At 48.5% G+C, this 60,948-nt stretch overlaps 2 protein-coding genes across 2 annotated transcripts; both read right to left on the bottom strand.

Annotated features, from left to right (window-relative positions):
• Positions 1 to 2,854: 2,854 nt before the first annotated feature.
• LOC117974931 (pepsin A-5) lies at positions 2,855 to 16,464 on the bottom strand. The gene is made up of 9 exons (XM_055094390.2): positions 14,978 to 16,464; positions 14,333 to 14,495; positions 11,964 to 12,081; positions 10,976 to 11,094; positions 10,101 to 10,300; positions 8,633 to 8,749; positions 7,357 to 7,501; positions 7,156 to 7,254; positions 2,855 to 6,040 (listed from the first exon to the last, which is right to left on the bottom strand). The coding sequence occupies exons 1-9, from the start codon at positions 15,031 to 15,033 to the stop codon at positions 5,891 to 5,893; spliced, it is 1,167 nt and encodes a 388-aa protein (XP_054950365.2). The 5' UTR covers positions 15,034 to 16,464; the 3' UTR covers positions 2,855 to 5,890.
• A 78-nt stretch (positions 16,465 to 16,542) lies between these two features.
• LOC117974284 (pepsin A-4) lies at positions 16,543 to 39,536 on the bottom strand. The gene is made up of 10 exons (XM_055094389.2): positions 39,451 to 39,536; positions 34,145 to 38,628; positions 33,500 to 33,662; positions 31,131 to 31,248; positions 30,143 to 30,261; positions 29,268 to 29,467; positions 27,800 to 27,916; positions 26,524 to 26,668; positions 26,323 to 26,421; positions 16,543 to 25,206 (listed from the first exon to the last, which is right to left on the bottom strand). Exons 2-10 carry the CDS (start codon positions 34,198 to 34,200, stop codon positions 25,057 to 25,059), a joined length of 1,167 nt encoding a protein of 388 aa, XP_054950364.2. The 5' UTR covers positions 34,201 to 38,628; positions 39,451 to 39,536; the 3' UTR covers positions 16,543 to 25,056.
• Positions 39,537 to 60,948: the final 21,412 nt, after the last annotated feature.

Genomic DNA, 60,948 nt, shown 5'->3' with positions numbered 1-60,948 from the left:
ATGGAGGAAGATCCTTCTCTAGTCGAGCCTCAGATGAGACCACAGACCAGGCTGACATCCCTGACTGACAGAGGCCTCAGCTGAACCGAGCCTGGATTCCTGACCCACAGAAACTGTGAGATAGTCAGTCAGTGTGAGTTGTTATAAGTCATTCAATGTGTGTTAACTTCTCATCAGCAATAGAAAACAGGACTGGAAACCTCGTTGATAACTCGAAAAGGATCCACCTGATTGCCTCTTGCTCTTCCCTCTTTTGGGACCATTTCAGTGCTCTGCTAGTTGTTTTTCTGCTCAGGTAATGTGAGTGATCTGAAAAGGGGGAAGGTGACATTGTTGGTCAGGTCATCTGCAAATCTCCCACCACACAGCAGTGCTTACATTTGTGTGCCTATTTGTGCTTTTCTGAATGCTTTGAATTATTTTAAAAAAGAATTATTATACTATAACCGCCACTTTTTCGCAAGTGATGTAGCTCAGAGGGGTTAAGTGATCAGTGCAGGTTCACATAACTAAGTAATGACACAGATGGGACCTGAACCTGGGTCTCAGGAGGCTCTGGTCCCTGGCCAGACTATGTGACCATGTACATCCACCTGGTTTCTGTTCATGGGTTAGTGTGTGACAGGAACATTCCATGATGGCTGTAGCCTCCCTCCCAGGTGCACTTGGAGAAGCCATTCCACTCAGCCCCCTTTACTAGAGGAACCCTTGGGATGGAAGAGGGAATGCTGATTCTGCAACCACGTGCTCCCATGAGATCTGATTGTCAGCCAGGGCTGATCCGTGGCTGCCAGCAAGGAAGCCACAACATCTCATTGTACCAGACTGGCCCGGCAGAAAGATTAGACAACAACGTTTGCTTTGCCATTAGCCCTGCCTGGCACTCAGTATGGTAGTGCCTGGCTTTCAGGGGCACTGGTAGCAGTGTCTCCGATGCAGGGCAGCCCCTGCCAATGGCACAGGTGTTCATAAGTGTTCCATGAACCAATCAAATCAAGCAATGGAATGAGATCTAAGGAACCCAATCATGGCAAGGCTGAGATGGAGCACTTAAGCATGATAAGTGTTATCAAGCTGGTGTGATAGGCATTGGGGCAGCTGGTCCCCTAGCAGCTTTCAATCAAGGTCTCACCCCAGGGACATGATCTTCCAACACCAAAGAGAACACTGTGTTTTCCACTCCCCAGTCCCAGACCTGGGCTGCTTCTCCAGAGATGCCTGCAGGTTTTCAAAGTTAAATTGATGATAACTTTTTTGGCTCAAGTATAGAAGTAATACATGATCACTGTAGATTATTTATAGATAATTACAATTTTAAAAATGGCTTATAACCCCACTACCCAGAACTAACCACCACTGGCGTAGTAAATGAATATATTGATTTACTTACAAATATAGGACCACAAGATATGGCACATGTTGTTTTGCAAGCAACCCGCTTTGATGGGCCCAGCTCACTTCTGCTGCGCTACTCTATCTGCAACCTGAACCCGCTTTTAAAAGAAAAATCATGGTTCTGTATTTTACAAGTGATTTTTATAAATCTACATGATCATTTAAAAACTTTTCTCAAAATATGATATGCACACAGAAAGGTGCATATCATAAGAAACAGCTTGATGAATTTTCACAAACCAAGCACACACGTGTAACCAGAACCCAGACCCAGCAAAAGAGCATGTCAGGTACCCCCGGACCCCACCCCAGGCTCTTCCCAGTCACTATCCTAGGGCCAAACCAAGCGTATCACTACTCTGATTTCCAAACAGCAAAGATTCGTTTCACCTGTTTTTGTACTTTTGCTAAGCAGTACCACATAACAAGCACTTTAGTTTGCATTGCGCTTCTTTGCTCAAAATCATGTTTAGGAGAGGCACCCACGAATGGCGGCGTGTGGAGTTGTTACTCATTTTCATTGCTGTGTATTATTCCTCTGCATCAATATACCCACTATTTTCTCTTTTTCAGTTCATAGGCATTTGGGTAGCTTCCAGTGTGGAGTTCTTAGGAACAGTGCTCTATGAATGTTCTCTTGTATACACATCTTCTTTCTTTTCCTTTTATTTATTTATTAAAAACAATAGAAATGAAGTCTTGGTATGTTGCTCAGGCTGGTCTTGAACTATGACCCGAAGCAGTCCTTCCGCCTTGGCCTTCCCAAGTGCTGGGGTTACACCATGAGCTACTGTGCCTGGCTGTTTTCTTTTTAATTGACATGTAATAATTGTACATATTTATGGGTACATAAGGATGTTTCTGTACATATAATGTTTAGTGATCAGATCAGAGTAATTAGCATATTTATCATCTTGAACATTTATCATTCCTTTGTTTTTTTTTGGAGACAGAATCTCGCTGTGTCGCCCAGGCTGAAGTGCAATGGTGCCATCTCGGCTCACTGCAACCTCCACCTCCCGGGTTCGAGAGATTCTCCTGGCTCAGCCTCCCAAGTAGCTGGGAATTACAGACATGTGTCAACACACCTGGCTCATTTTGTATTTTTAGTGGAGATGAGGTTCCACCATGTTGGCCTGGCTGGTCTCAAACTCCTCACCTCAGGTGATCCACCTGCTTCGGCCTCCCAAAGTGCTGGGATTACAGGCGTGAGGATTATGTGAGCCACCGTGCCCGGCCGGCATATGCATTTTTAATTTTGATAGATACAGCCACATCATGCTTCTTAGGGTGGTGCCAGTTTACATTCCCACCAGCAGCGTGTGGAGTGATCATTTGGGACAGGTGAGGATGGATGGGGCAGGAGACCTGTGAGATTAAAATAACACTCCTGGACGAGTGTGAATGAAAAGGATGGAAGGAGCTGTGCTTCGACCCCAGGGCCCTTCGAGGAGGATGCATGGAGCAGAGGCCTGAGACTGCAGGAAAGGATTGTGAATTCATCTTCTGTTGTGCAGCAACATAGGGAGGATGAAATCAGATATGTTGGTGCAGGGCTTTCCGGTCAAATGATCTGTCTGATGAGGAACCTCTTTAGATTGTGACTGGGTTCAGGAATCCCAGGGTGGGAATGGAAGAGGTGCTGGGAGAGAGAGGCTGAGCTGCAGCTGGTGGTGTTGAGATGGGGGAGGAAGGAAGGCTGGGATCAGGTGCAGGAGAACAGATAGGATCCAGGAAGACCTGCCTGTATCCCCGGAGCCTAGCACACTGCCTGGCTTCAAAGTAGGTACATGGGAAATATCAGAAAAACAAATCCAGCAAAGAAGCCAGGACAGGGTGAAATTCCTTCCCAGAAACTTGAGAAATCCACCTGCTTATCCCATGACACAATATGACCAGGATGGAATGTTGGTGGGGGTGGGGTGGGAGCTGATCCACCTGTTGTTATTCACATGGCCTTTGTCAAACCATATCCCCACTCTCATACTCTCATCCTATCTGAGATGTTTCCTTTCAAAAAGTCTTCTCTAATCACTCATTCAGCAAATATTTATTGACCTCCTAGTATGTGCCAAGCCTGGCTCTTGCTGCTTGGGCTTCAAACCTAATTAAAACCATCACCATCCCTGTCCTTGTGAATCTTAAACACTGAAATGCATGGTTATAGGTAGTGCCAAGTACCATGAGGGAAAATGTAGGCCCAGGCTGTCTGAGAGAGTGGTGAGGGAGGGCTGATCACTTTTACAGGGAAGTGACATTTTTTTTTTTTTGAGATGGAGTTTTGCTCTTGTTGCCCAGGCTGGAGTCCAGTGGTGCAATCTCGGCTCACTGCAACATCCACCTCCTGGGTTAAAGCGATTCTCCTGCCTCAGCCTCCTGAATAGCTGGGACTACAGGTGCCCACCACCACACCCAGCTAATTTTTTGTATTTTTTTAGTGGATATGGGGTTTCACCATGTTGGCCAGGCTGGTCTCAAATTCCTGACCTCAGTTAATCTGCCCACCTCGGCCTCCCAAAGTGCTGGGATTATAGGCATGAGCCACCAAGCCTGGCTGAGAAGTGACATTTAAGCCACGTCTGCAGATGCTAGGTGTTAGCAAGTCAAGAAAGAGGGAAAAGCAACCCTGGCAAAGGGAACAGCATGTGCAAAGTCTGGAGGTGGGAAAACACTTGGGCTATTGTGGCCGTGGGAGGCCAGGGTGGAGGGAGCTCGGGGTAACGGGATCAGAGTGAAGCAGGGAAGGTTTGGAAGGAAAGGAGCACACAGGACGTGGGACTATGCCAAAGATTTGCTGTTTTATTCCAACGGCAATGGCAAGAAGGCATTAAGAGTTTAAAGCAAGGAAGGGATGAGATGAAATTTATGTTTCCTAAAGTTTATTCAGCTATGGAAAATGGGCTTGGGAGGGTGAGAGTGACCCTGGGGAGACTGGGTGTTGGAGCTCACCCCCGCCCTTCCTAGAGCCCAGCTCCAGCCTCTGGGCTTGTGTCTTCAGCAGAAAGCCTGGGTCGGCTGTCACCAGAAGCAGGAGCAATGGGAATTTTCCCAGCATGCATGCCGGGGAGCCCAGGGCTGTAATAGACTTACTAGCAAGAGAGAGTCTGAGATGAAGCTCAGCTGAGTTAAAATGAAACAGATCACTTTGCAGCAGGGCTTGTCAGAGCCTTTGATTGGGAACTGTAGCTGGTGAACCCTGGGGAAGGGCCTAGAATGTAGCATGTTCTATACTTATTCTGAAACTGTGTTTTCCATTGAACATTTTGCTACCAAGCCCAGTCTGAGAAACTGCTCCTTTTCCTCTTTGCCTTTCTAGGGCATATATGCTAATGAACATGCTTAATTCTCTGTCTCACAATCTCTGCTCAGGGCAGTGGAAGACCTTTCTCTTTGGTTACAGATGGGGAAAGAGATGGGTTCAGTGTTTTCTGCCTAGGACCTTGGGGAGATTAACTGTTAGTCTTGGTCTTGGTAGCCAGTGAATCACAAGGGCATCCTGGAAGACTGTGGGGTGTCAGCTTCTTCCACTTCTCCTGTCCATGTCTTGCAGACAACACTGCCCTGTCCTATCTACTTAGGGACATCACCATTAGTGTCCGCCTTTCCTGACTCTCCTGATTGCTTTCCTTTCCTCATGAGCTCTTTTTTTTTTTTTTTTTTTTTTTTGAGATGGAGTCTTGCTCTGTCGCCCAGGCTGGAGTGCAATGGTGCGATCTCAGCTCACTACAACCTCCGCCTTCCAGGTTCAAGCGATTCTCTTGGCTCAGCCTCCCGAGTAGCTGGGATTATAGGTGCGCATCACCACACCCAGCTCATTTTTGTAAATTTATTAGACAGGGTTTCACCATGTTGGCCAGGCTTGTCTCAAACTCCTGACCTCAGGTGACCTGTCCGCCTCAGCCTCCCAAAGTGCTGGGATTACAGGCGTGAGCCACTGTGCCCAGCCTTCTCATGATCTCTTATTGGCTTTGGGAGAAGTAGGAGGTTGACTCCCTCAACTAAGAGCTTCAGTGACCTATTTTTTTCTTTCTGAGCTGGAGTCTCTCTGTGTCGCCTAGGCTGGAGTACAATGGCACGATCTCAGCTCTGTGTCCCTTCTATGAGAAGACAATTAGCCCAGTATTTTGGCCCCCAGTTCTTTTTATGATGCTTCCAGCACAAACCCCGAAGCCTCTCTGTCTTCCTGGCTCCATCATGCAGTGTTGGCTGCTGGGGTCACTATGTTGGGTGCCATCCAAGTGGATGTGGTCATTTTCATCCCTGCCCTGGCGTTCTAACCCCAGTAATGTGAAGGAAAAAGACCAGCAAAGAGAAGCAGCTCCACAAAACCTGTTTCAGTGGGTTATGTTTTTATTCTACGTTATTGGTAGGACAGGGAACAGGGCCAAGACCTCCACACTCCCCTAGGAAGAACAGTCAGGAGAATTAGATACATCTAAAGTGGGCACAGGACGGAGGCCAGATCTTCCTGGGAGGTGGCTGAAGAGACTTAGGCTTAAGCCACCGGGGCCAGGCCGACCTGGTTGTTTGCCCTGTCGAAGACGGTAAAGTACTGGCGGATGAAGACATCACCCAGGATCCAAAGCTCTCCAGATTCGGTGGGGACGTTCATGCCCTGGAAGCCACTGATGCAGCTCCCCTCGCTCTGGAGAAAAGGAGAATAAAAGTGGAGCTGGGACACCGATTCAGCAGTGATAGGCGCTGGGTGATAAACATCCAGGGCGCCCTGGTCCAGCTGTAAGGCACGTGCAAGGAGAAGCTTCCTGGCCCAATGTCCAGGGACTCGGCTGTTCTTGGCCTGGAGTCGGCCTGTAGAAGCCGTCCACTGAACGACTGGTTTCTACGCATTACTGGACATTATCTGGTGTTTCTGGCAGGCACACGAACCCTGACATCAGCATTGGTGCTAAGGGGCTTAGGGAGAATTCAGCTGCTAGGAAGGAGTTTGAAAACCTGCCGCCATAGCCTTTTCTCATTATTATTCTGATCCGGTCAGAGGCAAACCGGATGAGCTATTAGCCCTCTTGCCTCACTAAGTCACTGGGCTGCGACCTTGTCTGCACATCACCTGGGGAGCTTTGAAACCCCGCAGCCCCATCGCATTGCTCAGGCCTTGCCCTCTCCTAATGTAATCAGAATCCGTGGGGGAGCCCAGGCATCAGTGCTTCTTGTTGAGTAACATGAGTCCACTGGCAAAATTAGTTTTCCACCTGACGTTATAATAACAGAAGGGAAAGAGTTTTCTTGTGGCTCGTATAGCTAAAGATTTGCTACCTGGTAGAGATGGTAGAAGTGTCAGAAGCCCCAGCCTACGGTAATTAGGATTTCCATTTGCCCAACCCTTGGTAGGTCTGATGTGATCAGTCTCACTTGGTTGACCTAACCGCACTCTGAGGGTGGGGAAACCTGCCATCTCTACTTTTGGATGCGAAAACTGAGGGTCAGATGAGTTGTAATTGGTTCAGAATCAATGGGCTAGTAATTCAGACCCAGGACTTGGACCCAGGGGTCCAAATAGAATCCTCTTTTCACTCCATTAACTTTTGCTTCACTTGTTCCTTTAGGGGGCTGTATCCGAGTTCTTATTCCTGCATTTGTTTTTAATATATTCTTTTTCTCTGGAGGCTGTCTAGGGCAGATGTTCGTCTGCCTCTGCCTCTTGGCTTCAGGTCGTGGAAGTGCACTTTCCCTCTGCAGAGGGCGACTCTGTGTCCACATTCTGTGTGAACCTCTCTAGTGGTTGGTCCAGAGCCTCCTCACCTGCAGGATGTAGGCACTGGGTGGCACGGGGTACTGGACTCCATTGATGGTGAAGACGATGTCGGGCAGGCTGCTGATGGCTGAGCAGCTGACCGCCATCTGGAAAGAGTGAGAGTGAGAAAAGTTAGAAGGGTTTCTGTCCCTTCTGCCTGGCACACCCACTACTTGAGTGTAGAACAGGGCAGTCGGGGCTGGACTCACGTCGCCGTCTGAGTTCTCGCTGGCTCCGATGTCGCTCTGGATGTTGGCAATGGGGCTGGTTGGGCCGGTCAGCAGAGAGGTGCCGGTGTCAACAATGGCCTGGCAGCCCTCAGCGCAGGCGATGGCCTCTCCGTTCATGGTGATGCTGAGGGTAAGAAGCAAGTTAAAGTCCCTGAGCCCTCAGGGGTACTTCTCTCCAAGGAGGAACCAGGAGGTGAGCCCAGACATTCCTTCCCCACCCATCCATTGGCCAGTGCGTGAAATTTCTGTTCCTCTCGTTCACGCACTCATTCGTCCCGCATTCATTTACCCTACAAATATTTCCCAAGTGCCTACTCTCTGCCAGGCATGGGAAATGCCAAGTGAAACAAGACAGCCTCACAGTTCCAGGCTGCAGGGAGCTCCCGGCCTAGCTGGCAAGATAAGTTATGTTGGCAGAAGGGCAAGATGATAAGCCAGGCATGAGGCAGGGAACAAAAACAGGGTCCAGGGTGAGAGGTGGTGGAGGGGAGCAGCCAGGGGAACAGACACCCAGGAATGCCAGGCAGGTGAAGAGAGAAGGAGGACATCATCAGGGGATGGTATGCGGGGAGGGACAGAGACCAGAGGGCTGGGGCAGGTGTTGGAGGAACTGGTGAAATTCTAGCATGGCTGGGCAGACATGAGGTGATCCATGTGTCCTGGTTTGCCTGGGCTGGTCCCAGTTTTAGTACTGAAAGTCTCTGTCCTGGGAAATTGTTCATTCTTGGGAAAACCCACACCACTGAGCACCCTAGCAGGCTAGCTGGGGAAGAACAGCGTGGAAATGAAGCTGCAAGGGAGACAGGGGAGGCCCTGAAGGGGAGGGTGGAATGAAGTGACTTCACACAATTTCTTAGCCATTTTGCCCCACTTCTAGACGGAAAGTGACATGTTTCCTTGAGTGGGAGGAGCATGTGCTGGTTCACCGGCCCCTTAAATTGTGAGATGCGTGGACAGGTGGGTCCCCCAGCTCTCCCCAGGGATGCTGGTGGATGGTCCTGCCTCCGTGACTAGGAGGACAGTGGCTATCTCACCCTTGCAGAGTCTCAGCTTCCCAGACAGCTCTTCCCTCCTCCTGCAGGGAGGTGTCTTTCTAGGGGTCTCTGGCTTGGCCAACTTCCACCTTCCCCCTGGAGTGTGTTCCCCTGTGCCAGCTGTTCCTGGGGGGATTCTGGAAAACTGATTGGCTATGAATCCATAAGGAAATGGGATCTGGGACCCAGGCCTGGATGCTGCCCGTCCATGGCAGTCTCACCTGTCCACGGTGATCTGCCAGTAACCCTCGACGGTAACAGGCACCCAGTTCAGACTTCCAGTGTAGTAAGAAGAGTCAATGCCACCAAATATCACCACGCTGCCACTCTTGTCATCGCTGTGGAAAGTGAGGGGAGAAGACATGAATTTTTTTGTTCGTCCATTTGTGTGACCATCTGCTGTTGCCTCCTCAGGGCTACCCTTGATTGGGCACTTTCTAGGGCTGTCCTGGGGTGTGACTAATGTGGTTTCTTTTCCTCTTAGGCCAGTGCCCATGCAGTGGGCCCTGTCACTGTTATTTCCACTTACCATGAGGACACTGAGCCTGAGGGAGGTGAGGCCACCTGCCCAAGGTCATACAGCGGGGGAGTGGTGGAACTACGTTTGGAAGAACACAGGCCTTGTAGGTTGAGTGTGTGGTTTCCATGGTGGTACCCACTCTGGTTGCCATGGGGACCCCAGGGAAGTGAATGCATGACGGTGTCGGCTCTTAAGGAATTGATGGTGGAGGTCACTGGTTCTTAGCTGGGAGCAGTTTTGCCCCCAGGGGAATGTCTGAAGACATTTTGGATTGTCATGATTGGGTGGGGGTAGGGGATGCTGCCGGCATCTCATGGGTAGAGGCTGGGGATGCTGCCAAACATCCTACAATGCACGTGACAGTCCCTGGCTGCAAGGACTTATGGTGGTCTGAAATGTTAATCGTGCCCAGATTGAGAAACTGGGATCTGGCTGGGGAGATACAATGGCCCCACATGAAATATTTAAGTGCTCATAAAGGCAGATGATGTTTCAGAGCCACCTTGAACATTAACTGGCCAAGAGGAATACATGACAAAGAGCCTTCCTGTTGTAAATTGCAGGAGTCCTTGTTATTGCAATATTCATGTTCTAAATCTGTGCGTTTCAGGTTAGATGAGGAAGCAAATGTAGACAGCAAGAAGAAATTAGTCATCCAGGGCCGGGCACGGTGGCTCACGCCTGTAATCCCAGCACTTTGGGAGGCCGAGGCAGTCAGGTGATCGAGACCATCCTGGCTATCACCATGAAACCCAGTCTTGAATTCCTGACTTCAGGTGATCCTGCTGCCTCAGACTCCCAAAGTGCTGGGATTACAGGCATGAGCCACCACACCTGGCCAAGTGTATTCACTTTAAATGGCATCTTTGCGGGCCAAGGATGAGGGAAGTGGCACTGAGGGGGAAATGGCTGATGACATTTGAGTTGTGCACATCAAGGGAAAAAAGACGCTGGTAAAATAAGATGGAGTGCACATGGCCCATCAGAGACAGACTTGGCACTATTACTCTCCAAAGACACACTTCTCCAGCCTCAGACATTGACTTTCCAAATCCCTTGCTTCCCAAGACCTTCTCCATCCCAGCCAGCCTTGGACAGCTCCTGCTGGGCTGGAACACTGTGACCTCTGGAGGGGGAGGTGGGAGGAGGCCCCTCTCCACTCAACTTACGCGCTGAGGTAGACAGAGAAGAGGTCCTGAGAAACCAGGCCCTGGTTCCAGATGTTGTCAAAGACGGGTGTGGCCCCGGAGGAGGAAATGCTGGGGTAGGCCAGCCCCAGGATGCCATCGAAGGGAGCATAATACAGGAAGGAGCCAGGTTCGGTCTCGCTCAGGCCGAAGATCTGATTGGTGTCAGAGATGCCTCCAACCTGGGTGGGGAAACCGAGATGATGTTCACCATCAGGTCATGTTCACTGAGCTCTGGGTGCCAGCCTCAGGCCCAGAGCCACCCTGGTTCATCTCATGCAGGACTTGGCTTCCAGGGTATCAGCCCGGAAGGAGGGCAGAGGGACTGTCTGCTGGAATGCTGGTTCCTCTGCTGGAGGTAACCATGGCAGCTGATCTCCAGATGGCCACAGTCTATGACTCAGGGTGAGATTTTGCTGGAGGACAGATGGTCACTGTGTGTTTGTGTTTCTGATGAACAAACGCAAAGCAGACCCCAGACCCCAGGCCTTTGACCCCTGCCATGCCCCGAAAATAGCAGGGAGGGCTTGTGGAGATTTCGTGACTTGGGGTGCTGCATGTCGGGAGAAGAAGGAAGAGGAGGAGGTGCTAGTAGAGAAGTGAGCCTTTACTGACTCTCCCCACACTCCATAACATTCTGCTTGGGTGGAGCTGAGGCTGGCTTATGGCTCCCCGCACCCCACCCTTTTACTCACTGCCACCTGAGCTAGCAATGTCTGTGACATCTCTGCTGCCCTTCCCCCACTCTGCACCCCCAATCAGGTTACTTCTGTGATCACCAAGACTCATCTTGCTGGAATAAGCTTATTTTGGGGGTGCCTGATGGGGGGATGCAGCGGCAGCCTGCAGGTGCCCACCTGGACAGTGTCGTATCCGAGGATGCCTGTCATGCTGCCGGTGCCATAGGCGATGGAGACTGTCTCGCTGGTGGACTGGTAGGTGGAAGAATCCTCAGGGTTGAAGCGGTTGTGGTTGGCTGCAAGGACAAGCGGTGATTGTTATTCTCTGAGAGCTGGGTGAAGGTCATGGGCTGGATGTCTTCCTGGGATGGGGTGCCCTGGCCCTGGGACGGGCTCTCGAGGTGAGCAGCAACCTTTCGCCCTAGACCCTTGGAGCCCAAGAGACCCCAGGTTCTGTCCTGTCTCGTTGAACTACTGGGACCATTCACTGATGGCAGTTTCCCCAGCCAACCCCAAGGGCCTCCTGGGGACCTCCCCAGACCAACATTGAGCGGAGCAGGCCCATGGCTGCCCAGTGACGAGCGCTTTCACCCTCTAGCCCCCAGCCAGTGCTCCCGTTATGATGTGGATGATGCCACAGGCACCTCATCTTCATTAAAACTCCGGTGAAAACACTAGAAGAGGAAGGAACCTGCAACACATATTGTTCATGACTTCCAAAGACAAACTCTCTTTCATTAGCAAACCAATGATTCTTTTTTTTTTTTTAAATGAGCTCAGCACTCACCTCTAGCCTGTCCTAGCCAGGCTTTGAAGCCATTTTCTCACACTGGACTCTTTCCTGGTGGGCTGTTCTACAGCCCTTTGGCCCTGTCTTGCTTTGGGCCCCCCATACTTCCTCTCCCAGGCAGTGGTTATTGAGGAGAGCTTCTCTCTGCCCTCAGACTGTGTAGTCTTTGACCGCAGGGATCATATCACTCATCCCTTTACCCCCTGGAGCACCTGAGCCCAGTGCTTGGCACGTAGTAGGTGCTCAATAAATGCCTGTTGAGTGGCTCCAGCAGGCTTGAGGTGGGAACTGTTTGAAGCCCGTGGGTGTCCAGGGTTCCCCAGGGTCGGCTGGTGCTGGGGAGTGAGAGTGGGGTAGGGCGGTCTGGGCACTTACTGCAGGCAAGACTGGAGCAGTAGACTGAGGGCACCCACAGGTTGGAGGAGCCGGTGTCAAAGATGACGGTGAAATCCTGGGCAGGAGTTCCGATGCCGATAGTGCCGAAGTACTCCATCTGTCCAGGCGAGGGCAGGGCAGTTCACGGAACGGGGTCTCTCTGTCAGGGCCTCCCTAGGGGCTGTCTCTGGGTCATCTCCTCAGTCTGCCTCTCCATCTTTTCCTTCATTCCTCACAGTTCTTGTCTCTCTTCCCAGGCACTGTCTTCATCCTTCAAATCCCAGCCCTGGTGTCCCTTCCTCCTTGAAGTCTTCCCTGATTGCTCCCCCCAATTTACTCTCTGCTCTCTGTTAAGCACCACAAGCACCTAACAATCTGCTGTTCCCTCTTTAGCCATTGTCTTGTCTGTCACAGTCTTCCCATCCTTACAGCGCATGTTCTCAGAGGATGGCGGTCGAATCTTCTAGCACCAGGCAAGTTACAGCTTAAGTGCTTGTGCCTTAAATTGTTTATCAGAAGCTAAGGAAACCACCTAAAGATGGAAACCTGTCCAGTTTTCTTATTTCTACATCTAGATGTGTATAGCAGGTTGCAAGAAAGGGCATTGACAGTATTTTTATTCTTTTTTTTTTGAGACAAGTCTCATTCTGTTGTCCAGGTGGGAGTGCAGTGGCGCGACCTCGGCTCACTGCAGCATCCTCCTCCTGGGTTCCAGTGATTCTCTTGCCTCAGCCTCCCAAGTAGCTGAGATTACAGCTGTGTGCCATCACGCCCGGCTAATTTTTGTAGTTTTAGTAGAGACGGGGTTTCATGTTGCCAGGATGGTCTTGAACTCCTGACCTCAAGTGATCCACCCGCCTCCGCCAATCAAAAAGTATTTTTCTTCTTAGTGGCAGCATTTTCCCCCTGCCGGCTCTGTTCCCGCCACACTGGTCTGCTTGCTGTTCTTTGGCGATGACCAGTCACTCCTGCCCTAGGGCCTTTGCACTGGCTATTCCTTGTGCTAGGAAATGTTTATTCTAGATCTTTCCTTGGCTGATCCTTTTATCAAAAATCAATCATTCAGCTCTCTAGTCAAATGTCCCCTCTGCCAACAGGCCTTCCGTGACCACTTTATCTAAATTTGCCCCCTCTCAATCTTCTTGTTCCCCATAGTCCAATTAATTAATTTGTCATGGTCCTCATCATTATCTGAAATTCTCTTACATGGTTGTTTATTTGTCATCCCCTTTAGAGTATAAGCTCCAGGAACTTTGATTATTCACCATCATTTTGGCAACTTGCATAGCCTCTGGCACATAGAGAGGTGCCAATATTTGTTAAATATTTGTGAACTAAATAAATGGGCTAACTAAGCCTCTTACCAAGGGCCTGCCAGACGCCATGCTAAGCACTCCAGAAAACATGATCGTGTTAATTCCTGGCAACATCCTCTGACGGTAGATATTAGTGGTTCTGTTTTCCAGACCAAGACACAGGCTCAGAGTATTTAAATGACTTGGCCAAGGTCCTGTGGCTTAGACGCACTAGGACCCATATTTGCACCAGGTCTGCTGGATGGCAGAGGCCAGTCTCTGAACCACGGGCATCACTGCTTTGTGCCCTGTGCCCTGTGCCAGTCACAGAGGGGACATACAATATCTGCAGGAGGGCAGGGTGTTTGCTATCGGGTCTCAAATAACAAAGTCAGGGTGATCTTTCTGAAACTGAGATCTGATCTTGTCACACCCCTGTTTAAGATAAATCAGAGGCAGTTAGGATGCAGCCTCTGTGCGTCCACCCCTCGGCTCCTCAGACCGCAGTCTACAGCACCCTTCTTCCCTCCCTCTCGGCTCCCCTTCAAATGGACTGTGCTCCCGCCTGCTACAGGGTTTGGCACAAGGGATCAGGCTATGTGGAGTTCTGTCTTGTTCTCTTGGAAACTCCTGCTCTTCCTGCGTGGCTCCAGGGAGGCTCCCTGCCCAAGTGGCAGACTCTCGCAGTGTGACACCGTCACTCTGTAGTCCTCCTGTTGCCTGTTCCTTTCATTGCTTTGTGAGACCCCTTGATTACTGTGTTTGTCTCCTAGGCTATGAGTTTGCTCACTGCTGTCTCCTCCTGAGCCCAGCACAGGCCCTGACATAGAACGAGGCGCTCAGAAGAAATTAACATTGCATGAAGGAGTGAACGAATGAATAAATGAACAAAAGAGCAACAGCTCTGACTGTGAGCTTTCCTGCCTGCCCTGGGCCACTGACATCTAGGGGGCAGACTCTGGGTCACTGCCTGGAGCCGCAGAGCCCAGGCCCATCCTCCAAGACCCCTGGGACACCCTCTTTCCTGCTGGCCAAGTCCTCAGAGCTGGCCCCACCACTTGCCCGCACACTCACATCCAGGTAGTTCTCCAGGGGCTGTTCATCTACCAGGGTGGGAGCCTCCCACTGGGGGAAGTACTTGCTGGCTGGGTTGAGGTTGTGCTTCTTCAGGAAGTCCTTCAACAGGCCACGCTCGGACAGGGTGCGCCTCAAGGACTTCTTTCTGATGAGGGGGACCCTGTGGTTTGGAGAAGGAAGAGGAATTAGGCAAGGATTCTGCTCACCGGGTGCTGTGGCAGCCCCAGAAGGGAAGGGAAGCTGGTCTAAGGAAGAAGGAAGGAAAGGAGACGCCCCCACTTCTGCCCAACAATGCAAAGAAGTTAAGTTGACTAGTGGTGGAGCTGGGAGCAAAACCCAGGCTGGACTCTTAACCAGCTGATCTAAGAGAGGAAGATGGAAGGAAGGGAGAAGCTCCCACTTCTGCCCCATAATGCAAAGAAGTTAAGCTGACTAGGGCTGGAGCTGGGAACCACAGTCAGGCTGGGCCCGAGTTTTAACCATGTCTGCAGGGCTGCCTCCCAAAAAGGCAGAGAGAGAGGCGGAAAAGGGGGATGGAGACAGCTGAAGAGAGAGAGAAAAAAAAGGGAAGAAGGAAGACACAGGAGGAAAGAAAGGTGATGTGAGAGGCAGCATCTTCACACCCACGCCACCCGGACTCACTTGTACATGATGCACTCAGAGAGCGCCACCAGACCCAGCAGCAGCAGCCACTTCATGGTTCTTCCCGGGTCCCAACCTACGAGGGAGAAGGCAAGACGGGAGGAAGGTGCAGAGCAGCAGCATGAGCTGCCCCTTATATACAAGTTGGGTCCCGCCTTATCAGCCTCTGAAAGTCACCGGTTCCCCTGATCCCAAACAGAAAAGCTCCTGATAAGATTGTGGCTGCCCTGAGCCACATTCTGAGACCTTTCCAGCTGAGGCACTTTCCATTGTAACCTTGCACCATGGGGAGGGGGGAGGGTGCCATGGGGGTGGACCCACAGAGAGAGAGAGGAGCAATGACCTGGAGGCTTTTTTCTTTCTTTTTTCTTTTCTTTTTTTTTCTTTCTTTTTCTTTCTAAGCAATGACCTGGAGGCTTATTTGTTTTCTTTTCCTTTGTTTCCTTTCTTTTCTTTCCTTTCTTTCTCTTTCTCTCTTTCCTTCCTTCCTTCCCTCCTTCCTTCCTTTCCTTTCTTTCCTTTCTTTCCTGACGGAGTTTTGCTCTCTCGCGCCACCAGAGGCTTATTTCTGAAGCATTGACAAGGGCCTACGTTAAAACTTTACAAGCTGAGCATTTCGACAAAGTTGTTTAAAAGTATGTTTAACGCAGCATTGGACAGATGTGAAGGAGCCCCAGGTGGCCTGATTTGTCCCAGAGGGCACGCAGCTGGGGTTCTTAGAGAGGAGCCCCCCGACTCAGTCATAGGTGGTACTGGTTGTGGTCACTGCTTATCCACAGCACATTGAGGGGTCAGTCGTTTGGGACTCAGGACACAATTCCCCACATAAGTGTCATTGTGTGGGGTTGTTGGGCGTCTGACTAGCCTATGGGACTTGCGACTTGCTTTTGGTGCAACTGGGCTGAGTCTGGGAAAGAGATGTGCGCAGTACACGGGGGAGGAGGGAGAGAGCACCGGGAGAATGCTGCCTTCCCTTCCTGGAGGAGGCAAACTTCAGACAGGCCAGGTATGTCTTTGGAATCTGTGTCCCTCCCTTTCTGCACCCCTTCTCTTTCTTTTGCTCCTTTCCCACCCTCTCCACCTTTGAGATCCCACCTGGGTCTGATTTCTCCAGGTGCTCCAGGCTTACAACTGGGTTGAAATCAGCTACAATGGAGCGAAGCAATCTGGGCAAACAATTCATACTCATGGGTGAGTGACTTAGAAAGAGGATGCTTGGCCGGGCGCCGTGGCTCACGCTTGTAATCCCAGTACTTTGGGAGGGTGAGGCAGGTGAATCACCTGAGGTCAGGAGTTCAAGACCAGCCTGGCCAACATAGTGAAACCCCGTCTCTACTAAAAGTAGAAAAGTTAGCTGGGCATGGTGGTGGGCGCCTGTAATCCCAGCTACTGGGGAGGCTGAGGCAGGAGAATCACTTGAACCTGGGAGGCAGAGGTTGTGAGAGGTGAAGCCCTCTGGGCTTCTGAGTCGGGTGGGGACTTGGAGAACTTTTGTGTTTAGCTAAAGGATTGTAAATTCGCCAATCAGCACTCTGTGTCTAGCCAAAGGTTTGTAAACACACCAGTCAGCACTCTGTGTCTAGCTAATGGGGTGGGGACTTGGAGAACTTTTGAGTCTGGCTAAAGGATTGTAAATGCACCAAGCAGCACTGTGTCTAGCTGAAGGCTTGTAAATGCACCAATCAGCATTCTGTGTCTAGCGAATCAGGTGGGGAATTGGAGAACTTTTGTGTGTAGCTAAAGGATTGTAAATGCACCAATCAGTTCTCTGTAAAATGGACCAATCAACAGGATGTGTGTGGCGCCAAATAAGGGACTAAAAGCAAGCCACTGGAGCCAACAGTGGCAACCTGCTCGGGACATCTTCCAGGCTGTGGAAGCTTTGTTCTTTCGCTCTTCACAATAAATCTTGCTGCTACTCACTCCTTGGGTCTGCACTACTGTTATGAGCTGTAACACTCACCGCGAAGGTCTGCAGTTTCATTCCGGAAGCCAGTGAGATCACGAACCCACCGGGAGGAATAAACAACTCTGGACGCGCCACCTTTAAGAGCTGTTACACTCACCGCGAAGGTCTGCAGCTTCACTCCTGAAGCCAGCGAGACCACAAACCAACTGGGAGAAACTCCGGACACATCTGAACATCTGAAGGAACAAACTCCAGACACACCATCTTGAAGAACTGTAACACTCACCGTGAGGGTCGGCGGCTTCATTCTTGAAGTCAGCGAGACCAAGAACCCACCGGGAAGGAACCAATTTGGGACACAGTTGCAATGATCCGTGATCGTGCCACTGCACTCCAGCCTGGGCAACAGAGCTAGACTCCATCTTAAACAAACAAACAAACAAAAGAAAAAGGAAAAAGAAAGAGGATGCTTACCAACCCAATGGATTGTGAGATTTTATTCAGTGGACAAAGTAGAGTGAAAACCCTGATGCATAAATTGCTGTGGAGGAGGACAGGAGAGTGGGGAGGTCACCAGGTAGATAGGAAGCCCTGTCGCAGGGTCTTGTTCTGAAATCAGATCCCCTGGGGCATCCTCAGACTGTCCAGCCATGAGAGCCACAGGTTCTATAAAAGCTCCAAGTTGCCCCCAGTGCCTCCAGGTGAGTATTGAGGAGTGGGCAGTGTGGATAAGTTCAGGGACAGTGGTGGTTGGTAGAAAACACATTGACATTACAGACTCCCCTGTAAGTAGACATCTTTGTGCCCCAAATGTGAATCCTGGGCCCATTTTCTTTTGTTTTGTTTTCTTTTTTTTAACTGTGAATCTCACTCCAGTATGACTAGCCCTTGTATTTTCCACGTTCATGTCTTCTGGTGCCTCCTTCTCTTCCTCTTTCTTTCCTCCCTCTCAAGCCTCTCTCTCTTTGTTTTTTGAGACAGGGTCTTATTCTGTCACTCAGGGTAGAGCGTAGTGGGGTGATCATGGCTTACTGCAGCCTCAACCTCCCACGCTCAATCAGTCCTCTGGCCTCAGGCTCTGAGTAGCTGGGATGAAAGGCATGAGCCACTACACCCAGCTAACTTTTGTATTTTCTGTAGAGACAGGGCTTCACTATGTGGCCCAGGCTGGTTTCGAACTCCTGGGCTCAAGCGATCTTCCTGCCTCAGCTTCTCAAAGTGCTGGGATTACAGTGAACCACACTGCACCTGGCCCTCTCTCTCTTTATGGATACATAATATTTTACATATTTTTTTTGGGTACATGTGATATTCTGTTACAGGCATAGAAAGAGTAATGATGAAGTCAGGGTATTTGGAGTATCCATCACCTAAGTATGGGTTGATCCTAGCACTCATGTGAAGAACCTGATGGTCCTGAAGATGCTGCCTAAGTTCTGGGGGCACCAGATGGAATCCCCTCACTCAAGGCTGCCACCAGATGGAAGGGAGGGAGCTTGGAGCCCAAGGATGGGCACTGATTTGAGGGGCACAGCTTGTCTGGGGCCCACATGGGAATTTTGAGCAGAGGAGAAGTATATTTGGGAAGCAGAAGGAAGATTCCCCAGGCAGAAACCTGCAAGCCCCTTAACACATTCATTCAAATGCCTTATTGTGCACTTGCTGTGTACCGTGCAGGGATGCTCTAGCTGCGGAGGGTACATCCCTGAGCATGGTAGGACTAGGCCATGCCTTTGGCGCATTTGTGGTCAGTTGAAGGGAAAGCTGGTGTGGAAGGGGCTCTTCCTTTCCACCTGGATGGATATTTGGATCACATTGAGGGGAAGCTCTCGGATTGGTGAAGATGATAATGTTTCTCCACATTAGAGATTTTAGCACCCTGAGGGACGCTGGCATGCTTGCTGACACCAATTCAGGGGTATGGCAGAGAGACTGTAGGATGGCCCCCAATTATTCATGCTGCTGGTGGTCACACCCCTGTATAATCCCCTCCCCTTTTGTGTAGGCAGGACTTGCTTCTAACTAACAGGATACAGCCAAGTAGATGGGATGTCAGTTTTGTGATGACATTATACAGGCTTGTAGCTTGTGTCTTGCTAGCACACTCTCTGTATAGACTCTTCCCCTTGCTGACTCTGATAAAGAAAGCTGCTCTATAAAGAGGCCCAAGAGGAAGGAACCAAGGGTGGCCTCCAGCTGACAGCCAGCAAGGAACTCAGGCTTTCAGTGTGACAATCTGCAAGTAACTGAATCCTGCCAGCAAGCGTGTGAGCATGGAAGCAGATCCTTCTCCAGTCAAGCCTCAGATGAGACCACAGACCAGGCTGACATCCCTGACTGACAGAGGCCTCAGCTGAACCGAGCCTGGATTCCTGACCCACAGAAACTGTGAGATAGTCAGTCAGTGTGAGTTGTTATAAGTCATTCAATGTGTGTTAACTTCTCATCAGCAATAGAAAACAGGACTGGAAACCTTGTTGATAACTCGAAAAGGAGCCACCTGATTGCCTCTTGCTCTTCCCTCTTTTGGGACCATTTCAGTGCTCTGCTAGTTGTTTTTCTGCTCAGGTAATGTGAGTGATCTGAAAAGGGGGAAGGTGACATTGTTGGTCAGGTCATCTGCAAATCTCCCACCACACAGCAGTGCTTACATTTGTGTGCCTATTTGTGCTTTTCTGAATGCTTTGAATTATTTTAAAAAAGAATTATTATACTATAACCGCCACTTTTTCGCAAGTGATGTAGCTCAGAGGGGTTAAGTGATCAGTGCAGGTTCACATAACTAAGTAATGACACAGATGGGACCTGAACCTGGGTCTCAGGAGGCTCTGGTCCCTGGCCAGACTATGTGACCATGTACATCCACCTGGTTTCTGTTCATGGGTTAGTGTGTGACAGGAACATTCCATGATGGCTGCAGCCTCCCTCCCAGGTGCACTTGGAGAAGCCATTCCACTCAGCCCCCTTTACTAGAGGAACCCTTGGGATGGAAGAGGGAATCCTGATTCTGCAACCACGTGCTCCCATGAGATCTGATTGTCAGCCAGGGCTGATCCGTGGCTGCCAGCAAGGAAGCCACAACATCTCATTGTACCAGACTGGCCCGGCTGAAAGATTAGACAACAACGTTTGCTTTGCCATTAGCCCTGCCTGGCACTCAGTATGGTAGTGCCTGGCTTTCAGGGGCACTGGTAGCAGTGTCTCCGATGCAGCGCAGCCCCTGCCAATGGCACAGGTGTTCATAAATGTTCCATGAACCAATGAAATCAAGCAATGGAATGAGATCTAAGGAACCCAATCATGGCAAGGCTGAGATGGAGCACTTAAGCATGATAAGTGTTATCAAGCTGGTGTGATAGGCATTGGGGCAGCTGGTCCCCTAGCAGCTTTCAATCAAGGTCTCACCCCAGGGACATGATCTTCCAACACCAAAGAGAACACTGTGTTTTCCACTCCCCAGTCCCAGACCTGGGCTGCTTCTCCAGAGATGCCTGCAGGTTTTCAAAGTTAAATTGATGATAACTTTTTTGGCTCAAGTATAGAAGTAATACATGATCACTGTAGATTATTTATAGATAATTACAATTTTAAAAATGGCTTATAACCCCACTACCCAGAACTAACCACCACTGGCGTAGTAAATGAATATATTGATTTACTTACAAATATAGGACCACAAGATATGGCACATGTTGTTTTGCAAGCAACCCGCTTTGATGGGCCCAGCTCACTTCTGCTGCGCTACTCTATCTGCAACCTGAACCCGCTTTTAAAAGAAAAATCATGATTCTGTATTTTACAAGTGATTTTTATAAATCTACATGATCATTTAAAAACTTTTCTCAAGATATGATATGCACACAGAAAGGCGCATATCATAAGAAACAGCTTGATGAATTTTCACAAACCAAGCACACACGTGTAACCAGAACCCAGACCCAGCAAAAGAGCATGTCAGGTACCCCCGGACCCCACCCCAGGCTCTTCCCAGTCACTATCCTAGGGCCAAACCAAGCGTATCACTACTCTAATTTCCAAACAGCAAAGATTCGTTTCACCTGTTTTTGTACTTTTGCTAAGCAGTACCACATAACAAGCACTTTAGTTTGCATTGCGCTTCTTTGCTCAGAATCATGTTTAGGAGAGGCATCCAGGAATGGCGGTGTGTGGAGTTGTTACTCAGTCATTTTCATTGCTGTGTATTATTCCTCTGCATCAATATACCCGTTGTTTTCTCTTTTTCAGTTCATAGGCATTTGGGTAGCTTCCAGTGTGGAGTTCTTAGGAACAGTGCTCTATGAATGTTCTCTTGTATACACATCTTCTTTCTTTTCCTTTTATTTATTTATTAAAAACAACAGAAATGAAGTCTTGGTATGTTGCTCAGGCTGGTCTTGAACTATGACCCGAAGCAGTCCTTCCGCCTTGGCCTTCCCAAGTGCTGGGGTTACACCATGAGCTACTGTGCCTGGCTGTTTTCCTTTTAATTGACATGTAATAATTGTACATATTTATGGGTACATAAGGATGTTTCTGTACATATAATGTTTAGTGATCAGATCAGAGTAATTAGCATATTTATCATCTTGAACATTTATCATTCCTTTGTTTTTTTTTGGAGACAGAATCTCGCTGTGTCGCCCAGGCTGAAGTGCAATGGTGCCATCTCGGCTCACTGCAACCTCCACCTCCCGGGTTCGAGAGATTCTCCTGGCTCAGCCTCCCAAGTAGCTGGGAATTACAGACATGTGTCAACACACCTGGCTCATTTTGTATTTTTAGTGGAGATGAGGTTCCACCATGTTGGCCTGGCTGGTCTCAAACTCCTCACCTCAGGTGATCCACCTGCTTCGGCCTCCCAAAGTGCTGGGATTACAGGCGTGAGGATTATGCGAGCCACCGTGCCCGGCCGGCATATGCATTTTTAATTTTGATAGATACAGCCACATCATGCTTCTTAGGGTGGTGCCAGTTTACACTCCCACCAGCAGTGTGTGGAGTGATCGTTTGGGACAGGTGAGGATGGATGGGGCAGGAGACCTGTGAGATTAAAATAACACTCCTGGACGAGTGTGAATGAAAAGGATGGAAGGAGCTGTGCTTCGACCCCAGGGCCCTTCGAGGAGGATGCATGGAGCAGAGGCCTGAGACTGCAGGAAAGGATTGTGAATTCATCTTCTGTTGTGCAGCAACATGAGGAGGATGAAATCAGATATGTTGGTGCAGGGCTTTCCGGTCAAATGATCTGTCTGATGAGGAACCTCTTTAGATTGTGACTGGGTTCAGGAATCCCAGGGTGGGAATGGAAGAGGTGCTGGGAGAGAGAGGCTGAGCTGCAGCTGCTGGTGTTGAGATGGGGGAGGAAGGAAGGCTGGGATCAGGTGCAGGAGAACAGATAGGATCCAGGAAGACCTGCCTGTATCCCCGGAGCCTAGCACACTGCCTAGCTTCAAAGTAGGTACATGGGAAATATCAGAAAAACAAATCCAGCAAAGAAGCCAGGACAGGGTGAAATTCTTTCCCAGAAACTTGAGAAATCCACCTGCTTATCCCATGACACAATATGACCAGGATGGAATGTTGGTGGGGGTGGGGTGGGAGCTGACCCACCTGTTGTTATTCACATGGCCTTTGTCAAACCATATCCCCACTCTCATACTCTCATCCTATCTGAGATGTTTCCTTTCAAAAAGTCTTCTCTAATCACTCATTCAGCAAATATTTATTGACCTCCTAGTATGTGCCAAGCCCGGCTCTTGCTGCTTGGGCTTCAAACCTAATTAAAACCATCACCATCCCTGTCCTTGTGAATCTTAAACACTGAAATGCATGGTTATAGGTAGTGCCAAGTACCATGAGGGAAAATGTAGGCCCAGGCTGTCTGAGAGAGTGGTGAGGGAGGGCTGATCACTTTTACAGGCAAGTGACATTTTTTTTTTTTTTTGAGACGGAGTTTTGCTCTTGTTGCCCAGGCTGGAGTCCAGCGGTGCAATCTCGGCTCACTGCAACATCCACCTCCTGGGTTAAAGCGATTCTCCTGCCTCAGCCTCCTGAATAGCTGGGACTACAGGTGCCCACCACCACACCCAGCTAATTTTTTGTATTTTTTTAGTGGATATGGGGTTTCACCATGTTGGCCAGGCTGGTCTCAAATTCCTGACCTCAGTTAATCTGCCCACCTCGGCCTCCCAAAGTGCTGGGATTATAGGCATGAGCCACCAAGCCTGGCTGAGAAGTGACATTTAAGCCACATCTGCAGATGCTAGGTGTTAGCAAGTCAAGAAAGAGGGAAAAGCAACCCTGGCAAAGGGAACAGCATGTGCAAAGTCTGGAGGTGGGAAAACACTTGGGCTATTGTGGCCGTGGGAGGCCAGGGTGGAGGGAGCTCGGGGTAACGGGATCAGAGTGAAGCAGGGAAGGTTTGGAAGGAAAGGAGCACACAGGACGTGGGACTATGCCAAAGATTTGCTGTTTTATTCCAACGGCAATGGCAAGAAGGCATTAAGAGTTTAAAGCAAGGAAGGGATGAGATGAAATTTATGTTTCCTAAAGTTTATTCAGCTATGGAAAATGGGCTTGGGAGGGTGAGAGTGACCCTGGGGAGACTGGGTGTTGGAGCTCACCCCCGCCCTTCCTAGAGCCCAGCTCCAGCCTCTGGGCTTGTGTCTTCAGCAGAAAGCCTGGGTCGGCTGTCACCAGAAGCAGGAGCAATGGGAATTTTCCCAGCATGCATGCCGGGGAGCCCAGGGCTGTAATAGACTTACTAGCAAGAGAGAGTCTGAGATGAAGCTCAGCTGAGTTAAAATGAAACAGATCACTTTGCAGCAGGGCTTGTCAGAGCCTTTGATTGGGAACTGTAGCTGGTGAACCCTGGGGAAGGGCCTAGAATGTAGCATGTTCTATACTTATTCTGAAACTGTGTTTTCCATTGAACATTTTGCTACCAAGCCCAGTCTGAGAAACTGCTCCTTTTCCTCTTTGCCTTTCTAGGGCATATATGCTAATGAACATGCTTAATTCTCTGTCTCACAATCTCTGCTCAGGGCAGTGGAAGACCTTTCTCTTTGGTTACAGATGGGGAAAGAGATGGGTTCAGTGTTTTCTGCCTAGGACCTTGGGGAGATTAACTGTTAGTCTTGGTCTTGGTAGCCAGTGAATCACAAGGGCATCCTGGAAGACTGTGGGGTGTCAGCTTCTTCCACTTCTCCTGTCCATGTCTTGCAGACAACACTGCCCTGTCCTATCTACTTAGGGACATCACCATTAGTGTCCGCCTTTCCTGACTCTCCTGATTGCTTTCCTTTCCTCATGAGCTCTTTTTTTTTTTTTTTTTTTTTTTTTGAGATGGAGTCTTGCTCTGTCGCCCAGGCTGGAGTGCAATGGTGCGATCTCAGCTCACTACAACCTCCGCCTTCCAGGTTCAAGCGATTCTCTTGGCTCAGCCTCCTGAGTAGCTGGGATTATAGGTGCGCATCACCACACCCAGCTCATTTTTGTAAATTTATTAGACAGGGTTTCACCATGTTGGCCAGGCTTGTCTCAAACTCCTGACCTCAGGTGACCTGTCCGCCTCAGCCTCCCAAAGTGCTGGGATTACAGGCGTGAGCCACTGTGCCCAGCCTTCTCATGATCTCTTATTGGCTTTGGGAGAAGTAGGAGGTTGACTCCCTCAACTAAGAGCTTCAGTGACCTATTTTTTTCTTTCTGAGCTGGAGTCTTTCTGTGTCGCCCAGGCTGGAGTACAATGGCAGGATATCAGCTCTGTGTCCCTTCTATGAGAAGACAATTAGCCCAGTATTTTGGCCCCCAGGTCTTTTTATGATGCTTCCAGCACAAACCCCGAAGCCTCTCTGTCTTCCTGGCTCCATCATGCAGTGTTGGCTGCTGGGGTCACTATGTTGGGTGCCATCCAAGTGGATGTGGTCATTTTCATCCCTGCCCTGGCGTTCTAACCCCAGTAATGTGAAGGAAAAAGACCAGCAAAGAGAAGCAGCTCCACAAAACCTGTTTCAGTGGGTTATGTTTTTATTCTACGTTATTGGTAGGACAGGGAACAGGGCCAAGACCTCCACATTCCCCTGGGAAGAACAGTCAGGAGAATTAGATACATCTAAAGTGGGCACAGGACGGAGGCCAGATCTTCCTGGGAGGTGGCTGAAGAGACTTAGGCTTAAGCCACGGGGGCCAGGCCGACCTGGTTGTTTGCCCTGTCGAAGACGGTAAAGTACTGGCGGATGAAGACATCACCCAGGATCCAAAGCTCTCCAGATTCGGTGGGGACGTTCATGCCCTGGAAGCCACTGATGCAGCTCCCCTCGCTCTGGAGAAAAGGAGAATAAAAGTGGAGCTGGGACACCGATTCAGCAGTGATAGGCGCTGGGTGATAAACATCCAGGGCGCCCTGGTCCAGCTGTAAGGCACGTGCAAGGAGGAGCTTCCTGGCCCAATGTCCAGGGACTCGGCTGTTCTTGGCCTGGAGTCGGCCTGTAGAAGCTGCACACTGAACGACTGGTTTCTACGCATTACTGGACATTATCTGGTGTTTCTGGCAGGCACACGAACCCTGACATCAGCATCGGTGCTAAGGGGCTTAGGGAGAATTCAGCTGCTAGGAAGGAGTTTGAAAACCCTGCCGCCATAGCTTTTTCTCATTATTATTCTGATCCGGTCAGAGGCAAACCGGATGAGCTATTAGCCCTCTTGCCTCACTAAGTCACTGGGCTGCGACCTTGTCTGCACATCACCTGGGGAGCTTTGAACCCCCACAGCCCCATCCCATTGCTCAGGCCTTGCCCTCTCCTAATGTAATCAGAATCCGTAGGGGAGCCCAGGCATCAGTGCTTCTTGTTGAGTAACATGAGTCCACTGGCAAAATTAGTTTTCCACCTGACGTTATAATAACAGAAGGGAAAGAGTTTTCTTGTGGCTCGTATAGCTAAAGATTTGCTACCTGGCAGAGATGGTAGAAGTGTCAGAAGCCCCAGCCTACGGTAATTAGGATTTCCATTTGCCCAACCCTTGGTAGGTCTGATGTGATCAGTCTCACTTGGTTGACCTAACCGCACTCTGAGGGTGGGGAAAGCTGCCATCTCTACTTTTGGATGAGAAAACTGAGGGTCAGATGAGTTGTAATTTGTTCAGAATCAATGGGCTAGTAATTCAGACCCAGGACTTGGACCCAGGGGTCCAAATAGAATCCTCTTTTCACTCCATTAACTTTTGCTTCACTTGTTCCCTTAGGGGGCTGTATCCGAGTTCTTATTCCTGCATTTGTTTTTAATATATTCTTTTTCTCTGGAGGCTGTCTAGGGCAGATGTTCGTCTGCCTCTGCCTCTTGGCTTCAGGTCGTGGAAGTGCACTTTCCCTCTGCAGAGGGCGACTCTGTGTCCACATTCTGTGTGAACCTCTCTAGTGGTTGGTCCAGAGCCTCCTCACCTGCAGGATGTAGGCACTGGGTGGCACGGGGTACTGGACTCCATTGATGGTGAAGACGATGTCGGGCAGGCTGCTGATGGCTGAGCAGCTGACCACCATCTGGAAAGAGTGAGAGTGAGAAAAGTTAGAAGGGTTTCTGTCCCTTCTGCCTGGCACACCCACTACTTGAGTGTAGAACAGGGCAGTCGGGGCTGGACTCACGTCGCCGTCTGAGTTCTCGCTGGCTCCGATGTCGCTCTGGATGTTGGCAATGGGGCTGGTTGGGCCGGTCAGCAGAGAGGTGCCGGTGTCAACAATGGCCTGGCAGCCCTCAGCGCAGGCGATGGCCTCTCCGTTCATGGTGATGCTGAGGGTAAGAAGCAAGTTAAAGTCCCTGAGCCCTCAGGGGTACTTCTCTCCAAGGAGGAACCAGGAGGTGAGCCCAGACATTCCTTCCCCACCCATCCATTGGCCAGTGCGTGAAATTTCTGTTCCTCTCGTTCACGCACTCATTCGTCCCGCATTCATTTACCCTACAAATATTTCCCAAGTGCCTACTCTCTGCCAGGCATGGGAAATGCCAAGTGAAACAAGACAGCCTCACAGTTCCAGGCTGCAGGGAGCTCCCGGCCTAGCTGGCAAGATAAGTTATGTTGGCAGAAGGGCAAGATGATAAGCCAGGCATGAGGCAGGGAACAAAAACAGGGTCCAGGGTGAGAGGTGGTGGAGGGGAGCAGCCAGGGGAACAGACACCCAGGAATGCCAGGCAGGTGAAGAGAGAAGGAGGACATCATCAGGGGATGGTATGCGGGGAGGGACAGAGACCAGAGGGCTGGGGCAGGTGTTGGAGGAACTGGTGAAATTCTAGCATGGCTGGGCAGACATGAGGTGATCCATGTGTCCTGGTTTGCCTGGGCTGGTCCCAGTTTTAGTACTGAAAGTCTCTGTCCTGGGAAATTGTTCATTCTTGGGAAAACCCACACCACTGAGCACCCTAGCAGGCTAGCTGGGGAAGAACAGCGTGGAAATGAAGCTGCAAGGGAGACAGGGGAGGCCCTGAAGGGGAGGGTGGAATGAAGTGACTTCACACAATTTCTTAGCCATTTTGCCCCACTTCTAGACGGAAAGTGACATGTTTCCTTGAGTGGGAGGAGCATGTGCTGGTTCACCGGCCCCTTAAATTGTGAGATGCGTGGACAGGTGGGTCCCCCAGCTCTCCCCAGGGATGCTGGTGGATGGTCCTGCCTCCGTGACTAGGAGGACAGTGGCTATCTCACCCTTGCAGAGTCTCAGCTTCCCAGACAGCTCTTCCCTCCTCCTGCAGGGAGGTGTCTTTCTAGGGGTCTCTGGCTTGGCCAACTTCCACCTTCCCCCTGGAGTGTGTTCCCCTGTGCCAGCTGTTCCTGGGGGGATTCTGGAAAGCTGATTGGCTATGAATCCATAAGGAAATGGGATCTGGGACCCAGGCCTGGATGCTGCCCGTCCATGGCAGTCTCACCTGTCCACGGTGATCTGCCAGTAACCCTCAACGGTAACAGGCACCCAGTTCAGACTTCCAGTGTAGTAAGAAGAGTCAATGCCACCAAATATCACCACGCTGCCACTCTGGTCATCGCTGTGGAAAGTGAGGGGAGAAGACATGAATTTTTTTGTTCGTCCATTTGTGTGACCATCTGCTGTTGCCTCCTCAGGGCTACCCTTGATTGGGCACTTTCTAGGGCTGTCCTGGGGTGTGACTAATGTGGTTTCTTTTCCTCTTAGGCCAGTGCCCATGCAGTGGGCCCTGTCACTGTTATTTCCACTTACCATGAGGACACTGAGCCTGAGGGAGGTGAGGCCACCTGCCCAAGGTCATACAGCGGGGGAGTGGTGGAACTACGTTTGGAAGAACACAGGCCTTGTAGGTTGAGTGTGTGGTTTCCATGGTGGTACCCACTCTGGTTGCCATGGGGACCCCAGGGAAGTGAATGCATGACGGTGTCGGCTCTTAAGGAATTGATGGTGGAGGTCACTGGTTCTTAGCTGGGAGCAGTTTTGCCCCCAGGGGAATGTCTGAAGACATTTTGGATTGTCATGATTGGGTGGGGGTAGGGGATGCTGCCGGCATCTCATGGGTAGAGGCTGGGGATGCTGCCAAACATCCTACAATGCACGCGACAGTCCCTGGCTGCAAGGACTTATGGTGGTCTGAAATGTTAATCGTGCCCAGATTGAGAAACTGGGATCTGGCTGGGGAGATACAATGGCCCCACATGAAATATTTAAGTGCTCATAAAGGCAGATGATGTTTCAGAGCCACCTTGAACATTAACTGGCCAAGAGGAATACATGACAAAGAGCCTTCCTGTTGTAAATTGCAGGAGTCCTTGTTATTGCAATATTCATGTTCTAAATCTGTGCAGTTTCAGGTTAGATGAGGAAGCAAATGTAGACAGCAAGAAGAAATTAGTCATCCAGGGCCGGGCACGGTGGCTCACGCCTGTAATCCCAGCACTTTGGGAGGCCGAGGCAGTCAGGTGATCGAGACCATCCTGGCTATCACCATGAAACCCAGTCTTGAATTCCTGACTTCAGGTGATCCTGCTGCCTCAGACTCCCAAAGTGCTGGGATTACAGGCATGAGCCACCACACCTGGCCAAGTGTATTCATTTTAAATGGCATCTTTGCGGGCCAAGGATGAGGGAAGTGGCACTGAGGGGGAAATGGCTGATGACATTTGAGTTGTGCACATCAAGGGAAAAAAGACGCTGGTAAAATAAGATGGAGTGCACATGGCCCATCAGAGACAGACTTGGCACTATTACTCTCCAAAGACACACTTCTCCAGCCTCAGACATTGACTTTCAAATCCCTTGCTTCTCAAGACCCTCTCCATCCCAGCCAGCCTTGGACAGCTCCTGCTGGGCAGGAACACTGTGACCTCTGGAGGGGGAGGTGGGAGGAGGCCCCTTTCCACTCAACTTACGCGCTGAGGTAGACAGAGAAGAGGTCCTGAGAAACCAGGCCCTGGTTCCAGATGTTGTCAAAGACGGGTGTGGCCCCGGAGGAGGAAATGCTGGGGTAGGCCAGCCCCAGGATGCCATCGAAGGGAGCATAATACAGGAAGGAGCCAGGTTCGGTCTCGCTCAGGCCAAAGATCTGATTGGTGTCAGAGATGCCTCCAACCTGGGTGGGGAAACCGAGATGATGTTCACCATCGGGTCATGTTCACTGAGCTCTGGGTGCCAGCCTCAGGCCCAGAGCCACCCTGGTTCATCTCATGCAGGACTTGGCTTCCAGGGTATCAGCCCGGAAGGAGGGCAGAGGGACTGTCAGCTGGAATGCTGGTTCCTCTGCTGGAGGTAACCATGGCAGCTGATCTCCAGATGGCCACAGTCTATGACTCAGGGTGAGATTTTGCGGGAGAACAGATGGTCACTGTGTGTTTGTGTTTCTGATGAACAAACGCAAAGCAGACCCCATACCCCAGGCCTTTGACCCCTGCCATGCCCCGAAAGTAGCAGGGAGGGCTTGTGGAGATTTCGTGACTTGGGGTGCTGCATGTCGGGAGAAGAAGGAAGAGGAGGAGGTGCTAGTAGAGAATTGAGACTTTACTGACTCTCCCCACACTCCATAACATTCTGCTTGGGTGGAGCTGAGGCTGGCTTATGGCTCCCCGCACCCCACCCTTTTACTCACTGCCACCTGAGCTAGCAATGTCTGTGACATCTCTGCTGCCCTTCCCCCACTCTGCACCCCCAATCAGGTTACTTCTGTGATCACCAAGACTCATCTTGCTGGAATAAGCTTATTTTGGGGGTGCCTGATGGGGGGATGCAGCGGCAGCCTGCAGGTGCCCACCTGGACAGTGTCGTATCCGAGGATGCCTGTCATGCTGCCGGTGCCATAGGCGATGGAGACTGTCTCGCTGGTGGACTGGTAGGTGGAAGAATCCTCAGGGTTGAAGCGGTTGTGGTTGGCTGCAAGGACAAGTGGTGATTGTTATTCTCTGAGAGCTGGGTGAAGGTCATGGGCTGGATGTCTTCCTGGGATGGGGTGCCCTGGCCCTGGGACGGGCTCTCGAGGTGAGCAGCAACCTTTCGCCCTAGACCCTTGGAGCCCAAGAGACCCCAGGTTCTGTCCTGTCTCGTTGAACTACTGGGACCATTCACTGATGGCAGTTTCCCCAGCCAACCCCAAGGGCCTCCTGGGGACCTCCCCAGACCAACATTGAGCGGAGCAGGCCCATGGCTGCCCAGTGACGAGCGCTTTCACCCTCTAGCCCCCAGCCAGTGCTCCCGTTATGATGTGGATGATGCCACAGGCACCTCATCTTCATTAAAACTCCGGTGAAAACACTAGAAGAGGAAGGAACCTGCAACACATATTGTTCATGACTTCCAAAGACAAACTCTCTTTCATTAGCAAACCAATGATTCTTTTTTTTTTTTTAAATGAGCTCAGCACTCACCTCTAGCCTGTCCTAGCCAGGCTTTGAAGCCATTTTCTCACACTGGACTCTTTCCTGGTGGGCTATTCTACAGCCCTTTGGCCCTGTCTTGCTTTGGGCCCCCCATACTTCCTCTCCCAGGCAGTGGTTATTGAGGAGAGCTTCTCTCTGCCCTCAGACTGTGTAGTCTTTGACCGCAGGGATCATATCACTCATCCCTTTACCCCCTGGAGCACCTGAGCCCAGTGCTTGGCACGTAGTAGGTGCTCAATAAATGCCTGTTGAGTGGCTCCAGCAGGCTTGAGGTGGGAACTGTTTGAAGCCCGTGGGTGTCCAGGGTTCCCCAGGGTCGGCTGGTGCTGGGGAGTGAGAGTGGGGTAGGGCGGTCTGGGCACTTACTGCAGGCAAGACTGGAGCAGTAGACTGAGGGCACCCACAGGTTGGAGGAGCCGGTGTCAAAGATGACGGTGAAATCCTGGGCAGGAGTTCCAATGCCGATAGTGCCGAAGTACTCCATCTGTCCAGGCGAGGACAGGGCAGTTCACGGAACGGGGTCTCTCTGTCAGGGCCTCACTAGGGGCTGTCTCTGGGTCATCTCCTCAGTCTGCCTCTCCATCTTTTCCTTCATTCCTCACAGTTCTTGTCTCTCTTCCCAGGCACTGTCTTCATCCTTCAAATCCCAGCCCTGGTGTCCCTTCCTCCTTGAAGTCTTCCCTGATTGCTCCCCCCAATTTACTCTCTGCTCTCTGTTAAGCACCACAAGCACCTAACAATCTGCTGTTCCCTCTTTAGCCATTGTCTTGTCTGTCACAGTCTTCCCATCCTTACAGCGCATGTTCTCAGAGGATGGCGGTGGAATCTTCTAGCACCAGGCAAGTTACAGCTTAAGTGCTTGTGCCTTAAATTGTTTATCAGAAGCTAAGGAAACCACCTAAAGATGGAAACCTGTCCAGTTTTCTTATTTCTACATCTAGATGTGTATAGCAGGTTGCAAGAAAGGGCATTGACAGTATTTTTATTCTTTTTTTTTTGAGACAAGTCTCACTCTGTTGTCCAGGCGGGAGTGCAGTGGCGCGACCTCGGCTCACTGCAGCCTCCTCCTCCTGGGTTCCAGTGATTCTCTTGCCTCAGCCTCCCAAGTAGCTGAGATTACAGCTGTGTGCCATCACGCCCGGCTAATTTTTGTAGTTTTAGTAGAGACGGGGTTTCATGTTGCCAGGATGGTCTTGAACTCCTGACCTCAAGTGATCCACCCGCCTCTGCCAATCAACCAGTATTTTTCTTCTTAGTGGCAGCATTTTCCCCCTGCCAGCTCTGTTCCCGCCACACTAGTCTGCTTGCTGTTCTTTGGCGATGACCAGTCCCTCCTGCCCTAGGGCCTTTGCACTGGCTATTCCTTGTGCTAGGAAATGTTTATTCTAGATCTTTCCTTGGCTGATCCTTTTATCAAAAATCAATCATTCAGCTCTCTAGTCAAATGTCCCCTCTGCCAACAGGCCTTCCGTGACCACTTTATCTAAATTTGCCCCCTCTCAATCTTCTTGTTCCCCATAGTCCAATTAATTAATTTGTCATGGTCCTCATCATTATCTGAAATTCTCTTACATGGTTGTTTATTTGTCATCCCCTTTAGAGTATAAGCTCCAGGAACTTTGATTATTCACCATCATTTTGGCAACTTGCATAGCCTCTGGCACATAGAGAGGTGCCAATATTTGTTAAATATTTGTGAACTAAATAAATGGGCTAACTAAGCCTCTTACCAAGGGCCTGCCAGACGCCATGCTAAGCACTCCAGAAAACATGATCGTGTTAATTCCTGGCAACATCCTCTGACGGTAGATATTAGTGGTTCTGTTTTCCAGACCAAGACACAGGCTCAGAGTATTTAAATGACTTGGCCAAGGTCCTGTGGCTTAGACGCACTAGGACCCATATTTGCACCAGGTCTGCTGGATGGCAGAGGCCAGTCTCTGAACCACGGGCATCACTGCTTTGTGCCCTGTGCCCTGTGCCAGTCACAGAGGGGACATACAATATCTGCAGGAGGGCAGGGTGTTTGCTATCGGGTCTCAAATAACAAAGTCAGGGTGATCTTTCTGAAACTGAGATCTGATCTTGTCACACCCCTGTTTAAGATAAATCAGAGGCAGTTAGGATGCAGCCTCTGTGCGTCCACCCCTCGGCTCCTCAGACCGCAGTCTACAGCACCCTTCTTCCCTCCCTCTCGGCTCCCCTTCAAATGGACTGTGCTCCCGCCTGCTACAGGGTTTGGCACAAGGGATCAGGCTATGTGGAGTTCTGTCTTGTTCTCTTGGAAACTCCTGCTCTTCCTGCGTGGCTCCAGGGAGGCTCCCTGCCCAAGTGGCAGACTCTCGCAGTGTGACACCGTCACTCTGTAGTCCTCCTGTTGCCTGTTCCTTTCATTGCTTTGTGAGACCCCTTGATTACTGTGTTTGTCTCCTAGGCTATGAGTTTGCTCACTGCTGTCTCCTCCTGAGCCCAGCACAGGCCCTGACATAGAACGAGGCGCTCAGAAGAAATTAACATTGCATGAAGGAGTGAACGAATGAATAAATGAACAAAAGAGCAACAGCTCTGACTGTGAGCTTTCCTGCCTGCCCTGGGCCACTGACATCTAGGGGGCAGACTCTGGGTCACTGCCTGGAGCCGCAGAGCCCAGGCCCATCCTCCAAGACCCCTGGGACACCCTCTTTCCTGCTGGCCAAGTCCTCAGAGCTGGCCCCACCACTTGCCCGCACACTCACATCCAGGTAGTTCTCCAGGGGCTGTTCATCTACCAGGGTGGGAGCCTCCCACTGGGGGAAGTACTTGCTGGCTGGGTTGAGGTTGTGCTTCTTCAGGAAGTCCTTCAACAGGCCACGCTCGGACAGGGTGCGCCTCAAGGACTTCTTTCTGATGAGGGGGACCCTGTGGTTTGGAGAAGGAAGAGGAATTAGGCAAGGATTCTGCTCACCGGGTGCTGTGGCAGCCCCAGAAGGGAAGGGAAGCTGGTCTAAGGAAGAAGGAAGGAAAGGAGACGCCCCCACTTCTGCCCAACAATGCAAAGAAGTTAAGTTGACTAGTGGTGGAGCTGGGAGCAAAACCCAGGCTGGACTCTTAACCAGCTGATCTAAGAGAGGAAGATGGAAGGAAGGGAGAAGCTCCCACTTCTGCCCCATAATGCAAAGAAGTTAAGCTGACTAGGGCTGGAGCTGGGAACCACAGTCAGGCTGGGCCCGAGTTTTAACCATGTCTGCAGGGCTGCCTCCCAAAAAGGCAGAGAGAGAGGCGGAAAAGGGGGATGGAGACAGCTGAAGAGAGAGAGAAAAAAAAGGGAAGAAGGAAGACACAGGAGGAAAGAAAGGTGATGTGAGAGGCAGCATCTTCACACCCACGCCACCCGGACTCACTTGTACATGATGCACTCAGAGAGCGCCACCAGACCCAGCAGCAGCAGCCACTTCATGGTTCTTCCCGGGTCCCAACCTACGAGGGAGAAGGCAAGACGGGAGGAAGGTGCAGAGCAGCAGCATGAGCTGCCCCTTATATACAAGTTGGGTCCCGCCTTATCAGCCTCTGAAAGTCACCGGTTCCCCTGATCCCAAACAGAAAAGCTCCTGATAAGATTGTGGCTGCCCTGAGCCACATTCTGAGACCTTTCCAGCTGAGGCACTTTCCATTGTAACCTTGCACCATGGGGAGGGGGGAGGGTGCCATGGGGGTGGACCCACAGAGAGAGAGAGGAGCAATGACCTGGAGGCTTTTTTCTTTCTTTTTTCTTTTCTTTTTTTTTCTTTCTTTTTCTTTCTAAGCAATGACCTGGAGGCTTATTTGTTTTCTTTTCCTTTGTTTCCTTTCTTTTCTTTCCTTTCTTTCTCTTTCTCTCTTTCCTTCCTTCCTTCCCTCCTTCCTTCCTTTCCTTTCTTTCCTTTCTTTCCTGACGGAGTTTTGCTCTCTCGCGCCACCAGAGGCTTATTTCTGAAGCATTGACAAGGGCCTACGTTAAAACTTTACAAGCTGAGCATTTCGACAAAGTTGTTTAAAAGTACGTTTAACGCAGCATTGGACAGATGTGAAGGAGCCCCAGGTGGCCTGATTTGTCCCAGAGGGCACGCAGCTGGGGTTCTTAGAGAGCAGCCCCCCGACTCAGTCATAGGTGGTACTGGTTGTGGTCACTGCTTATCCACAGCACATTGAGGGGTCAGTCGTTTGGGACTCAGGACACAATTCCCCACATAAGTGTCATTGTGTGGGGTTGTTGGGCGTCTGACTAGCCTGTGGGACTTGCGACTTGCTTTTGGTGCAACTGGGCTGAGTCTGGGAAAGAGATGTGCGCAGTACACGGGGGAGGAGGGAGAGAGCACCGGGAGAATGCTGCCTTCCCTTCCTGGAGGAGGCAAACTTCAGACAGGCCAGGTATGTCTTTGGAATCTGTGTCCCTCCCTTTCTGCACCCCTTCTCTTTCTTTTGCTCCTTTCCCACCCTCTCCACCTTTGAGATCCCACCTGGGTCTGATTTCTCCAGGTGCTCCAGGCTTACAACTGGGTTGAAATCAGCTACAATGGAGCGAAGCAATCTGGGCAAGCAATTCATACTCATGGGTGAGTGACTTAGAAAGAGGATGCTTGGCCGGGCACCGTGGCTCACGCTTGTAATCCCAGTACTTTGGGAGGGTGAGGCAGGTGAATCACCTGAGGTCAGGAGTTCAAGACCAGCCTGGCCAACATAGTGAAACCCCGTCTCTACTAAAAGTAGAAAAGTTAGCTGGGCATGGTGGTGGGCGCCTGTAATCCCAGCTACTGGGGAGGCTGAGGCAGGAGAATCACTTGAACCTGGGAGGCAGAGGTTGTGAGAGGTGAAGCCCTCTGGGCTTCTGAGTCGGGTGGGGACTTGGAGAACTTTTGTGTTTAGCTAAAGGATTGTAAATTCACCAATCAGCACTCTGTGTCTAGCCAAAGGTTTGTAAACACACCAGTCAGCACTCTGTGTCTAGCTAATGGGGTGGGGACTTGGAGAACTTTTGAGTCTGGCTAAAGGATTGTAAATGCACCAAGCAGCACTGTGTCTAGCTGAAGGCTTGTAAATGCACCAATCAGCATTCTGTGTCTAGCGAATCAGGTGGGGAATTGGAGAACTTTTGTGTGTAGCTAAAGGATTGTAAATGCACCAATCAGTTCTCTGTAAAATGGACCAATCAGCAGGATGTGTGTGGCGCCAAATAAGGGACTAAAAGCAAGCCACTGGAGCCAACAGTGGCAACCTGCTCGGGACATCTTCCAGGCTGTGGAAGCTTTGTTCTTTCGCTCTTCACAATAAATCTTGCTGCTACTCACTCCTTGGGTCTGCACTACTGTTATGAGCTGTAACACTCACCGCGAAGGTCTGCAGTTTCATTCCGGAAGCCAGCGAGATCACGAACCCACCGGGAGGAATAAACAACTCTGGACGCGCCACCTTTAAGAGCTGTTACACTCACCGCGAAGGTCTGCAGCTTCACTCCTGAAGCCAGCGAGACCACAAACCAACTGGGAGAAACTCCGGACACATCTGAACATCTGAAGGAACAAACTCCAGACACACCATCTTGAAGAACTGTAACACTCACCGTGAGGGTCGGCGGCTTCATTCTTGAAGTCAGCGAGACCAAGAACCCACCGGGAAGGAACCAATTTGGGACACAGTTGCAATGATCCGTGATCGTGCCACTGCACTCCAGCCTGGGCAACAGAGCTAGACTCCATCTTAAACAAACAAACAAACAAAAGAAAAAGGAAAAAGAAAGAGGATGCTTACCAACCCAATGGATTGTGAGATTTTATTCAGTGGACAAAGTAGAGTGAAAACCCTGATGCATAAATTGCTGTGGAGGAGGACAGGAGAGTGGGGAGGTCACCAGGTAGATAGGAAGCCCTGTCGCAGGGTCTTGTTCTGAAATCAGATCCCCTGGGGCATCCTCAGACTGTCCAGCCATGAGAGCCACAGGTTCTATAAAAGCTCCAAGTTGCCCCCAGTGCCTCCAGGTGAGTATTGAGGAGTGGGCAGTGTGGATAAGTTCAGGGACAGTGGTGGTTGGTAGAAAACACATTGACATTACAGACTCCCCTGTAAGTAGACATCTTTGTGCCCCAAATGTGAATCCTGGGCCCATTTTCTTTTGTTTTGTTTTCTTTTTTTTAACTGTGAATCTCACTCCAGTATGACTAGCCCTTGTATTTTCCACGTTCATGTCTTCTGGTGCCTCCTTCTCTTCCTCTTTCTTTCCTCCCTCTCAAGCCTCTCTCTCTGTTTTTTGAGACAGGGTCTTATTCTGTCACTCAGGGTAGAGCGTAGTGGGGTGATCATGGCTTACTGCAGCCTCAACCTCCCACACTCAATCAGTCCTCTGGCCTCAGGCTCTGAGTAGCTGGGATGAAAGGCATGAGCCACTACACCCAGCTAACTTTTGTATTTTCTGTAGAGACAGGGCTTCACTATGTGGCCCAGGCTGGTTTCGAACTCCTGGGCTCAAGCGATCTTCCTGCCTCAGCTTCTCAAAGTGCTGGGATTACAGTGAACCACACTGCACCTGGCCCTCTCTCTCTTTATGGATACATAATATTTTACATATTTTTTTGGGTACATGTGATATTCTGTTACAGGCATAGAAAGAGTAATGATGAAGTCAGGGTATTTGGAGTATCCATCACCTAAGTATGGGTTGATCCTAGCACTCATGTGAAGAACCTGATGGTCCTGAAGATGCTGCCTAAGTTCTGGGGGCACCAGATGGAATCCCCTCACTCAAGGCTGCCACCAGATGGAAGGGAGGGAGCTTGGAGCCCAAGGATGGGCACTGATTTTGGGGGCACAGCTTGTCTGGGGCCCACATGGGAATTTTGAGCAGAGAAGTATATTTGGGAAGCAGAAGGAAGATTCCCCAGGCAGAAACCTGCAAGCCCCATTACACATTCATTCAAATGCCTTATTGTGCACTTGCTGTGTACCGTGCAGGGATGCTCTAGCTGCGGAGGGTACATCCCTGAGCATGGTAGGACTAAGCCATGCCTTTGGCACATTTGTGGTCAGTTGAAGGGAAAGCTGGTGTGGAAGGGGCTCTTCCTTTCCACCTGGATGGATATTTGGATCACATTGAGGGGAAGCTCTCAGATTGGTGAAGATGATAATGTTTCTCCACATTAGAGATTTTAGCACCCTGAGGGACGCTGGCATGCTTGCTGACACCAATTCAGGGGTATGGCAGAGAGACTCTAGGATGGCTCCCAATTATTCATGCTGCTGGTGTTCACATCTCTGTGTAATCCTCTCCCCTTTTGTGTAGGCAGGACTTGCTTCTAGCCAACAGGATACAGCAAAGTAGATGGGATGTCACTTTTGCGATGACATTATACAGGCTCGTAGCTTGTGTCTTGCTAGCACACTGTCTGTATAGACTCTTCCTCTTGCTGGCTCTGATAAAGAAAGCTGCCCTATAAAGAGGCCCAAGGGGAAGGAACCAAGGGTGGCCTCCAGCTGACAGCCAGCAAGGAACTCAGGCCTTCAGTGTGACAATCTACAAGTAACTGAATCCTGCCAGCAAGCGTGTGAGCATGGAAGCAGATCCTTCTCTAGTCAAGCCTCAGATGAGACCACAGACCAGGCTGACATCCCTGACTGACAGAGGCCTCAGCTGTACCGAGCCTGAATTCCTGACCCACAGAAACAGTGAGATAGTGAGTCAATGTGAGTTGTTGTAAGTCATTCAGTGTGTGTTAACTTGTCATCAGCAATAGAAAACAGGACTGGAAACCTCTTGAAAACTCCAAAAAGATCCACCTGATTGCCTCTTGCTCTTCCCTCTTTTGGGACCATTTCAGTGCTCTGCTAGGTGGTTTTCTGCTCAGGCAATATGAGTGATCTGAAAAGGGAGAAGGTGACGTTGTTGGTCAGGTCATCTGCAAACCTCCCTCAACATAGTAGTGCTTACATTTGTGTGCCTATTTGTGCTTTTCTGAATGCTTTGAATTATTTTAAAAAGAATTATTATACTATTACTCCCACTTTTTCCCAACAGACATAGCTCAGAGGGGTTAAGTGATCAGTGCAGGTTCACATAACTAAGTAATGACACAGATGGGACCTGAACCTGGGTCTCAGGAGGCTCTGGTCCCTGGCCAGACTATGTGACCATGTACATCCACCTGGTTTCTGTTCATGGGTTAGTGTGTGACAGGAACATTCCATGATGGCTGCAGCCTCCATCCCAGGGGCACTTGGAGAAGCCATTCCACTCAGCCCCCTTGACCAGAAGAACCCTTGGGATGGAAAAGGGAATCCTGATTCTGCAACTACGTGCTCCCATGAGATCTGATTTTCAGCCAGGGCTGATCCGTGGCTGCCAGCAAGGAAGCCACATCATCTCATTGTACTAGACTGGCCCGGCTGAAAGATTAGACAACAACGTTTACTTTGCCATTAGCCCTGCCTGGCACTCAGTATGGTAGTGCCTGGCTTTCAGGGGCACTGGTAGCAGTGTCTCCGATGCAGGGCAGCCCCTGCCAAGGGCACAGGTGTTCAGAAATGTTCCATGAATGAATCAAATCAAGCAATGGAATGAGATCTAAGGAACCTAGTCACGGCAAGCCTGAGACAGAGCACTTAAGCATGATAAATGTTATCGAGCCGGTCTGATAGGCACTGGGGCAGCTGGTCCCCTAGCAGTTTTCAATCAAGGTCTCACCCCAGGGACAGGATCTTCCAACACCAAAGAGAACACTGTGTTTTCCACTCCCCAGTCCCAGACCTGGGCTGCTTCTCCAGAGATGCCTGCAGGTTTTCAAAGTTAAATTGATGATAACTTTTTTGGCTCAAGTATAGAAGTAATACATTATCATTGTAGATTATTTATAGGTAAATAAAATTTTTTAAATGACTTTTAACCCCACTACCCAGAACTAACCACCACTGGCGTAGTAAATGAATATATTGATTTACTTACAAGTATAGGACCACAAGATATGGCACATGTTTTGCAACCAACCTGTTTTGATGGGCCCAGCTTGCTTCTGCTGCGCTACTTTATTTGCAACCCGAACCCGCTTTTAAAAGAAAAATCATGGTCCTGTATTTTACAAGTGATTTTTTAGAAATCTGCATTATCATTTTAAAACTTTTCTCAAGATATGATATGCACACAGAAAGGTGCATATCATAAGAAACAGCTTGATGAATTTTCACAAACCAAGCACACATGTGTAACCAGAACCCAGACCCAGCAAAAGAGCATGTCAGGTACCCCCGGACCCCACCCCAGGCTCTTTCCAGTCACTATCCTAGGGCCAAACCAAGCGTATCACTACTCTAATTTCCAAACAGCAAAGATTCATTTCACCTGTTTTTGTACTTTTGCTAAGCAGTACCACATAACAAGCACTTTAGTTTGCATTGCGCTTCTTTGCTCAGAATCATGTTTAGGAGAGGCATCCACGAATGGTGGTGTGTGGAGTTGTTACTTAGTCATTTTCATTGCTGTGTATTATTCCTCTGCATCAATATACCTGTTATTTTCTCTTTTTCAGTTCATAGGCATTTGGGAAGCTTCCAGTGTGGAGTTCTTAGGAACAGTGCTCTATGAACGTTCTCTTATATACACATCTTCTTTCTTCTCCTTTTATTTATTTATTAAAAACAATAGAAATGAAGTCTTGCTATGTTGCTCAGGCTGGTCCTGAACCCTTGGCCTCAAGCAGTCCTTCCGCCTTGGCCTTCCCAAGTGCTGGATTTACACCATGAGCTACTGTGCCTAGCTCTTTTCTTTTTAATTGACATGTAATAATTGTACATATTTATGGGTACATAGGGATGTTTCCGTACACATAATGTTTAGTGATCAGATCAGAGTAATTAGCATATTTATCATCTTGAACATTTATCATTCCTCTGTTTTTTTTGGAGACAGAATCTCGCTCTGTTGCCCAGACTGAAGTGAAATGGCGCCATCTCGGCTCACTGCAAACTCCACCTCCCAGGTTCAAAAGATTCTCCTGACTCAGCCTCCCGAGTAGCTGGGATTACAGGCACCAGCCACCAAGCCTGGCTAATTTTTGCATTTTTAGTAGAGACGGGGTTTCACCATGTTGCCAGACTGGTCTCGAACCCCTGAACTGTTCCTAGGTGATCCACCCACCTCAGCCTCCCAAAGTGCTGGGATTACAAGTGTGAGCCACCTCGCCTGGCCTTATCATTCCTTTGTTTTGGGAGCATTCAATATCCTCCCTCCAGATATTTCAAACTATAGAACTTACTATTGCTAATTACAGTCATTCTAATACACATTCTTTTTTTTTTTTTTTTTTTTTTGAGACAGGATCTTGCTCTGTCACCCAGGCTAGAGTGTAGAAGCACAATTATGGCTCACCACAGCCTTGACCTCCCGGACTCAAGCAATCCTCCCACCTCAGCCTCTCAAGTAGCTGGTACCACAGGCGTGTGCCACCATGCCTGGCTAATTTTTTTATATTTGTATAGACGGGGTCTCCCTATGTTGCCCAGGCTGGTCTCAAACTCCTGGGCTCAAGTGATCCACCTGCCTTGGCCTCCCAAGGTCCTGGGATTACAGGCGTGAGCCACTGTGCCCGGCTTCTAATACACATCTTTTAGAGAACATATGTATGTGTTTCTGTTGGGTGTATACTCAGAGTGGAGTGTGTCCTTGAGCAGGAAGGGTGCTGGGGTCTATGGTCCAAGCTCTCAAGGGAGAGTCAGGAAGCAGAGAGGAGGCACTGGGGGCAAGAATTTGCCCAAGCCCTGGGAAGGGAGTAAGAGAGCCGGGAATCTCAACCACAGCCTCCCAACACCAAGCTGCTCGGCCCCCAGAAAGGGTTCTGACACCTGCTTTGGGCAAAATACAAGAGAAGGTCTTGGAGGAGGCAGTGACAGAAATTCGCTACTGGGCAGAGCAAGGGTTAACTGGAAGCAAAAAAGAAAATGTTTGGAAACTGGGAGTGGGCTGGGGGCAGATGGAGGGAGGATGGAGCTATTAAGCAGGAGCTGGAAAATTCCTGGGAACTGGGGCATGACCAGGAAGTTGGCCTGCAGTCTCCAGGCGGGCACGGGGAGATTCTGGGCCAGCCTCCCCAGCCCCTCACAGCCCTGCTCTCCCTCAGAGCACCTGCCTTGAGCTGCGCCTGCCCAGAGCCCCAGTGTAAACCCACTGAAACTGGTGGCCTGGGGTGTGAACCCCTCTTGGGGACAGAGGTTAAGGTCCCCTGATAGTGCGTCCTGCCCCCGACAGCCGCAGCTCTTTTGTCCTCGGTATCTCAAATACCACGTTACTCCCAGGTGTGCACAGCTCTGGACCTGGCCTCCTCAGCCTTTTCTGATCCAATCTGACCCCATCTATGCCCTGTTCCTTCTAAGGGGTGACCTGAATCCTGGTTTCTGACCTGTGACTCTGCCACCATTGGTGCCAGGGGCAGTAGGCTGGGGGTGTGGCCAGAGGGTATTTAAAGCACCTGTCCTGGGCCTCCTGCTCCAGATGGGAGAGCCAGGGAGCCCAGCTGCCTGCTCCTCCAAAGGACCTGCAGCAGCAGCTTTGAGGGTCTTCGTGCCTTAGCCTGGGGTGGGCGGCAAGGCAGCAGATTCAAGCAGAAGGCTCTGCCATCTTCTTACAGCCTACTCCCTGGCCAAACTGGCCATGCTTATGAGTGCTTTGCCTTGTTCATCTTCTCATTCATTCACTCATTCATACATTCCACATGCCAGGCAGTAGGCTTGATAGAGATGAATCAGCCATGAGTTTTGTCCTCAGTGGGTTTACATCTGAGTGAGAGAAGTAAGACCCATACCTCAGTCACTGTAATAAAAAGCAGAAAACAGTAGAAATTATTAACTAGGGCAGATACTAAGAAGGGTATAAAAGGGACAGAGTGCTAGTCATTCAAGAAAAGGAGCTTACTTCCAAGGGACATATGGGAGGCCATCGTGGAGGAGGAGGCATTTAAACTGTCTTAGTATCTGGAGGCTGAAATCAGCCCAGGAGTGTGTTCCTCCTTCCTAGGGGAGCATCTTATTTTTACAAGGATCTGGACCTGGGGCAGTGTAGATGTTGAGTGAATGGTTGAGCATTAAGCATCCAGGCTGACTGTCAGGTACGAAGTTTTCATTGCTAGAAAAGGTAGAGAGGAGGGCTGGGCATGGTGGCTCATGCGTGTGATCCCAGCACTTTGGGAGGCCGAGGCGGGCGGATCATGAGGTCAGGAGTTCAAGACCAGCCTGACCAACATGGTAAAACCCCGTCTCTACTAAAAATACAAAAATTATCCAGGCATGGTGGCGCGTGCCTGTAATCCCAGCTACTCAGAGGGCTGAGGCAGGAGAATCGCTTGAACTCGGAAGGCAGAGGTTGCAGTGAGCCGAGATTGCAGCATTGCACTCCAGCCTGGGCAACAGAGCGAGACTTTATCTAAAAAAAAAAAAAAAGAAAGAAAGAAAAAAAAAAAAGGAAAGGTAGAGGAGGCTTCTGGGCCTGGCTGGAGGCTCCAAAACCACGCCACTGTGGAGGAGGAACACAAGCCTCCTGTTTTCGACCTCAGCAAGGGGTGTGCCTGTGTAATCCACGGTGGAGCCTGGAGCCTGCTCCTGTGTCCCAGTCCATGCTCCGGGATGGGCTCAGGTAAAGCTGTAGGCAGGCCCCGGCCAATGCGTCCTCCGGGGGTGGGGGATGTGGGGCTCAGGTGGGAGGTGTTACAGTTCCCAGTTTCAATGCTGAGAGCTGTGACCTGGGCTGGAACAGCTTGCCTTCCTGCCCTCCTGCCCTGGGCCGTCTGAATTCTCCCACTGGGCTACATCCTCCCCTGCCTCTGAGCCTTGGCACAAGCTGTTCCCTTTGAAAGTGTTTCTCTGTCATTACCTAGAGTGTCAGAATCCTTGTGGAAACAGGTGGCCCACCTAGAGGTTTGAAGAGATTTAGTGAGGGAGTGGGCAAGGGTAAAGGACCCCAAAAGCGATGAGGAGGCACCGGGAGCCAGCAGCAGTGGAAAATCAAAAGGAGCGCAGGGAGGGACTAGCACTGCCAGGACCCAGCTCAAGCTGGGGCTGAAGGTGGAGGGTACTGGAGCCTGGGGGTCAGTCTCTCCGCCTCAGAGCAAGGCAGATCCCGGTGGAAGGCAGGAGAGAGGAGGAGGGGGAGGGCCCTTGCTAATGCTCTCCTTCAGACCCTGCTCCCCCGTACCTTCCTCCCATGTCCTGCGGCCGCCTTGCCCCCCAGCACCCAGCAGATGGTGCGTGACCACCTGCAGTGGACCCTGTGCTCAAGGGGAGGGGCGGGGTCTTATCCTTTTCCTCTGGCACCCACCCCAGTCTGGCACAGAGCCCAGAGATATCAGTATGTAAAAATGGCAAGGAGAGCAGGGCACGGAGGCTCATCCTGTAATCCCAGCACTTTGGGAGGCCAAGGTGGGTGGATTGCTTCAGTCCAGGAGTTCGAGACCAGCCTGGCCAACATGGTGAAACTCTGTTTCTACTAAAAATAGAAAAAATTAGCCAGGCATGGTGGCACATGCCTGTAGTCCCAGCTACTCAGAAGGCTGAGGTGGAGAATCACCTGAGCCCAGAAGGTTGAGACTGCAGTGAGCCATAACTGTGTCACTGCACTCCAGCCTGGGCGACCCGAGTGAAACCCTGTTTCAACAACAACAAAAGAAAATATTTTAAATCTACAGAAAAAGTGCCAGAATAGTGCAACAAATTCCCATATATTTGGGAGGCTGAGGAGGGCAGATCACCTGAGGTCAGGAGTTAGAGACCAGCCTGGCCAACACGGCAAAACCCCATCTCTACTAAAAATACAAAAAAATTAGCCGGGCGTGGTGGTGCATGCTTGTGATCCCAGCTACTAGGGAGGCTGAGGTGGGAGAATGGCTTGAACCTGGGAGGCGGATGTGGCAGTGAGCCAAGATGGCACCACTGCACTCCAGCCTGGGTGACTGAGCGAAACTCCCTCTCCAAAACAAACAAACAAACAAACAAACAAACAACCTCCCACAAATTCCCATATATATTTCACTCAGATTCATTATTATTATTATAATTGCTTTTAGATTCACGTATTGACATTTTACTAAATTTATTCTCTTTGTCTCTCCATACACATGCATACATGCATATTATTATTATTTTGGCTGAATGATTTGAGTCAATTGCAGACATCATGATCCTTTGCTCCTAAATCTTTAGTGTGTGTTTCTAAAGACATTTGCTTACGTGGATGACGTCAAAATGACCACAGGCAGTAAGTCTTACATTGATACGATACTATTATCTAATACACAGCACATATTCAGATTTCACCAGTTGTCCTAAAATTGTTCTTTTTTGTGATTTTTAATTTTCTCATCCACAACTCAATCCAGGATCGCACATTCTTTTGGGTTCCAGGTCTCCCAGGTGTCCTTTGATCTTGAACAGTCCCTCCCTCTGCCTTTTTCATTCATCACGTTGACACTTTTGAAGAGTATAGGCCAGTTGTTTTGCAGAATGTCCCTCAACTAGGGTTTGTTTGATGTATTCTTTCTTTATTATTATTATTTTTTGAGACTGAGTCTCGCTCTGTTGCCCAGGCTGGAGTGTAATGGCGCAATCTTGGCTCACTGCAACCTCTGCCTCCCCAGTTCAAGCAATTCTCATGCCTCAGCGACCCCAGTCGCTGGGATTACAGGTGCACACCACCACGCCCGGCTAATTTTTTTATTTTTATTTATTTATTTATTTATTGAGATGGAGTTTCACTATTGTCGCCCAGGCTGGAGTGCAATGGCGTGATCTCGGCTCACTGCAACCTCCACCTCCCAGGTTCAAGCAGCTAATTTTTGTATTTTTAGTAGAGACGGGGTTTCACCATGTTGTCCAGGCTGGTCTGCCACTCCCGACCTCAGGTGATCTGCCCGCCTCGGCCTCCCAAAGTGCTGGGATTATAGGTGTGAGCCACCGCACCCAGCCTAATTTTTGTATTTTTAGCAGAGCCAGAGTTTCTCCATGTTGGTCAGGCTGGTCTCAAACTCCTGACCTCAAGTGATCTGCCCACCTCAGCCTCCCAAAGTGTTGGGATTATGGGCGTGAGCCACCGCACCCGGCCTAGGGGTGACTTTCTAATTCTATCATTTCTTTTACATTTTACATTTTTAATTGGCATTCTTTGGTAAGGAAAAGCTTTTCTTCTTCCTATTTATTTACCTATCTGTTTGTATTTCTTGATCAATGTGGTGTCATAGATTCCTGTTTTGGTCAGTGAGTTCTAATCCATTATTGCCATTTATTTTCATGCTTAAATTGCCCAGTATTCTTTAAACACATTCCAGCATTCTTTGTGTTTCTTGGTGTTATGGGTTGAACTGTGTCCCCCCTAAAATTCACATGTTGAAGTCCTTGTAGAAAGTAAAAAGTTCCTCTTCAACGTTTCCCTTCTTGTTAAAGATTAAATCATAAGTGTTAAAAATAACAGTTTCTTTTAAAAACTAAGTTCCTTCAAGCCTCCTTACTTTATGCAAATAACTTTGTTGGGCCCTATCCTACGTAGCTGTTAAATGTGCTCATAGGCTTGTAGTACATTCTACGTCCTTGTACCTTAACCAATATATTTGTGCTGGACACGCTCACAGTCACGTTCCAGCTCGCAGCCTATGCCCCTTCCCTATTTGGCATAAGCAACTTCCTCTTTTCCTTTATTTTTCCATTACTTTTACCTATTTAGAAAAGTTTTAAACTGTTAGCCAATCGAGTTTTAGTTTAGATTGTGAGGTCTGGCTCCAGCCAATGAAGACAGGACACAGTAGCAGGGACCAACTGCATAAAGGATAAAAATTGCTTCCCTCCTTTGTTCAGGTGTGTTCTCACCATTGTTGCATCTGCGATGAGCACCCTTTCTGCAGAAAGTAAAAATGGCCTTGCTGAGAGAATTACATTTATGTTCAAGTACCATTTCTTTGCAGAACTGGGGAACAAGCATTCTGTTTCTAAATAAACATTTTTACATATAACAGTCCTGCCCCCCAGTACCTAAGAATGTGACTGTATTTGGAGACAGGGCCTTTAAAGAGGTGATTAAGGTTAAATGAGGGCTGGGTGCGGTGGCTTACTCCTGTAATCCCCAGAACTTTGGGAGGCCGAGGCAGGCGGATCACCTGAGGTCAGGCATTCGAGACCAGCCCGGCCAACATGGTGAAACCCTGTCTCTACTAATAATACAAAAATTAGCCAGGTGTGGTGGCGGGCATCTGTAATCCCAGCTACTGGGGAGGCTGAGGCAGGAGAATCACTTGAACCTGGGAGGTGGAGGTTGCAGTGAGCCGAGATTGAGCCACTGCACTCCAGCCTGGGTAGCAGAGCAAGACTCCATCTCAAAAACAAACAAACAAACAAAAAACCATTAAATGAGGTCATCAGGGTGGGCCCTAATCCAACATAAGTGGTGTCCTTATAAGAGGAGGAGATTAAGACACAAACACACACAAAGACCGTGTGAAGACACTGGAAGAAGACCGCCATTTACTAGCAAGGAAGGAAGCCTCGGAAGGAACAACCCTACCAACACCTTGAGCTTGGGCTTCTAGACCCCAGAATTGTGAGAACACAGATTTCTGGGTTTTTTTTTTTTTTTTTGGTGTTGTGTTTTGTTTTGTTTGAGACAGAGTCTTATTCTGTTGCCCAGGCTGAGTGCAGTGGTGCAATCATGGCTCACCGTAGCCTCAGCCTCCCAGGCTCAAACGACCCTCTCACCTCAGCCACCTGAGTAGCTGGGACTACAGGCATGCACCACCATGCTTGGCTAATTTTTGATTTTCTGTAGAGATGGGGTCTCACTATGTTGCCCAGGCTGGTCTCGAACTCCTGGATGCAAGCAGTCCTCCTGCCTCAGCCTCCCAATGCTGGGATTACAGGCATGAGCCACCGTGCCCAGCGATTTCTGTTGTTTAAGCCATCATGTCTGTAGCATTTGTTGTGGCAGCCTGAGCAAACTCATCCAGGCGGCAATGTCCACGCTTCCTGCTTTTGCAGAGTTGCACTCAGCGTGCACCTATGACGTTGGGTTTTCTTAACATTGAGTTCACATGATGTTCATTCCAAAAGTATTTATTGAGTAGCTATTATTTTAGGCACAGAGGATTCATCAAGAAACAGGACAGACCCAAATCTTTGCCCTCATGAGTTTACACACCAGGGAAGGAGACAGATAACCAACAAGATAAATAAGCAAATTATAGCGTGTGATTCTGTGAAGCCAGAAAGAAACTACAGTAAGGAAGAAGATGGGGAGTGTCAGGACGGTTGATATTTTAGACAGAGGGACCACAGAGGGCCCCACCCTGGAGGGGGCGTGTGAGTGGAGACTGGAAGGAGGTGAGGGAGGGAGAGTGCTTGTTACTTATGATTTGAGCTGTGCTTTTCTTTTCTTTCTTTTTATAGGCAAGTCAACTTTATTTTTTTGGTTTGCATCTTATCCTTTCCATTGTTTATCCATTACGTATCTACATACTTTTTTTTTTTGAGACAGAGTTTCGCTCTTGTCGCCTAGGCTGGAGTACAATGGTGCGATCTCAGCTCACTGCAACCTCCACCTCCCGGGTTCAAGCAATTCTCCTGCCTCAGCCTCTGGAGTAGCTGGGATTACAGGCTTCCGCCACCATACCCAGCTAATTTTTGTATTATTAGTAGAGACGGGGTTTTGCCATGTTGGCCAGGCTGGTCTCGAACTCCTAACCTCAGGCAATCCACCTGCCTTGGCATCCCAAAGTGCTGGGATTACAGGCGTGAGCCACTGTGCCTGGCTACGTTCTTATTATTAGATCTTGCTGGGTGCAGTGGCTCACTCCTGTAATCCCAGCACTTTGAGAGGCCAAGGTGGGAGGATTGCTTAAGCCCAGGAGTTCTAGACCAACTTGGGACACATAGCGAGACCCCCATCTCTACAAAAAATTTAAAAATTAATGGGGCATGGTGGTGTGTGCCTGTAGTTCCAGGTTCTTGGGAGGCTGAGGTGGAAGGATGGCTTGAGCCCAGGAGGTTGTGGCTGCAGTGAACCGTGCAACTGCACTGCAGCCTGGGCAACAAGTGAGACCCTGTCTCAACAAGAAACAAATTTAAAAACTTTAAAAAGTAAATGAACAGGCCTTAAAGTAAAACATTGTCTACCTGGGAAATATTTTTAAATAGCCAAATATATGTGTCTAACCATTGGAAACATTTAAAAGTCATAATATTTATTTAGAAGGTAATATTAATTGTAGACTTTCTTTAGGAAATATATTTATTGTAAAACTGTATTCTATAGTTCATATAACCTTTGTAATAAAAACTCAGGCAGCTAATTTTTCATTGCATTCTGTTCTGCACATTTTTGCAATATATCAAAATTGTGTATTTGTAAAAATGGTCTGTGCTTTTCTTTAGACAGATGGGCAGATGTAGTCCACGCTCATCACTTTAAGAGCAAGGAGCAGGCCGGGAATGGTGGCTCACACCTGTAATCCCAGCACTTTGGGAGGCCAAGGCAGGCTTATCACGAGGTCAGGAGTTTGAGACCAACCTGGCCAACATAGTGAAACCCCATCTCTATTAAAAATACAAAAAATTAGCTGGGCATGGTGGTGGGTGCCTGTAATCCCAGCTACTTGGGAGGCTGAGGCAGGAGAATCGCTTATACCTGGGAGGCAGAGGTTGCAATGAGCTGAGATGGAGATCACGCCACTGCACTCCAGCCCAGGCGACAGTGCAAGACTCCGTCTCAAAAAAACAAAACAAAACAAAAAAACAAAAATTAGCCAGGCGTGGTGGTGCATGCCTGTAGTCCCAACTACTTAGGAGGCTGAGGCAGAAGAATCTCCTGAACACGGGAGCCAGAGGTTGCAGTGAGCCGAGATCGCGGACTGCACTCCGGCCTAGGCGACACAGCAAGGCCCTGTCTCAAAAAAAATAAATAAACAAAAGAAAAAGAGCCAGGAGCAGATTCTTTCCTATTGATAATTTCCCTGCTCTTAGAATCTGGGGTGCCTTCCATCTTTCACTGGTAATAGAGTCCCTGGGAAAATCTTTGTAGCTAATATATATTTTATAACTAATAATAATAAACATATATTTACTTATGTGAGATGTATTTCTCAAAATGGGATTCGCAGGTCTAAAGGTAGGAGAGTTCATATTACAGTGGTTTCATGTCGCTAAGTAACTGTTTAAGTAGATGGAACCAATGGGCGGGTCTAAGACCACCACATGTATGCATGTAATATCCGCCTTGGCCACTAGGCGTCAGTCCTCCACTGACAGTAGGCTTCCTGATGGCCTTTTTTCTCTGGGGAATAATTTACTCCAGCAGGAACCCAGGCAACCCCAGCAAAGATATAGCCTCCTCTCTGTTGGGGGTCTTTCCCTCTCTTTTATAGAATAATGCTTAGCTTTCCCACCGTCTTAAAAGCAATCACGGAAGAAACTCAGAAAAGTATAAGGAGAGAAAAAAATTGTCCATACAGTTGCCTTTTGGATAGAATGAGTGTTAAATCCTTTGGCTAACTGTTAACCTTTTGGTCTTTGTCTGGTGTTTAAAATAGAAATAGCTCGGCTGGGCGCAGTGGCTCACGCCTGTAATCCCAGCACTTCGGGAGGCTGAGGCGGGCGAATCACGAGGTCAGGAGATGGAGACCATCCTGGCTAACACGGTGAAACCCTGTCTCTACTAAAAAATACAAAAAATTAGCCGGGTGTGGTGGTGGCCGCCTGTAGTCCCAGCTACTCGGGAGGCTGAGGCAGGAGAATGGCGTGAATCTGGGAGGCGGAGCTTGCAGTGAGCCGAGATCGCGCCACTGCACTCCAGCCTGGGCGACAGAGCGAGACTCCGCTTCAAAATAAATAAATAAATAAAATAAAATAGAAATAGCTCATGCTACGAGGTGACAGGCATGTTCTAAATGTTCTATATGTTAAATTCATTGAGTCCTCACTGTAGTCCTAGAAGGCAGAAACTGTTCTTCCCTGTGATTTTTTGTTGTTGTTTATAAAGTTTAACAGCTTTATTGAGGTGTGTTTCGCATATCATAAATTTGCCCATCTAAAGTGTACAGTTCAGTGGTCTTTTTCATGTTTACGGAGTTGTAAAAGCATCACCGTGATTTAATCTCAGAACATTTCCAGTACCCCAGGAAGAAACCCACATGCATTAGCATACCTACTCTTGCCCTTACCCATGACTAGAAGGGACTATTCTTATCCCAAGTTTACAGATTAGGACGCTGAGGCCCAGAAACAAACTTTTCCAAGGTCACGTGACTCGTACATATCAGTGCTGGGGTTTGAACTCGGGCAGAAAGGCTCTGGGCCCCGTATGCCTGGCTACTTGCAGACATCATGATCCTTTGCTCCTAAATCTTTAGTGTGTGTCTCCAAGGACATTTGCTTACATGGGCAATGTCACACTGTTCACATGCAGAAAGTCTAACATTGATGTGCGCTCAGCAAGACTGGGGTCATGTGACTTAAGATGGCTGCAGAAAAAAACAAATTAAAAATATTTTTTAGGAAAGGTCAGGTGTGGTGACTCACACTCGTAATCCCAGCACTTTGGGAGGCTGAGGCAGAACGATTGCTTGAGCCTATGAGTTCAAGACCAGCCTGGGCAACATGATGAGACATCGTTTCTACAAAAAAATCTCAAAAAAATTAGCCAGACGTGGTGGCACGTGCCTGTAGGCCCAGCTACTCGGGAGGGTGAGATAGAACTGCTTGAACCCAGGAGATTGATGCTGCAGTGAGCTGTAATCATGCCACTGCGTTTCAGCCTGGGCACCGGAGTGAGACCCTGTCTCAAAAAAATAAAAACACAAATAAAAGAATAAAAAAAAGGCCGGGTGTAGTGGCTCACGCCTGTAATCCCAGCACTTTCGGAGGCCAAGGCAGGAGGATAACTTGAGCTCAGGAGTTTGAGACCAGCCTTGGCAACATATTGAGACCCTGTTACTCTGAAAAAAAAAAAAAAATTTTTTTTAAAGAAAAGAAGAAACAAAAACGATAAAAAACCAAAAAGATGGCTGCATGATTGTCTACCTATGCTGGGGCACTCTGCTTAACAGACACTGGGAGGCTCCGGATTTTCCCTTGTGTAAGAGACTCTGAAGATTACATCCCTGCTCATATATGTTTCTGGGCATTTCTGACCATTGAGTTAGCCTAAATCCTGAAGGCAAAATTGCTGGGACAAAGACCACACTTTTTATTTTTTTTATTTTTTTGAGACGGAGTTTTGTTCTTGTTGCCCAGGCTGGAGTGCAGTGGTGCGACCTCGGCTCACCGCAACCTCCGCCTCCCGGGTTCAAGCGATTCTCCTGCCTCAGCCTCCCGAGTAGCTGAGATTACAGGCATGCACCACCCAGGCCTGGCTAATTTTGTATTTTTAGTAGAGATGGGGTTTCTTGACGTTGGTCAGGCTGGTCTTGAACTCCCCACCTCAGGTGATCCACCCGCTTTGGCCTCCCAAAGTGCTGGGATTACAGGCATGAGCCACCACGCCCGGCCTGGCCATGCACATTTTAAGAACAAATCAACTCCAAAAAGGCTGTATCAATTTACACTCACAAGAAGTGTCCAAGAGCTGTCTTTAAAAAAAAAGTGTTTTATTTCTTAATATGCTTTAACACTTTTTTCACTTTCCCCAAATTATAAACTGTAGGCTAATGACACCACCTAGAACCAAGGACGTTTACTCAACACAATCTACTGATAGACGTTATAGTCACTCGCTCTAATTTCTTCTCACTTCTTAAGAAACAGCATAAAAATAATGAGAAGAATAGGCTGAGATTCTTTTCAGAAGATTAGAAATGAATCCCAGGCAATGTTCATGAATAATAAAAAGCCTCCCAAGCTTAAGGACTCTGATGCAAAACCAGAATTGGGAATGATATACTCAGTTATCTTTTCGAGCTTCCATACAACACAGAGATCCTACAATCCAAAAACGTTTTAAAGAGAGACATTTTTAATTTTGATAAGAGCCATCTTTTTCTCCACATTCTCTCTCAACAAAGGTTATGAATCTCTTTGGTCTGCAGTTGGTAAAGGATAAAAGTGGAGGGGGCAGAATTCTGCTTTGTTATTTACATTTATTTTATTTTATTTTTCTTAGAGACAGGGTCTCGCTGTGTTGCCCAAGCTGGAGTGCAGTGGCATGATCACAGCTCACTGCAGCCTCAATCTCCTGGGCTCAAGCGATCCCTCCCACCTCCGCCTCCCCAAATGCTAGGATCCCTCCCACCTCCGCCTCCCCAAATACAGGCATGCACCACCATGCCTGGCCAGGGTTTTGCCTTGAAGATCAGAATTCATCCTCATGCTGTTGGCACAGGTTACAAATATAGAACCTCAAAAAGAGTTTTATTTATTTATTTATTTTATTATTATTATTTTTTGAGACAGGGTCTCACTCTGTCTCCCGGTCTAGAGGGCCGTGGTGGGATCTCGGCTTACTGCAACCTCCACCTTCTGGGTTCAAGTGACTCTCATGCCTCAGCCTCCCAAGTAGCTGGATTACAGTTGTGCACTACCATGCCCAGCTGATTTTTTGTATATTTAGTAGGGACTGGGTTTCAATGTGTTGGTCAGGCTGGTCTCGAACTCCTGGCCTCAAGTGATTCGCCTGCCTTGACCTCCAACAGTGCTGGGATTACAGGCATGAGCCCTGCCTCCAAAAGAGTTTAACTCCCTCCTTCTCACCGCTGCACTTGATGAGTCTTAAAAAAAAAAGTTTGAATCATTAATAGACACCAGCTCCAGCCTGTGGCTTGGAAATCTTCCCCTGGCTCCCTGAAGACAAAGACAGACATTTAAGGTTGCAAACCCTGACCAGCACGCTGTCACCTCTCAATAATACAAAAATTAGCCAGGCGTGGTAGTGCACACCTGAAATCCCAGTTACTCGGGAGGCTGAGGCAGGGGAATCACTTGAATCTGGGAGGTGGAGGTTGCAGTGAGCTGAGATCACGCCATTGCACTCCAGCCTGGGCAAGACTCTATCTCAAAAAAAAAAAGTGTGATTGAACAAAAAGGGAATGATCTAGTGTTGATAGACTGAGTGGAGAAGCCCAGAAATGCCCGTCTGTTGAGATTCTTCTTGGTCTCTCTGTGCAGCATTCCTTCCTCCAGGGTATAGGGCAGGACCCCTCTGAAGTGGAGTTTTATGACCTGCAGTCGGCCAGTCAGAGAATTTCTTTATGAACAGAGGCAGGGGCAGATTAGAATATATTTTTAGGTGCTAAGGCCTGCCTTAGAGAGAAAAAGGAGCAGGTGAAAAGAAGGCCGAAGGAGGTCAGGGAGAAAGATTCTGTTTTCTGGGGCCTGGTTAGAAGCCTAACACACTCCAACCTCATAACAAAAGACAGTAACAAGGGCTATGCGGGTTATGAGCCAGGAACTGTGGATGAAAACTGATGTGTGTTTATACATATACATATATATATATATATATACACACATATATATATACACACACATATATACACACATATACATATATATATATATATATACACACATAAAATAAAAAGTCAAAAGTCTGGATATTTATGTGAAATCCCTGATCTTTAGCTGTTAGCAGCTAATTAATTTGTTTTTCAAGAAACATAGTGTGGGCCAAAACTTAAGCAACTGTGGGATGTGTAGGTTTTTATTTCTGGCCTAGAGTTGGGAGTAGAAAGGGGGCTAGAAAGGGAGGGTGTAGAGGGCTAGAAAGGGAGAGTAGAAAAGGGGTAGAAAGGGAGGGTGTTCAATTCATGTTTGTTGAATGAATAACACATGGAATGCATTGATTTTCCTTCCACTTGTAAAGAAAGACTACCAGGGTCAGATAAACCAACTGACTTACTGAGAACTCCCACTTGATGAGCACCCGCTGTAATTCCCCTGATAGGATCCAGGCTGGAAACATTTTGTCTGCCAAATAAAAAGAAATAATTAAAGTGTATTGCTAATCAAAAGAGACAAAAAAGAACCACTAGGAGCTTCTGCTTGCCTGAGATGAGAAGAGCTACCTTCTTAAACTGGCATTATTCCAGGCGAAGGAAAGAAAATGGAATGGTGTGGCTCCTTCTGGGACTTCCAGGGCCCTCATGTTCCCATACAAGATCCAGATCCAGTCTGTGCCCATCTTGGGTAGAGCAATGCCAAGGCTGATGTGATCCCCAGGGTTGGGTTGCAAGTGACTTGGGGGCTCTGTATCTTTTTTTTTTTTTTTCTGACACAGGGTCTACCTCTGTCACTCAGGCTGGAGTGAAGTGGCACAATCAATCTCTGCTCACTGCAACCTCTGCCTCCCTGGCTCAAGCAGTCCTCCCACCTCAACCTTCCTCGTAACTGGGACTACAGGCATGCGCCACCATGCCCAGCTAATTTTTGCATTTTCTTTTGTAGAGACAGGCTTTTGCCATGTTGTTCAGCCTGGTCTTGAACTGGGCTCAAGTTATCCTCCTGCCTTGGCCTCCCAAAGTGCTGAGATTACAGGGATAAGCCACAGCGCCTGGCTGGGGTTCTGTGTCAGTTTTACCCCTACTGCCCAAATTTGTCGACATGGGATATCACAGGACATCAGCTTATTAGTAGACGTAGGGAAACTATAATCAATACTTATGTTAATTTTTTCTATATGAACTATATTTTGGGTAATCACAAATAGTTGACTAAAAAGTTTTTTTTCAAACATCAGTTTAAGGAATAAGGAAAAAAAGTTGTTTTATTAAAAAATTCCTGGCTGCGTGTGGCGGCTCACACCTGTAATCCCAGCACTTTGGAAGGCTGAAGTGGGTGAATCACTTGAGGCCAGGAGTTCGAGACCAGCATGGCCAATATGGCAAAACCCTGTCTCTACTAAAAATATAAAAATTAGCTGGGCATGGTGGCGCATGCCAGTAATCCCAGCTACTCAGGAGGCTGAGGCTGGAGAATCGCTTGAGGCCGGGAGGCAGAGGTTACAGTGAGCCAAGATTGTGCCATTGCATTCCAGCCTGGGTGACAGAGCAAGACTTTTTCTCAAAAAAAAAAAAAAAAAAAAAAAGGCAAGGGGGACCTATAGCGATGGCAACTCTTGCTCTAACTGGTTCCTCTCTGCCTCTCTGCAAAGGTTACAAGGTTAACAGAGTCTCCTCTTTTATTAAAAACCCAATAATCCTGGCCAGGCATGATGACTTACACCTGTAATCCCAACACTTTGGGAAGTCAAGACAAGAGGATGGCTTGAACCTGGGAGGTTGAGGATGCAGTGAGCTATGATGGTGCCACTGCTCTTCAGCCTGTGTGACAGAGGGAGGCCCTGTCTCAAAATAAATAAATAAATAAATAATAAATTCCAATGATTAAATTCAGAAGGAATGGTAGAATTTGGAACTCATTGTTTTGCAACTTCTAATGAAACAATGGATCTAGGGCAAAAATCATCAACAGATGCCAAAACCGTAAGGTGGAAGGTTGAAGGGTAAGTTCAGGATTGGATGGATTAGGTTGATAACACCAGGACCCGCGGATTAATCTAGCATCTGTAAGAGTGAGACAGTCAGAAATTATGTGCTTCTTTATGTGATACAATAGGGAATATATGGAACTACCTAAGAAGTATTTTAATTAAAATTTTGAATTCAAGTCTAGATCTCATGACCAGGCATAGGAAATAATGTAGGTAAAGGAACAAAAAAACAATCATTCAAATCCCATACGTGGGACATCCTGTAGGACAAATGACCTCTCCATGCTCCCCCTACTTAAAAAACAGACTTTACTTTTTAGAGCAGTTTTAGCTTCACTGCAAAATTGAGCAGAAGGTACAGAGATTTCCCATATATCCATGCCACCCCACCTCACATGCACAGCCTCTCCATTATTAATATGTTGCCCCAGAGTGGTACATTTGTTACAATTGATTAACCTACGATGATGCTTCATTATTACCCCAAGTCCATGGTTTACGTTAAGATTCACTCTTGGCATTGAACATTCTATGGGTTTGGACAAATGTGTGATAGGTACCCACCATTATGATATTATACAGAAGGCCGGGCATGGTGGCTCATGCCTGTAATCCCAGCACTTTGGGAGGCCGAGGCAGGTGGATCACCTGAGGTCAGGAGTTCAAGACCAGCCTGACCAACATGGTGAAACTGCATCTCTCCTAAAAATACAAAAATTAGCCATGCATGGTGGTGGATGCCTGTAATCTCAGCTACTCGGGAGGCTGAGGCATGAGAATCGCTTGAACTGGAGAGGCAGAGGTTGCAGTGAGCCAAGACTGCGCCATTGCACTCCAGCCTGGGCAACAAGAGTAAAACCCCATCTCACAGACACACACGCACACAAAATACAGAACAGCTTCACTACTCTGTGCTCTGCCGATTCATCCTTCCCTCCCACCAGCCCCTGGTTACCACTGATTGTTTTACTGTCTCCATAGTTTTGTCTTTTCCAGAATGTCATATAGTTGAAATCATACAGTATATGGCCTTTTAAGATGGGCTTCTTAGCCAACTCATTTTCAACAAAGGCACCAAGAACATACAATGGGGAAAGGACAGTCTCTTCAGTAAATGCTACTGGGGTTGCTGGGCACAGTGGCTCATGCCTGTAGTCCCAGCACTTTGGGAGGCCGAGGCGGTGGATCACATGAGGCCAGGAGTTCAAGACCAATCTGGCCGACATGGCAAAACCCCATCTCTACTACTTGGGAGACTGAGGCACAAGAATTGCTTGAACTCGGGAGGTGGAGGTTGCAGTGAGCTGAGATCAGTCATGCCATTGCACTCCAGCCTGGGTGAGAGAGCAAGACTCTGTCTTAAAAAAAAAAAAATGGCCTGGCACGGTAGCTTACTCCTGCAATCCCAGCACTTTGAGAGGCCGAGTGCTGGGATTACCTGAGATCAGGAGTTTGAGACCAGCCTGGCCAACATGGTGAAACCCTGTCTCTACTAAAAATACAAAAGTTAGCCAGGTGTGGTGGCAGACACCTGTAATCCCAGCTACTCAGGAGGCTGAGGCAGGAGGCTCGCTTCAACCCGGGAGGCGGAGGTAGCAGTGAGCCAAGCTTGCACCATTGCACTGCAGGTACTGGGAAAACTGGGTATGCTATGCGGAACAATGATGAAACTAGATCATGCAAAAAGTTCAAATCAAAATGGATTAAATACTTAAATGTAAGTCCTGAAACTATGAAACTACTAGAAGAAAACATTGGGGAAATGCTTCAGGACATTGGTCTGGGCAAAGATTTCTTGGATAGGACCTTAAAAACACAGGCAAACAAAGCAAAAATTAACAAATGGGATGTAAATCAAGCCAAAAGGTTGTGCACAGCAAAGAAAACAATCAACAAGGTGAAGAGACAACCCACAGAATGGGAGAAAATATTTACAAACTATTCATCCAACAAGGGAATAACAACCAGGAATATATAAAGAACTCAAACAACTTAATAGCAAAGAAACAAATAATTTGATTAAAAATGGGCAAAAGATCTGAATAGACACTTCTCAAAGGAGGATACAAATGGACAACGGGTGGAGAAAAAAAGACTCAACATTCGTAATGATCAGGGAAATGCCAATTAAAATCACAGTGAGTTATCATCTCACCCCAGTTAAATAGCTGTGATCAAAAAGACAGAAGATAACAGATGCTGGTGAGGAGACCAAGAAAGAGGAATGCTCATTCACTGTTGGTGGAAATTTAAACGAGTACAGCCTCTGTGGAAAACAGAATGCAGATTTTTCAAAAAGCTAAAGATAGAACTATCATATGATCCAGCAATCCCACTGCTGGGTATATATCCGAAAGAAAGGAAATTAGTCGGCCGGGCACGGTGGCTCACGCCTGTAATCCCAGCACTTTGGGAGTCTGAGGTGGGTGGATCACCTGAGGTTGGGAGTTCGAGATCAGCCTGACCAACATGGAGAAACCCCCGTCTCTACTAATAATACAAAAAAAATTAGCCGGGCATGGTGGCACATGCCTGTAGTCCCAGCTGCTCAGGAGGCCGAGGCAGGAGAATTGCTTGAACCTGGGAGGTGGAGGTTGCCATGAGCCGAGATCGTGCCATTGCACTCCAGCCTAGGCAACAAGAGCAAAACTCCGTCTAAAAAAAAAAAAAAAAAGAAAAAGAAAGAAAGGAAATTAGTCTATTGACGAGATGTCTGCACTCCTGTTTTTATCGCAGCACTATTCGCAGCAGCCAAGCTAGATATACTAATTACCCAGATTTGATCATTACACACTGCATACTTGAAATCAAAATATCGTGTGTACCCCATAAATGTGTACAACTATTATGTATTCACATATACATTTTTAAGACTGGCTTTTTTCACTTAGTGATATGCACTTAAGTTTCCTCCTTTTCATGGCTTGATAGCTCATTTCTTTCTTTTTTTAATTTTAATTTTTGTTTTTATTTTTTGAGACAGGGTCTCATTCTGTTGCCCAGGCTGGAGTGCAATGGTACCATCTTGGCTCACTGCAACCTCTGCCTCCGAGGCTCAAGCCATCCTCCCACTTCAGTCTCCCAAGTAGCTGGGACTACAGGTACACACCAGTATGCCTAGCTAATTTTTCTCTCTCTCTATTTTTTGTAGAGATGGGGTTTCGCCATGTTGCCCAGGCTGGTCTTGAACTCCTGAGCTTGATGGATCCACCTGACTCGGCCTCCCAAAGTGCTGGGATTACAGGTGTGAGCCACCGTGCCCAGCTGATGGCTCATTTCTTTTTAGTGCTTAATAATAATCCATTGTCTGGATGGAGTACAGTTTATCTTCTTATTCACTTACTGAAGGGCATCTTAGTTTCTTCCAAGCTTTGACAATTATAAAGCTGCTATAAATAGTCATATGCAGGTTTTCGTGTGGGTATAAATTTTCAACTCCTTTGAGTAAATCCAAGCAGTGTGACTGATGGGTAATACGGCAAGAGTATGTTTAATTTTATGACAAACTGCCAAGCTGTCTTTTAAAGTGTCTGTGCCATTTTGCATTCCTACCAGCAACGAATGAGAGTTTCTGTTGCCCCATATTCTCACCAGCATTTGGTGTTCTCAGTGTTCTGGATTTTGGCCATTCTAACAGGCCCATACACTTACTTTATAAATAAATTAATGGCATATAAAGGGGGACTGCTATCTACTAAAAGTCTTTTTTTTTTTTTTTGAGATGGAGTTTCGCTCTTGTTGCCCAGGCTGGAGTGCAGTGGTGCAATCTTGGCTCACTGCAACCTCCGCCTCCTGGGTTCAAGCGATTCTCCTGCCTCAGCCTCCCAAGTAGCTGGGATTACTGGTGCCTGCCACCACGCCTGGCTAATTTTTGTATTTTCAGTAGAGATGGGTTTTACCATGTTGGCCAGGCTGGTCTCAAACTCCTGACCTTGTGGTCTGCCCGCCTCAGCCTCCCAAAGTGCTTGGATTACAGGTGTAAGCCACCACGCCCAGCCCATTAAAAGTCTTAAGAAACAGCCACCAAATGCAACACATGCGGATAATCTCAAGATCTTGATCCTGGATCTGAATATATCAACTGTTAAAAGGCATTTTTGAGAGAATCAAAGAAATTTGAACATGGACTGGTTATTAGGTGATATTAAAATTGGTAATTAAAAGAAAAGTTGGTAGTTTTGTTTGGAATAAGAGAGCATTGCCGCTATAAATATATATATTAATTACAGCTGTATATATATATATATATATATATAATGACCCTTATCTCCTAGAAATGTACAATAAAGTATTTACAGTGAAATGGTAAGCTGTATGCCTTAAAATATTACAGCAAATATAAATATATAAAGAATAAAATTTTAAAAAAGTAAGAGTGTCGCCAGGTGCGGTAGCTCATGCCTATAATCCCAGCACTTTGGGAGGCTGAGGCAGGTAGATTGCTTGAGGCCAGGAGTTTGAGACCAGCCTGGCCAACATGGTGAAACTCTGTCTCTACTAAAAATACAAAAATTATCTGGGTGTGTTGATGCATGCCTGTAATCCCAGCTACTCAGGAGGCTGAGGCATGAGAATCGCTTGAACCTGGGAGGCGGAGGCTGCAGTGAGCTGGGATCACGGCAGTCCACTCCAGCCTGGGCAACAAAGTGAGACAAAGAAAAAAAAAAGGGGGGTGTGTGTGTATATAAAACAAAGATTTGCAGAAACAGTGTAATTCTTGATGCTGAGTGATGGAATATGAGGTCCATG

This window comes from Pan paniscus, chromosome 9 (genome assembly GCF_029289425.2).
Source record: "Pan paniscus chromosome 9, NHGRI_mPanPan1-v2.0_pri, whole genome shotgun sequence".
NCBI classification, from domain to species: domain Eukaryota; kingdom Metazoa; phylum Chordata; class Mammalia; order Primates; family Hominidae; genus Pan; species Pan paniscus.
Note: the sequence above shows the minus strand (reverse complement) of the source record. Positions and strands in the feature narration are given on the sequence as shown.

Excerpts from the sequence above, each read along its gene's own strand:
- LOC117974931 (XM_055094390.2), bottom strand. The coding sequence starts at position 15,033 with ATGAAGTGGCTGCTGCTGCTGGGTCTGGTGGCGCTCTCTGAGTGCATC. Across the intron at positions 11,095-11,963 it reads CTGCTCCAGTCTTGCCTGCA|CCAACCACAACCGCTTCAAC; the intron begins GTAAGTGCCCAG and ends TTGTCCTTGCAG. Across the intron at positions 6,041-7,155 it reads CCAGTGCCTACATCCTGCAG|AGCGAGGGGAGCTGCATCAG; the intron begins GTGAGGAGGCTC and ends CCTTTTCTCCAG.
- LOC117974284 (XM_055094389.2), bottom strand. The coding sequence starts at position 34,200 with ATGAAGTGGCTGCTGCTGCTGGGTCTGGTGGCGCTCTCTGAGTGCATC. Across the intron at positions 29,468-30,142 it reads TCGGATACGACACTGTCCAG|GTTGGAGGCATCTCTGACAC; the intron begins GTGGGCACCTGC and ends TTCCCCACCCAG. Across the intron at positions 25,207-26,322 it reads CCAGTGCCTACATCCTGCAG|AGCGAGGGGAGCTGCATCAG; the intron begins GTGAGGAGGCTC and ends CCTTTTCTCCAG.